This window comes from Dasypus novemcinctus, chromosome 16 (assembly GCF_030445035.2).
Source record: "Dasypus novemcinctus isolate mDasNov1 chromosome 16, mDasNov1.1.hap2, whole genome shotgun sequence".
Classification (NCBI taxonomy): Eukaryota; Metazoa; Chordata; class Mammalia; order Cingulata; family Dasypodidae; genus Dasypus; species Dasypus novemcinctus.
This window is the reverse complement of record NC_080688.1, coordinates 7,444,645-7,516,733: the sequence shown is the minus strand read 5'-3', so window position 1 is coordinate 7,516,733 and position 72,089 is coordinate 7,444,645. Positions and strand designations below refer to the sequence as shown.

Below are 72,089 nucleotides of genomic sequence, written 5' to 3'. Positions count from 1 at the left end.
GTGTTAAAATGCCATATATAAAACTACTGTCATGTTTCACATTGGTGTATAGCAGATTACCTTTCACTGCTATCTCATTTACACAGTCCCTACCTCTTCAATATAAGGATAAAACAAAATCATAAACAGCTTTAAATACCTGTAATGGATAGTTCCATATATGGAGATAAAATATAGATAAATATAATATTAGATGCAGAGAGATCAAGATATGGAGTGATAAGAGTAGGGAAACACAGAGATACACAGTACAAATTAAAGAGAGATAAGAGACACAGGGAAAAAGCATAGAAATGCATGCATTTTTTATATTCAATGAAATTCTGCTTATAACAATGACCTAATTTCAGGGAATTGAACTGTATTTCTTTAAAATACTGAGAGTATAATAATTTGGTCAATTTGGGTAAAGTCTTTTAAATCAGCATGCAGTAATAATCAAAATGATTTTGGTAAAGAGACTGATAAAATATTTACAACATGTATTATATATATATATAACATATTTAATATATATATAATACATACATATTATGTATGAGTAGGAAAGAGAATGAATAGGAAATTGAAATTGGGGTGAGACCAAATTGTGGTAGGACTAAAGATCATTTTCCTAATTTAAGGGATAATGAATAAGGAAGCAGAGAATGGGGATATGAACAAAGCTGATAAGCAGAAGTAATTTTTTCCCCTTGGGATATTGTACCACAATGAGAATCCCAAACTTCTCTTCCCTCTTATCTTCTTGGTGTTTCTTGTGACACTTGTTGCCAATATTATGATTGTGATTCTCATTTGGTTCAATTCCTGACTCCATAGCCTTATGTGTTTCCTTCTCAGGCAACTTTCTATCATGGATATTTTGTATAGTTTCACGTTTGTCCACAAGATAGCCAATGGTTTTCTGTGTGGAAATAATACCATTTCCTTTATATACTGTGGAATTTAGCTCATTCTTTTCATGACCCTTTGTGGAGCACAGTGCCTTCTCTTTGTAGTCATGGCTTATGACTGCCATGTGTCTATATGTCACCCTCTCATTTACTCAATTCTCATGTCCCCTAAAGTCTGTGCCTTAATAGTTGCTGGCTCTTGGCTGGGTTCTCTGCTTAATGCCTTGATCCTTGGTATATATACTCTAAATCTCCCTTACTGTGACTCCTGGGAAATCTATCATTTCTTTTGTGAGGTCCCAGCTTTTCTAAAACTTGTTTATATTGATACATTTCTTTATGAACAATGGATTTATGTTAGCAGTGTTGTGTTCTTCCTCATGCCAAAATCTGCCATTTTGGTCTCATATGAAGTTATTTTCTACCCTTTTGAGAATAGGATCAAACTTTGGGATGCAAAAGGCTTTGGCAACCTGTTCTTCCCATATGGTTATGCTATCTCTTTTCTTTCTTTTTCTATCTTCATTTTTAAAATGTTACATTAAAAAATATGAGGTCCTCATATAACCCCACCCACTCACCCCACTTTTCCCACATCAACAAACTCCTTCATCATTGTGGAATATCCATGCATTTGTGAATAATTTTTGGAGCACTACTGCACCACATGGACAATGGTTTACACTGTAGTTCACACTGTCCCCCAGTCCATTCAGTGGGCCATGGCAGGACATACATGGTCCAGCATCTGTCCCTGAAATACCACCCAGGACAATTCCAAGTCCTGAAAATGCCCCCACATCATATCACTTCTTCCTTCTCTCTACCCTCAGCAGCTACCAAGGCCACTTTCTCCACATCAGTGCTACAATTTCTTCCCTTACTAATCACAATAGTTCCATAATAAAATAGCAGTAAGTCCACTCTAATCCATACTCTGTTCCTCTATCCTGTGGACCTTGAGATGGTTATGTCCACTCCACCTCTATATCAAGAGGAAGCTTAGATTCCACATGGATGCTGAATGCAATTCTGCTTGCAGTTGTAGGCACTCTTTGCTTCCTGGTGTGATGGTTGACCTTCTTCACCTCCCTATTAGCTGGCTGGGATAAGTTAAATAAACCAAAGGGCAGAATTTGCAAGTCTGCTGAGGCTCAGGTTCTGACTGTCACATGGACAATCAAGAGATTCAGGTCTCTGGAGTGTACAAGAACCCCAGCACAAACCACAGGTCCAGTAAAAGTAATTGAACAGGTGTGTGTAGAAAGATCACATCTGAGTCCAACTCCATCACACTCAGGAACACAAACTCCAAAGCAGAGCCAATTGACATGGCACTGAAATCCATCTGCCATGACCATAGAACATGTGGGTCTCTGTAGCCCTCAGGATAACCAGTACCTGGGCTTGTATCTACTTTGGGTGGATCTGGGACTCTGCTGAGATATGCTTAAGCATGACCCCTCTGATGACCTCCTGACTCTTTTTTGGAGACTCATAGCCATATAAACTCATTTGTCCTTTCCATTTCCCCCTGTTATTCAAGGTCAAAAAGCAGGTTTTATCACCCGATATTACATATAGGCTGAGATATTCTGTTGGTCTGAGTTGACCCTTTTGTTCAAAGTCTTTTTCTAGTTACATCACCAGCTGGTCCTTCATAGTAATCCCTCAGCACCAGGGAGGCTCATCCCTGGGAATCATGTCCTATGCTTGGGGGAAAGTGATGCATTTACATGCTGAGTTTGGCTTAGAGTGTGGCCACATTTGAGCAACATGGATGCTCTCAGGAGGTAACACTTAGGGACCCTGAAACTCTAGGCCTAGTTCATATATCAGATGCACAGGCTCATAAACATAGTCATCAGTATCAAGGGTTCATTTTTGGACCATCCTTCTTTATTGGTCTTTGCCATTGCACTTCAGGGATTGGTGCTGTTCCATTGGGGAATGTGTTAAAGCTCCCCTGGCTAGGAACTCAGCACTCCCTCAGTTGTAATTTTTAACTCTAACCACTATGAATATATCCAAACATTTTTATGTACCCTGTATACATGCCCTGGAGAACTCCCTCCCAACCATGTGCCCCCTATCAATAACACCCCACACCAGTCTTCCTCCCTTGCCATAGTTGAAATTCACTGTGGTCCAAAACTTCTTAAAAAATGAATCCTGATATATTGCCAGGTTCCATTAATAGTAAAGTGGAATATAGTGATGGGTTTAAAGGTTAGATATAGAATACATACTAATTAAAAAAAAAATAAAGTAAAAATAAATTGGGGTATCAAAAATGAAAAAATGAAAAAGCTTTGTTTTTGATGTTTTGCCTTTCATCACTTCAATAAGTGTTACCCTGTATGTACAGTGGCAAGGCAATTCCTTCCTTTCTTCCTCAATGTCTCCATTCTTTTTCTTTTTTTACTATTTATTAAGTTTGTCTTCACAAAAGTTTTAGATCACAGTATTTCATATGTACAATATACAGTACTCCCACATATCAAACATCAAACACTTTGTCCCTTCCCCAGCAATCATCATTTTACATGTTCATATTATATTTGCTGCAGCTGATGTACAGATATTGAAACAATAGCTTTCAAACATAGTTCCACTTGGGTTTACATTGTAGTTTATATTTTAGACTATGCAATTTCCTAAATTTTTAGTTATCTTATGTTTTACATTAGGGTTTACATTTTAGTCTATAGACTTTTATATATTTTTGGCTTAATTTAACATGTCCTATATCCATCTTTGCATGATCTTGTGGAACATTTCCATTGCCCCACAGCTACATTGATTCCATTTACTCAATACATCTTTCCTCCTCCCCTCAGGGCCCACAGTGACAAACACTCTTCATTACTTGAAGGACCATATTCAGAGATACTTGCAACAATGTTGAGGGCTTGACATGCTCGACTGCCCTAACCCACTGGGAGCCACCAATTCTCTTGAGAGATACAATTCCCTCTATTTGAGAACATCAGTCTTCCCCAGGATGTGGGTATGCCCTAACTCTCACTGCATGGGTCTCCACCCAATGATATAACCCACTATGACAAAATGAGTACTCACACACTCCCCAGAAGCCTGCCCTGTGTCAGATGCCCCCCCCCAAACATCCCAAACAGGCAACCTTCCTTATTACATATTCTAAAGGGTTTTCTCAACATTATAATTTCAATCACATACCTGACAATTTCCTTTGTTCAAATGTTCCCCCACCCTCCCCCCAATTCCTTGGGCCATCTGAGCCATCCTCCCATATGGAACTGCTGTAATCAAGTACTATCTCCCAAATACCTATTATACTGCAAAGATGGATGATATAGTGTCTGTCTTCTACACTATCCTCACTCCCATGCTCAACCCCCTCATTTATAGTCTTTGAAACAAAGATGTGGCTAAGGTTCTCAGGAAAGTTCTGGGAAGGTAAAACTTTTTAAAAATTGATATCTATTGAAAACAAGAGATAAAAGGTGTGCCTCTCATACAAAAGTATTTTAGTATAGCAGCAATAGACAACAGAGAGCAAGCAAACACTGTTTTGGAGACAATTCATGAACACATTTCTTCAACCTATTGTTTGTAAAATCATGATGGTGTAGGTAGTTTTTCTTGTTGATCAACTTTTGAGCGTCAAATAAATATTAAGCAGAATTTTCTTTGTTAATAGACATCCCAATTCTAGTTCCATGAAGTAATTGAGAGCACAAATATCTCTTGATATTAGAAAAGAAGAAAAATGCAAAACCACAGCAATATCGACTTTATGCTTAGTTTTACACTTATCTCCCTAAAAAGCAGTATTCTAATATTACAACATAATTTGAAAATAAGCATTACTAAAAATTTATCTTAACTAAGGTTTTGTAATTCTTTAGGTAACATTTAATTTTGAAGATATAATTCTACTGTGTAACAAAAGTATACATTTTACTTCTGTTCTCATGACATTATTTTTCAAGTGGCATTATGATTTCTAACAGAAGTTCACCTATTCTTATTTAATATATACCACCCAATAAATTAAAGTAATTTAGCCTATTAAATATAGTAATCTACTAAATAGTATTCATTATCACATTTCCCTTTCCTCTCAATATAAAAATTCCTTTACAATAAATAAATATACACAATCACATATATACTATATAAGTGTATTCAGATATATATGTATATGTGTATATGAATCTGTGGTAATTTGGAAAAATACTTACCCCAAAACATGAGTTCTTAAAGTTGGTCCATTCTTGTGTGAATCAACCAATTGTAAATAGGAGCATTTGAAGAGATTACCTTGGTTAATATGTAAACCAAATCAATAAAAATGAGTCACATCCCTCTATCTGGAATCCTGTAAAATAGAATAAGATTAAGAAGAGAGAGAGAAATCAACAGACCAATCAACTAGAACATTATAACAATGGAACCTGGAGGAGAAGGAAGAGACAAGGAATTGCAAAAAATATGTCTTGCCATATGACAATCTAAGACCAAAGGAATTTCAGAAGACAGCATCTGGACATCACATTGTTTGGGTTGAAAGATTTACCTTGAACATTCTTTGATTTGATCATACTCCAGATCAAAAAATTGTGAGAAAATACATCCCAATTGCTTAGGTAAAATTTTTTCATGGATATCGCATAAGCATCTTATGAAACAAGAAGAGCATACAAATATCTGACAATCTCCTATGTTCATATGTTGCCACACATCCCCCCCAATTCCCCCCAGCTTGGGACATGACTCCCAGGGATGAGCCTCCCTGGCACTGAGGGATTACTACCAAGTACAAGCTGAAGATGTAACTAAAAAATGACCTTGAATAAAAGGGTCAACATGGACCAGCAGAATATCTCAGTTGACATATAATACCAGGAGTTAAAAATGCTTTTTGACCTGAATAAAAGGGGGAAATGGTGAGGACAAATGAGTTTATATGGCTAAGATTCTCCAAAAAGAACCAGGAGGTTATCAGAGGGGTTGCCCTTATGCACACCTCAGCAGAGTCCCAGAGACAGATAAAGTAGATACAACCCCAGGTATTGGTTCTTCTGAGGGCTACAGAGACCCACAGGTTCTATGATCATGGCAGATGGAGTTCAGTGCCATGTCAGTTGGTCTTACTTTGGAGTTTGTGTTTCTGTGTGATGTAGCTGGACTCAGACATAATCTTTGTTCACAGGCCTCTCCTGTTACATTTATCAGAACTGTAGTTGGTGCTGGAGGTTAATGTATACCCAGGGGACCTGAATCACTGAACTGACCATGTGATAGTCAGGCCAGGCCCTGAATCACAACAGACTTGCAATTCCTACACTCTGGTTTATTGGGCTAACCCCTCTCAGCTAACATGGAGGTGAAGAAGGTCAACCACCATTCCAGGGAGCCACAAGTGCCTACAACTGAAAGCAGGAGAATTGCATCCAACATCCATGTGGAATCTAAGCCCCCTCTTGATATAGATGTGGAGTGGACACAACCATTCCAAGGTCCACAGGATGGAGGACTAGAATATGGACTAGAGTGGACTTACTGATATTCTATTTATGAACTATTGTGATTAGTAATTGAAGAAAATGTGGCATTGGTGTGGAGAAAGTGGCCACCACTTTCTCTGCTGGGGTTAGGGAGTGAGAGGAAGAGATGAGATGTGGGAGCATTTTCAGGATTTGGAGTTTTCCTGGGTGGTGCTGCAGGGACAGTTATCAGACATTGTATGTCCTCCCATGGTCCACTGGGTGGACTGTGGAAGAATGTGGGATATGATGTGGACCATTGACCATGAGGTGCAGCAGTGCTCAGAGATGTATTTACCAAATGCAATGAATGTCTCATGATGATGAAGGAGGTTGTTGTTATGGGGGGAGGAGTGGGGGGAGGGGTGGGGGGTATATCAGGACATTCAATGTAACATTAAAAAAATAAATAAAGGAAAAAAGAGCATACAGACATATATGTGTATATGTATATGTGTATTCATGTGCACACATGTACACATATGTGTACATGAATAACACTCCTAATTACTAAGGAATTGTTTCCTGATGTATATTCAAAAGTGAAAATAATCCAAGGATATAATTTTTTCTTGATATATATTTCATAAATATATTGCATGAGTTAAGTATATTTGACAACAAAATAGGTTATACAAATATTCATGTTTATATAGGGCCGTGTGTGTGCAGCTCAGTCAACAACACAATTTAATACACACAATTTTTAACATAATATTTTAAAAATAATTTAATTGTGGAAAAAGACCTTTTTAGAATTGCAATAAATATTTATTCAGTTTATTACAATTAAAATTATGTGTTTATCATCTAATGTTCTTATTTGGAAATCATTTCAAAATGATATTTATTGATGTATTACTTCTGTATCATTTAATACAATATTGGATGAGGATATTTTATATACACCCTATACCATGTTGAGGAAGAATCCTTCCATTTCTAATTGTAGACATGATTTCATCAAGAAAGTATGCTGTGTATGTTAAATACTTTTTCTGTAGTAATTGAGATGATCATGTGTTTTAAATTTTTTTTGCTCCATTTTTAATGTGTTGTATCACATTAACTGATTTTCTTGTGATAAACCAAGCTTTCACACCAGAGAGAAATCCCACTTGGTCATGGTGTATAACAATTTTATTGTGCAGTTGTATGTAATTTAAAACTTTTTGAGTATATTTGCATATATATTCATAAGAAAAAATTTGTCTACAATTTTCTTTTCCTGCAATATATTTATCTGACTTTGGTTTTAGGTTGAGGTTGACCTCATAGGTAGGAAGAGTTCCCTCTTCTTAAATTTCTTGGATGAGTTTTAGCATGATTGATATTAATTCTTCTGGGAATGATTGATAAAATTCAGCAGTGAAGTCATTTAACCATGGACTTTTCCCTTTATGATGTGAATGATGATGGATTCCATCATCTTTTTTTGTAATTTGTTAAAGTTGTCTACTTTTTTATAGTCAGTGTATGTTGTTAATGCATTTCCGGGAAAATGTCCACTAAATCTAGTTTGTCTAGTTTATTGTCATGCAGTGGTTCATAGTATCATCTTATGATCAATTTTATTTTTGTGCAGTCAGGATTAATGCCCTTACTCATTACACATTTGCATCTTTTCAATCTTTTTTCCTTGTCAGTCTAGGCAAGGGATTTCAGTTTTATTGATCTTTTAAAAGAAATAATTTTGGTTTTGGTAATTCTCTCCATTGTTATTTATCCTCATTCTCATTTATTTACTTCCTTTCTAATACTTGTCATTGATATTCTTCTGCTTGATTTAGGATTACTTTGTAGTTTTTCTTTTCCTAGATGTTCCAGTGTTGAAATTAGGTCTTAGAATTTAAGTATTTCTCCTTTTTAAATATAAATTTTGAGTGCTATAAATTTCACTCTAAGCCCTGGTTTCACTGTATCCAGTAGGTTTTGATTTGCTGTAGTCTCATTTTCATTCATCTCAAGATATTTACTGGATTCTCTTGCCATTTCTTCTTTGACCCCCTTATTATTTGAGTGTGTTTCTTAATCTCCTTATATTTATTAATACTTCCTTTTACTGTCTCCTATTGATTTCTTTATTCAATTCTCTTATGATAAGCCAAAGGGTTTTGTATAATTTAAATGTTTATTTTTATTGAGACCTGTCTTGTGACTAGACATATGATATATCCTGGAGAAAGACCCATGAGCACTTAAAAGGAATATATATCTTGCTGTTTTTTTTTTTTTAATATTCTATAAATATCTGTTAGAGCTATTTAATTTATCACGTAATTCAAACCCTCTGTTTCTGTCTTTATCCTCTGTTCATATGTTCTATCCAATGTTGAGAATCGTGCATGAAGTCCACAACAATTATTATAGAAAAATCTATTTCTCTAGTTTTTCCATTGTGTGCCTCATATATTTTGCAGCACACAAACTACGTGCATAAATCCTGTGACTGTTTTTTCTTCTTAGTGGGTTGACCATTTTCTTAATATATAATGTTCTTCTTCATCTCTTAAAATAGGTTTGAATTTAAGATCTACTTTGCTTTTTAGTATCATTACATCAGAATGTTGGAGGTTAATATTTTCAGGGAGTATCTTTTTCCAACCTTTCACTTTCAGCTGACTGTGCCTTTGCATCTAAGGTGGATCTCTTGAAGAAAGCATATAGATGACAGATATTTTTAATCCATTTGTCCAATATATATTTTTGAATGGGAGTTCTATCCATTCAGCTTAAATGTTCTTACTGTAAATGCATTTACTTCATCCATTTTATCATATGCCTTTCAACTGTCATATCTTAGTATTTTCTGTCATTTTATCATTTTACTTATCTTTAATAATAATCTTAATTTCTACACTCTTCTCCGTGTCCTTCATACTTGTCTTTTCCTTTTAGCCTGTAGAACACCCTTGACTATCTCTTGTAGAACAGGTTTTTTGATAAGAATCTCTTTTAGATTTTGTATTTTTGTGAGGCATTTAAATTCACCCTCATTTCTGCAAGATGGTTCGTCTAGACAATTAATTATTGGCTGGCAGTTTTCTCTTCCACAAAATTAAATATATCACACCATTGCCTTCTCACCTCCGTGGTTTCTGATGAAAGATGAGGATGTTGTCTTCTTACACATACACTTCTATTACATGTGATGCATTGCTTTGCTCTTGCTGCTTTCAGAATCCTCTCTCATTCATTTGCACTTAACATTCAGAAGGGTAGGTTATTCTGAGTAGGTTTCTCAGATTTATTTTTTAAGGTGCATCATCCTTCATTTATATTAATATTTATGTCTTTCATAAGTGTTGGGGTGTTTTTAGTCATTATTTCCTCAAATATTCACTCCTCCTCTTTTCCAAACTCTTCTGCTGAGACACTTATAATGTAAAAGTTTGTGCCATTTATCTTATCTTTAAACTCCCTAAAACCCTGTTCTATTTTTGCCATTCTTTCTCTTTCTATTTTTCTGTCTTTCCAAGTTCAGATGCTCTGTCCTCCAATTCATAATTCTGTCCTTCACCAAACCATATATGCTGTTAAATGCCTTTAATGTATTCTTTGCTCACCAAGAAGAATTTATTGTCTCATAATTTTAGAGGCCAGAAGTACATAATGAAGACAATGGCAATTACAATCTTCCTCTTCAAAATTTGTAGTGTTCTTGTGCTGGCTTGCCTCAGTTCTTGGAGTGTCTTTGCTCTAATGCATTTTGTAATCTCACCCATATTTTCCTTCATTCCCATGAACATTGCAACATTTCTTCACAGGCTTTCAAAATGGTTTTTAGTATCATATTGTCTTAATATAATTTATCACTTTAACCTTATTTACCATGAACTCCTTCTTTTGACCTAGGACTTTTGTGAGATAATTGACTAAATTTCTTAAATCTTGCATCTCATCATGATATTTGATTTGTTCTTTTGGCTGGGTTATATCTTCTTGTTTCCTAGTATGACTTTTAATTTTTTGCTGATGTCTAGGCTTTTAATTGTGCTGAAGAAGTCACTCTGACTGTTAATTTCTCTCTCTTGTCTAATGGTTTTCTTTCACAGCTCTTATTTGTTGTTTCATTCCACTTAATCTACTTTTTTTTTACAATTTCCCAGCTTAAATTTTCAAAGCAAGAAAGGACCTTATTTATGGTGTACAGACAAGATCTAAGAGTGTCTAGATATTATAGACTCCATGTTGAATATATGTAGATTCTTTAATAAGGTCAATTGAAAAATAGGAGAAATAGAGTTGATGGTAACACTTCACATAGAGTATAATGGGAGTAACCTAAGGAGGTTAATACAAATTGAAAGAAACTTAGAGGATAATATAGGGACTGTGCAACATAGTGGTATTATTGGTTGGTAATGACTGTAGTTAATAGTAGGAATCCCAAATTGTTCCTCTATTTCAATGTCAATGTTAAGAATATGGAGATGCATGTAAAATAAAACTAATTTTGCATATAGATAATAGTTAATGGTAATATTGTAATAATTTTATAGCAATGACAAAGAAGGTATTATATTAACACTAAAGGTCAATAACAGAGGTGCATAAAGGGAATATATTTTTGCATTTGAAATAACAAAAATGTTCTGAAATAGATTGAGCTGATGACAGCAAACATCTATGATAAAACTGAAAACCATTGAGTGTACACTTGGATAATCATACAGGGTAAGGGACGTGTAACACAATGAACCCCAGGCTGTGGTTAAGAATAGAAATAAGCATGATTTCATGTACTTTAACAAATAAGCAATTCTTACATATATGTTGTTAATAATAGGTTTGTTTGTGGGGAAAATACAACACATATATGCTGTGGACTATAGACAACAGTAACATTATATGTTCTTTTATCAATTGTAGAAAATGTGTCACAACAAACAAAGTTGGTTGGGGGCAACTTATAAGAATCCAAATCCTATATGGTATGCATGATTGTTTTGTAAACTCACAACTCAAATTAAAAAATTAAAAATACTACTTGACTTTTGCTGGTTTGCTAGCAGATGGTGCACTTTAACAAACCTTTCCATGGAGGTATCTCTTTCAACCACCACTCACTGCTGATTTTGGTCTGGCCAGAGAAGAGGTTCAAAATGGACCCCAGTGGCCAAACTCACTGAAGTGAAACCCTCTCTACCCTCCACCTCATCATTATCCTCCTCCTCCCAAAAAGGAATACATCTACTCCCCTCTCAGTTGGTTGCTGTGAGCCATAGATTTTACCCAGTTCACCTTGAAAGTGCTGAACGTGTGTCAATCCTGGCCATGGGGACTAGTTACTTAAGATATTCAATTCAACCTCTTCATCTCTCTGTCCCTCTCCCTCCTGAAAATATGAAGCACTCTCTTGACCTCAGAACCTCAGGCAGCTTTTTTCCCCTCCTCTGTTGTTTTTGTGAGAGAGTTTAACCCTGCCACCCTACTCCAATGATATATTCCTAAAACTCCTAATACCATTCTTTTAAACTCCTCCAAAAAAACACTTGAATAAGAAAGACTTCTTAATTCTTATGCTGAAGCTTACATTTCCATGCCCATGATTTTAAAACTAAATAAATTAGAAGATAAGCATATTATAGACTAATTTCCCTTATGAATATTTTGGTAGTTTGAAGCTTTGTGTAAACCAGAATGTCTTGTCTTAATTGTACTCCATTCATGTCTATGAACTCATTGAAATTAAGGTATTTTGTGAGGTATTTCAGTTAAGATATGACCCAAATCCTTCAGGATGGGTCTTCATACTCTCACTAGAGTCCTTTATAATTAGAATAAATACACAGAGAGAGAAAGCCATAGAAGTCATGTGCTTAAAGCAACAACACTTGGAAGAGAACTGAAAGACCAGCAGACCCTGCCATGTGTATTGTCATATAGCAAATGTCCCAAGGACAAATGGCAGCTTATCTTTGGGGAAAAAAAGCATCCCCTTCTTAATACTTTGATTTGGACATTATTCTCAGCCTAAAATTTTAACCTAAAAAATTCCCATTGTGAAGCCAACACATTTCATGGTGTCTGCTTTCAGCAGCTTAGGAAAGTAAAAGACATTTTGGTATCAGAGGAGTTGGATGTTGCCATTCCAAATACCAAAAAAAAAAAAAAAAGGGAAAATGTCTTGGGAATTAAATAATAGGTAGAGACTGGAAGAATTGTGAAGTGCTTGGATTGAAAAGACCTACATTTCTCTGAAGATATAGTTAGTGAAATATGGATATTAATGTATTTCAGATAAGGCCTTAGTCAGAATGAACATTTCATTGAAAATTGGAAGAAAGGAACTTCTTGTTTTAAATTAGCAGAAAGTGTGGAAAAATTGTGTACTTATATTGGTTAGAAAGCAGATAAAGTTATGAACTTGGATACTTAGTTATAGAGTTTTTCAAACTACATATGGAGCTGGAAATCAGTTTCTCCTTAAGCTTATAGTAAAATGTGAGAGGATAGAGAGAAGCAGAGAACTGAACTTTGGGTGGAAAGAAACCAGAAATATATGATTTGGAAATTTCTGAGCTTCCTTCAAGTAAGGCTCCAGATAATAGTACCTATCTGAGTATTAAACTATGCATGAATCCAGTCAGCCACTCTAGTGCAAATTAAAATTGGAAATGCAGTTATCTAAAATTGATTTCTAGAAAGTTATTGGGCTAATAGTTTGGAACCGTGTACACTAAATATGAAACCACCAAGTTTTATGCAAGATCTCTATGAATGGAATCGCTGCTTGCCTGTAAATGGGACAGAAAAGGGACAGAAATGAGACAAAATGATGAAACAACTGATAGGAACATGAAGCAGAGGTATGAACCAAAGTCCTCATCTTGGGCTAAGAGAGTGAACCTATCATGTGTTGAAAGGGTGTCTTTGCTCTGGTACTTGGAGCGGATTTGCCTTCCACCCTGTTGACAGGGAGAAGTGCTGCCTCTCCAGTTTCCTCAGAATCCCCAGGTTTTGCAGAGAGCCTGGCCACCATACCCATGCTTGAAGAATTATGAACCTTCATCCAAACATTCAGGGAAAGCATAGCCTCCGTGCAAGCACTTGAAAAGTTGGGACTGCCACTCCATCAATTCTGGAGGACAGAACCTCATCCTGTAGATGACTCGCAATGCTCTGCTGGAATTCAGAAATGTTTGGGACCTGTGAACCTTGTTTTTCTTCCAACCTTTCTATTCTGTAATAGAAATGTTTCTCCTATGACAATACCTCCTTTGTATATTGGAAATAAAATTATTACTCTCTAGGCTACAGTGGTCCATTACCTGAGGGTAATTGTGCTCCAGGACAGACCACTCTCATTTTGAAGAGATTTGTACTTAGTAAAGTTATTGACATGATAGAAGAATTTGGGCATATTGTCATGGAATTAATGCATTTGCATGTCAAAGGAGCGTGCATTTTTGTTGCCCATACAGTGAGTGAATGCTGTGGATTGAAGATGTCTGTAGCCCAGAAAGGCATGTTTTTAAGTTTAACCGATTCCTTTGTTTGTGGACCCATTGTAAGTAAGAAAATTTGATGAGGCTACTCAGTTAAGGTATGACCCACCACATTTAGGGTGTATCTTAATATTTTTACTGGTGTCCTCATAAATTGAATGAATTTAGAAAGAGAGAGAGAGAAAGAGAGAGAAGGCCAAAGGAAAAAAAAGCTGAAAGCAACATAACCTGGAAGAGAAGGGAGAGATAAAGAGAAGCTAATATATGTCTTGTCATGTGACAGAGAACCTAAAGATCACCAGCAGTTAGTCTTTTGGGAAGAAAGCATTATCTTGATGATGGTTTGATTTTGAAATTTTTTCTCATCTTCTAAACTGTAAGCTAATAAATTCCCACTGTTAAGCCAACAAATTTCATGGTACTGCCTAAAGCAGCCTAAGAAATAAACCAGATTAGATCTTGTACATATTTCTAGCAAACAGAATTCTAAAATTGAATTTAAAATTTATGAATGCAGAGGGGCAAGATGGTGGAAGAATAAGGAGCTCAAAGATTCAGCTCATCCAACAACTCAGTTCCTAATCACCCAGATGTATCTAAAGTTCCTGGCTAGGCATCCCAGGAGACCAGAATAACATATCACAACATTCTTGAAAGAATGGAAGGAAGAAACTGCACATCTGTTGTCAATCTTCATGAGTGGAAGCCAGTGACCATCCTCCACTGGTAGTGCAAGCCACCTTGGGAGTTATTTTGTGACTAGAGATAGATGTTCCATTTCCTAAAAACAGGGGAGGAAGAGAAAGTTAGGGACTGACTTGAGCTAATAGTCAGAAATTTGGCTGGCTAAAGTGTAATCCTAAGAACAACAAAACTTGGAAAGTGTCCAGGCCAGACAGATCCTGGAACCCACCATTTTAACTCTGCCCCCAGCTTGAGGGGAAGCAGTGCTGATTGAAAATCACAGTGACAGTACACAATGGCTTCTTTCAACCAAGTTTGAATTGCAGCCTTTGCCTAAGCTCTAGTCCCACTTCTGACAGAGAGGCACTTGTGGGAACTTGCATAAGCCTCTCTGGGCAAATACAGCTGCTTTCAGCTGAGCCAGACTGCATAGTCAAACACTTGATCTCCATCCTCACATCCCAATAAGTAATTGTGAAGCTGTTTTTCCTCATCCTCTCTGGGCAACTGCAAACACTTTTGACCCACACTGACTGGTTTGTTGAGCACCATCAGCTCCAACCACATCCTCCCATATGATAGTAAGGCACTGGTTTTTCTCATCCTCTCTTGGAAACTGTAGGTGCTTTTAGCCTGCACAGACTGGATACTGGGACATCTGTAACTCCATGTTTGCCTCCTCCAATAAGTTAGGAGCAGATCTTTGTTTCCTCAGCTTCTCTGGGAAACTGCAGATTCTTACTTTTGGCATGTAATCAGTGGATAATTGGATGACTGTGTCTCTAACCCCACCCCTGAAAGGAAAAAGAGGGGTTGGTGTTTTCCCAGCCTCACTAGGCAATTGAAGGCATTTTGGGCCTTCATGGACTGGACAGTCAGACACCTATGGCTCTATCCCACCCCCCAGCAGGATAACAGTGTAGCTGTGTTTCCTCAGACATTCTGAGCAACTGCAAGCAGTTTTGACCCACTAAGATTAGAATGGTGGGCACTCTGGAGGATCTCTCCCCACCACCGGTAGGGAAGAAAAGGGGCCATTGCTATGTCAGTGTACCTGGGCAACTGTGGCCAGTTTTGACATGCTTGGTTTAGTTTGCTGTCTACAGCTGCAACTCTGTTCCCATGGCAGACATTGGTGGAAGTGGAATGAGGCTTTCTTAGTCTTTCTGGGCAACTATAGACAGTCTTGACTTGCATGGTTTTGGTTACCACACATGGCTCTGCCTCTGTCTCTTCCCCTGTCAGGAAAGAAGGGTGGGAGAAACTTCACTGATACCTGGGACAATGCAGGCTGCTTCAGCCTCCACAGCATAGATTACCAACTACATCCTCAGCTCTAGCAAGGGGAAAAGGTCAAGAGAGGTTTTAACTAAAGAGAGAAACTACACCTGAAATAAATACATCTTGTAACCTGGATGCCAAGACACCAACAAAAACTTACAGTTCATATCATGTAACAGAAAGATATGACCCAGCTAAAGGAAAAATATAAGCCTCCAGATGACATAAAAGAGTTGAGACAACTAATCATGGATGTTAAAAGAAACCTTAATAAATTTAATGAGGTGGCTAAAAAGATTAAGGATATCAAATGAAACAGGGTGGCACCAACAAAATTTGAAAGCATCCTGGGGAAAATAGCAGAGCTTGCCAGAATGAAAGGCACACCAAATGAAATTGAAAATATGCTGAATGCATATTACTGCAGATTTAAGAAGGCAGAAGAAAGGATCAGTGAGCTTGATGATGTGCCATATAAAGAGAACACAGAAAAGATCAAATGAAGAAAAGATTGGAAAAATATGAAAAGGGCCTCAGAGAACTAATGACGGCAAGAGATATGCAAAGATACATGTCATGGGAGTCTCAGAAGAAGAGAAGGAAAAAGGGGCATGAGGAATATTTGAAGAAATAATGATAGAAAATGTCCCAATTGTGTAGAATGATATAGATATCTGTGTCCAAAAAGCACATCATACCCCACCCAAATAAATCTGAATAGCCCTTTTCCTAGGTACACATTAATTAGAATGTCAAATGCCAAAGATGAAGATAAAACTTTAAAAGCAGTGAGAAAAGTGATGCATCACATAAAAGTAATACCCAATAAAATTTAGTGCTGGTTTCTCTTCAGCAATCATTGAGGCAAGATGACAGTGGTATGCTATATTTAAGATACTACAAAAGAAAAACTGCCAGTGAAGAACACATTATAATGAGTAGCACTAGTGAAGCTGATTTATAAATGAAATTATGTCTGGAAAGAGTAGTCTAGGGATGATAAGGTTAATTGAAAGAAAGCTAGAGAATAAACTAAAAAACATAATAAACCTAGAGATAGAAAAGAATTATGGTTAATAGTACAAATACAGGAATGTCCTACTGTGAACTAGAACAAATGTACATCACGGTTGTAAGGTGGTAAGAATGTGGAGAAACAAGGGAAACCTAGAATTCTTCTGTTTATACAGAGTCAGAAGGAATTTAGTAGACTGACTACCTATTTCACTAAGTACTCTATGATGTATTGGACAACACCTTAACTCTCTGTGAATCAGCTATTTAGAGTGCTTTTTTGAATCTGCCTTTCATTGTGCTAGCCACACCCTCCTTGACTTTGGCGATTAACTGCCTATACTTGACTTTTACCTGACTGACAACCAATCATTCCCATCAAGTTTAAGGATTCTAATTCCCTCACAGCCCTCCCTACAGTAATATCTGTACTACAGAGAAGAGCAGTAACAGAACTCTTCAGGGAAGATGGCATTAGTCTTACAAATTTATTCCTCACAATCCTGGTTAAAGATGTGTCTTTTGGACATTCCTGGTTTGGGTGTGCAACTCTCAAACAGTAAGTCCAGTCTAGCATTCCTCTCTCTAAGCCTTTGAATTTCCTCTTTTACTGTATACCAATACAAATAGGGCAATGCAACCTCAGACGTGCTAGGCCATCTTTTGGTCCATGATTCAGTCAGCCACCCAAACAAACTATTAGAGACTTTTCTAACATCTTGAGCTACAGTGTTGAATCCAGAATTTCTGCTTAGTGAGCTCATATCAATAAATTCAGCCTGATCCAACTTTATATTCCTTCCTCCATTATTTCATACCCTTAGAAACCATTGTCACACATATGCCCCTGATATCTGTCTATATTATTTGAAAACTCATGCAGTTCTTTCTGAGTATACCTTACTTCCTCATGGGTTATAATTTGTATCTCACCTTTGGGTGTTTCTTGTGACTGTAGTCTAATAATAGGTCTCAAAGTCAAGAGAGGTGGAGGGGTGGGTAAGAAGAATTAGAAATAACTTGCATGCTACTGATCTCAGGGCATTCCCTTGCATTTTCTTCTGGTGAGACATGATTAAACTCTTCAGGCAGTGGTTGGAAAGCAGTTTTCTCAGGGCAGACTGGAGGCTTATCAGTGCATGCTGGAGTTTGACTGGTACATGACTCAGGTTTGGGACAAAGTCCAGACTCCCTGGGTCAAGCCACAGGTTGAACAGGGCAGAGTTAAGTTTGGCCAGTACCCATCTCAAGGCTAGAAGCTGTTTCCAACTTCCTGGGGCGAGCTGGAGGTTGGGTGATACAAAGTTAACAGGGTGTGTTCTCTACAGGGCAGGTCATAGCAGGCGTAACTGATAAAGTCACGGTAGCATTCAGGGTTCCAATGTCTCCATCAATATTATCATCATCCCATATGTCTCCATCCCAAATCTCTGGATTCCACACTTTTCCAATACATGTCTTCACTTTAACACAGAAACATTGCAGGGGTTGTGATTTTAGTTTCTTTTGTTACTCCGCTACTCATACAATGCGTGTCTGAGTTTGGTTCTCAGATATTTCAAACCTGTGTCTACAGGAGAAAAGATTTTCATTCAGAGCACACATAGAAACTTTTGCAACATTCATGTGGTGTTTAAGTTTCAAATTTGAAACCTTTACCTCATCTCTTTCTTTTGTAACAGTATCCAGAGTGTCTTGAAGGAGCCAGCCAACATCATTATATTGTTTGACTCCACAAAACTCTTTTAAAGTGTTGAAAACACTCTCACCCAGATCCTTGCTTCTAATAAGCATTGAAGTAGGGGAATCCAGTGATGATATTTTGTGTATCTGATTGCCAACTCATGCCATGGACTGTGATCAGTCTCTTCATTATTGGAAATGGAGTCATCAGTACCCTTGAGTCCAATGAGAGTAGAAAGTAAATTTCAAAACTCTCAGTACCACCTCAGACATCCTATGTTTAAGACTCTGTTCCTTCAAGAACCACTCCCAATACCAAGTTATATTAGTCTGGGATCTCTAGGGAAACAAAATCAACAAGGGATAACTGTCAATAGTACGTGATTTTATGAGTCTTTCATGCATCTGTGGTGAGGCACAAGTCCAGGTTCTTCAGGTAGGCTGCAACCAGTACCTTCAATGAAAGTCCAATGAAGGTCCCTGACAAGTTCTGGGAGATGTTGTCTGTCCAAAGACTAGCTAGGAAATTCTCTCTCAATGCTGGAATCACTTCCCCTTTTAAGACATTCAACTAATTGGATAAACTTAACTCATTGCTGATGGCAATCTCCCTGATTGATGGGATTATAACCAGCTATCTATGATTTGCCACTGCAGTAAAGTCAATGGTGACTAAATTACATAAATGTCCTTGTAAAGTTAGCTTAGTCCTTGCTTGACCAATATTTTGGCACAATTACCTGGCCAAGTTTACACAACAGTCTAACCATCATAGGTTTATTAACATAAGGCACCAAGGAGAAGAATCCATTATCTTAAGAATGACACTCAGACTTTGAGATTGAATGGAGGATGACCTGCAGGATTACTGAACTGTTCTGAAAGCATAACTCATGTGTCACTCCAAATTTCTCCTTATTATAACAAAATGTTTAACATTTGTCCTTTTGTGTATTGGAAGCAGATAAATTGTTTCCCAAGTTTCTTTGATCTATAGCAGATGGGACTTTTCCCCAAGACAAACTGTATTTCTTTAACTTGATTGTGATGTGATTTAATACTTGCATTGTTACTGATTTAAAGTTTGTTTTAATATTTTAATGTCCTTTTGAAATTCAAAGTTTGGAGTGCAGCAGTTTGATATAGTTATGAATTCCAAAAGTAGATGTTGGATTGTGTTTGTAAACTGGTCTGTAGATGGACATGATTAAATTATGATTAGGTGTTTGAAAGGGCCATGTCATTAGATTGTTATGTCTCCACCCTTTGGTGGTTAGGGATTCACAAATAAAAGGCATGGTAAAAGACAGAATTGGAAATTTTGATGTTGGAGTTTTGATTTGGAATTTGATGCTGGAGTATTGAGCTGAAGCCCCAGGAAGTAAGGACACAGAGGGAAGAGAAACAAGCTCCAGGAAGAGAGGACCCAGGCGAGGGGAAGAACACAGAGGAATGGAGGAAGCAGAAAACCTGGGGGGAGAGACAGAGCCATTTGCTGGAGAGTCTACAGATGACCTTGTAGAGAGAGGCACAGTCTAGTGAGCATCATATTTTATAGCTGATCTTGTGGGGTAAACAGAGGATGTAAGGCCAGAGAAAAGCAAGATCTGGGAAGAGAGAAACGCACGAAGCCTGAACCCTGGCAGATATCAGCAGTCGTCTTACTCAAACATGCAGAAATAGACTTTGGTGAGGGAGTTAACTTATGCCTTATGGCCTGGTATCTTTAAGCTCCTACCCCAAATAAATACCTTTTATAAAAGCCAACAGGCTTCTGGTATTTTGCATCAGCACCTCTTTGGCTGACTTGTACACCTATGTATATAACTGCTAGGTCAAAGAGGATACAAATTTTTAAAATTACTGGTTAAATTCAAACTATTGAACAAACTGGCTGAAATAAACCCTTACAGTAAAAGTGTTTGTTTTAATTCACAACATTAAGTAATGTGTTCTTTATGGTTTTAAAAATTCTGCTGGTTTGATTTGTGTGAAAGTATTTGTCATGTTTCACAGTGATATGAAAAAAGAGAGAATTTTGAAATTGTCAGGAAAGAAACATCCTATGATATAAAATCATCCCCAGGAAAATAGCAGCAGAATTAAGAACAAAAACAATTGAAGTCAGGAAGCAGTGGGATTCCATTTTCTAAGGATTAAAATTTTTAAGAAGTCAAACCTGGATTTTATATAAAAACAAAAAACAAAAAACCCTGTTTTTCAAGGTGAAAAGCAATGAGAATTAAACTCTGGTTCATGAAAACATTGAAAGTAATCTGTCTTGTTACAATATGAAAATGTTGAATAATTGAATGTAACTTAATCACTTCTCTTGGATAAATCAGTTACAGTTTGGGGAACAATGACCCAATATATACAGGCATAGCAAAAAACAGATAATTGAGCTGATATTTGATTGCCTCAATCAGAAGTTGTGAAAAGTTAAATTTGTAGAAGATCGTACATGGTAATTATTTTTTAGTTTCTGTAATTGAATGTGAAAGAGATTTTTACTGACAGTTGGATAGCAGATGATATTGTTGGGGTCTCCAACACTACTGTTTATATCACAAACAGAAATGAAATAGAAATCCATTGTTAAATACACTTAAACCCTTCTCTCCAATCAAAGTCTACTCTCCAGAAAAAGTTTAAATCTTCATTTTACACTATTCCCATATAATGAAATAGTGTTTACTCAATTCCACCACTTCTAGGCTCATTCATTCATAAACAGCTAATCAACTGTCATTCAGTATACTAAGAGTAGGATGGGGAAAAATATCTGAAATGCACAGGTTCTACCTCAGAAGTTCTTACAAATTCCCATTCATTGCAACTGATGAATACATTTTGAAGCATTGAAACACTGCATGGATTATAGTGTATATTGTAGTTTCCACTCTCTCCCACTTCATTAAATAGGACATATAATAACAGGAAATATATAATATCCTGTGTCTGTCTTTGAAATGTCATTCAGAGCAATTCCAAGTACTGAAAATGCCCCCATAGTACACCTCTTTCTCTCTCTTCCTGCCTCCAGCATCCCCAGAGGCCACTGTCTCCACAACATTGATATAATATCTTCCATTGCTAGAATCACAACAAATCTATAATAGAATATCAATAATTTCAATCTATTCCATAATTTATTCCCCAATCCTGTGGCTTCTGGGATAGTGATGCCCACTCCCACTCTAATTGAGAGGAGGCTTCAATCTCTTATGGCTGATGGATGGGACTCTTCCTTTCAGTTGAAGATTCTCTCATGTTTTTGGTGTAGTTGTTGTCCATCGTACCTCCTTGTTAGTTGCCCTGGGTGGGACAATGAACTGAAGGTTAGGCATCGCAACTCTGCTGAGGCTCAGGGCCCAGCTGGAACATGGACTGAACAGAGATTCAAGTCTCTTGGACATAAACTTATCAATTTCAGTACCAACTATGGGTTCAACAAATGGAGCAAAAGACAATTATGTCGATAAGTCCCATTTGTGTCCAACTTAGTCACATTTGGGAGCACAAACTCCAAAATAGAGCCCACTGGAAAGGCACCAACTCCAGAGCTTATCTGCCATGACTATAAGACCTGGGTGTCTCCCTAAGGAGCCCTACTATTTGGAGTAGTATCTACTTTGGCTGTCTATGAGATCTTGCTGAGACATGCATAAATGTTACCTCCCTGATGACTTGCCAACACATTTTGAAGTCTCTAGGCCATATAAGCACATTTGTCTTTACCATTTCCCCCTTTTATTCAAGGTGTTTTTCCAGTTGCATCACAATCTGGTGCTTGATAGTAGTTCCTCAGAGCCAGGGAGTCTCATCCCTGGGAGTCACATCACACACTGGGGGAAAGGTAATGCATTTACATTTGGAGGCTTTTTTGAGAGAGTTGCCACATTTAAGCAACATGGAAGATCTCAGGAGGTAACTCTTAGATACCCTACAAAACTAGGCTAAGTTGCAATTTCAAAAACAAAAGGCTCATAAACATATTCATCAATATCAAAGGCCCATTAATGGACCATCCTTCTTTACTGGTCATTGTCCCATATTCGGTGAATTGTTGCTGTTCCATTTAAGAACATGGAAGAGCTCCCTAGAATGGGAATTCAGTATTCTTTTGTACCTACTGTGGCAATGCCCCATGAACTTATTTAAATACATTATATGCATGCCCAGGTGAACTTTCTCTCATATATCTCCCATCTCTGACACCCCACACCAATGCTTTTCTCTTGCCATAGTTGCAACCCTTCTGAGATCCAAAACTTCTTCAAAAGTGAAAACAATATATTGCCATATTTAGTTAATAGGAAAATGAGATGGTCATGATAGGTTTAAACCTAGGAAATACAATACATAATAATTTAGGAAAACTAAAACTAAAAGTGAAAAAATACATTGGAGGGAAGCAAACTTGACCTAATGGATAGTGCATCCACCTACCATATGGGAGATCTGCAGTTCAAACCCCGGGCCTCCTTAATCCATGTGGAGCTGGCCCACATGCAGTGCTGATGCACACAAGGAGTGCTGTGTCATGCAGGGGTGTCCCCCTCATAGGGGACCCCCACACGCAAGAAGTACACCCCATAAGGAGAGCTGCCCAGCATGAAAGAACGTGCAGCCTGCCCAAGAATGGTGCCACACACACAGAGCTGATACAAGATGACACAACAAAAAGAAACACAGATTCCTGGTGCTGCTGATCAGGATAGACGCGGTCACAGAAGAGCACAGAGTGAATGGACACAGAGAGCAGACAACTTGGGGGGAAGGGAGAGAAATAAATAAATAAAACTTAAAAAATATATTGAGGTATTAAAAATGAAAAATATTAAAAACAATTTTTGATGTTTTGTCTTTCATCACTGTAATATCTGTTGCCCTGTATGTACAGTTGCAATTTCTTCCATTTCTTCCTTAGTGTCTTACTTTTTTCCATTATGTATTCTAGTTTTAGGTCACATACAGAATATTGAGGTCTCCAACAAACACAACATCCTCCCACTTTTCCTCTTCCCTATTAATGATCTTTTTACATGCAGATGGTTCATTTGATACAACCGATAAACAAATATTGAAACATAGCTGCTAGCATGGTCAGTAGTTTAAATTATGGTTGACATTTTAGATCATACATTTTTAAAAATTTTTGGTGAAATTTAACATGGCCTGTATCTATCATTGCAAGATCATGCTGAACACTTCCATTGCCCCCTAACTACCCCTTCTTCCCTCTATTCTATTCCTCCTTCCTTCTCCCCTTGGGGCCCACAGAAACAACCAGGCTTCACTCCTTGAAGGAAAAGATTCATAGATACTTGCAACAAGGCTAAGGGCTTGACACACTAGTGAGTCCTCCCCTATTAGTAACCACCCATGCTTTCAAGAGACAACCTCACCTTTGTTTGAGAACATATTGGGCCTCCCCAGGATGGGAGTACAACACTTTCCCACTCATTATATGGCTTCCTACCCATTGGTATAACACACTATGACAAGATGGACACTCACACTCCTAGGAGCCTGCCCTTTATGAGCCCTGTGTCAAATGCCCCTATCCAACATCCTTAACCAGTAACCCTTCCTTGTCATATTGCCAAAAGAGTTTTCTCAACATTGTATTTTCAACCTGGTACCTGCCAATCCCCAGTATTTACCTACTCACTCTCCCAACCTTATCCAAATTCCATAGACTCTCTGACCCATACTCTCCCCCAAGCCTTTCAAACTTGCACCACTCAGCCCAATAGTATCCCTACACTTCTGCGATATCCCTTCACTGCACAAATACTCACTTCAAACTTATCATAGATTTCACCTCTGTGGGCATTGGCTTATAACCTTTTTCTCCCTTTCTATTTCTTGTAAGCCTATTTTCCAGACTCTAGCTCTCTGAATCACCTCAATTTGCTTAATTCATTTCAGAGAGGTCATGTAGTATTTGTTCTTCCATACCTGGCTTGTTTCATTCAACATAAGGTCCTCACAATTCATCCATATTATCCAGTATTTGTACTGTATTCCTTCTTACAGCTGAGTAATAGTCCATTATGTATTCTAATATATACATATTCCAATATGTATATACCATATTTTGCTTATCCATTCATCTATTGATGGGCATTTGGGTTGATTCTAACTCTTGCCAGTAGTGAATAATGACCTGGCTTATTTCTACTCCTGATAGTAAATGTGAGAGGAAAGGAATAAGCTGAGAAGTGAAAACTTAAGCACAAAGAAAGCAGTTACTGATTGTTCCAAATATTCTAAGCTTCCAGAAAATCAACCCTCAGATAAGATAAGGGAAGCCAACAATACTAACCTTTTCTTCACAACTATATTGGTCATTTAAAAATAAAAATAAATGTATAATAGGGAAAATTCTTCCCATTATGTTATTTAAAAATAATAGCTACCAATATACTAATTTAGAATATTCTAAAAAACTAGGTTTCATGATAACTTGTTTATATTACTTCATAATGTTTATTTTAATTTAAAATAATTTTATTTCAAAATAGAGCCAAATCAATTATTATTTTCCAATTTCATTATTTAATAACTTTTAGATCCCAAAGATATTCAAAGAGCTGAAAACAGACAGCACTCTGAAAAAAAAAATATGTATATCTTTTTGGCAGGCAGAAGACTATTTAAGATTTTGAATTGGAGTGCCTTCAGGAAGAGCTTGCTTGCTTTATTCTACCACAGTCTCTACCAGCTTCCCACTTTTGTTGCCTGCTGGGCATGTGATAATGACACCCTGTTTAAAATATTAAGACTCTATATTTACTTATAAAAATCTTTTACATTAATGGAGAAAAGTTCAAATATTAACTTAAGGTTAGATTTTACTACTTATATTTATCTGTTTATGTATATCCTAGAAAAAATAGGTCAAAATATAAAAAAAGGTCTCATTGTCATATATATATATTCAGACATATATCATTCCTTACATAATAAATTACCAGACATGCTATCATATATGGGTATAATATTCTTAAAAAGAATACAGTTATGGGTAACCAGAAATCCAAGCTAGATAAATAATTACTACCTAAAAATACTGTATATCATGTAGGTTTTGATTCCCAAAACCTATGTAATATAAGGGTTTATTACACTTATGCATGTAATAAAAATTTGAAATATTTGAGTTAAAAGTGATATTAATAGACTAAAAAATTAAAAAGTAAAAAGAATATATAATGTCCAGCATCTGTCCCTGCAATATCACTTAGGACAACTCCAAGTCCCAAAAATGCCCCCACATCAACTCTCTTCCCTCTCTCTGCCCTCAGTAACTTTCTTGACATCACTGCTACAGTTTCTTCCATCATTAATCACAATATTTCTATAGTAGAATATGAGTAAGTACACTCTAATCAATATTTTATTCCTCCATCCCCTGTACCCTGGAATGGTGATGTCCACTTCACCTCTATATCAAGAGGAGCCTTAGATCCCACATGTTTGATGAATATGATTCTCCTGCTTGGAGTTGTAGGCACTCTTGTTTCCCTGCTGTGGTGGTTGACAATCTTCACCCCCCTATCCTGCCATGGCCCACCAAATGTGCTGGAGAAGAGTGTAAACTACAATGTGAACATAATCCTTGTGGTGCAGCAATGGCCCAAGAAGTATTCACCAAATGCAATGGATGTGCTGCAATGATGACGAATGTTGTTGATGTGGAAAGAGTGGGTGGTGTGGGGTGTGGCATATGTGGGAACCTCTTACTTTTTTAATGTAACGTATTTTGTGACCTATGAATCTTCAAAAAATACAATGAAAATTTAAAAAAGGCAACTAGATTTTCTTGTGATCCTAGAGAATGAAAAAGGGAGAGAGCTCGTAAGGTGAATTCAAAATAAATATGACCTGGGACACTTTTACATTGCTACTTCCTCAATTTGTGAAAGAGAGATGACAAGAGGGGTCACAAACTGTTTCTTGGTGGAAAAAACTGTAAAGAAAAAAACTAGCTGAGTAGTGATAAAACATAAGAAATAAAATAAAAGTTTGTAGTTAGACAGATAATCAAGAGATCACAGTATCAAGTTCACTCAGAAGTTTAAAAAATGTCAAGGAAAAACTAAGAATGATACAATAATCTGCTGAATGTTTCTAAAGTGCACACAAATAAAAATCTACTTGCTAATTCTTTAGAGATTTAAATCTGATAGAAAATAGCTATCTTTGAATTTATATACTTTCTATAAACTTAACTGTTTCTAATCTGAATAAATACTTTTAAATTCTTCATAATTAAAGGAAGTATCTTAGCAGTACTTTGATGGGGTTCTAGAAAAGCTTCTGGAATTAATCCCCCAAAATAAACAGGATATTTCTTTCAAGTTCATTTATAATCATTAATTAAATTGGCTATCAGCATATCAAATTTTTGCAATGAACAAAGAGAGTCACTATTTCAATGAATATTACACTGATATGATAACTGAAATTCTTTAGTAATAAGAAAATAAATAAATAAACTTTATTCCTAAAAGGAGCAGTATGTCCAGGGTTCTATATTAATAAAAATATCAGTGAGTCAGTTCTTATCTTGGTCTATGAGTGATGTTTTTCACAATGAAGTTACAAGTTTTAAAATACTTCAAAGGACACACTGGTTTTAAAGATGATGCCATACTTATTACAAATATAAAAATAGGACCATTTTGGTAAAATTATTTTAATTGCAGCATGCCCATGTTGGGTCTCAATACTTTATTAGAGAATAAATACTTTATTAGAGAACGTAATTCAGAGAGAGAGGAGAAAAAGCCTTGGAAACCAGAATCTGAAAGCAATGAAACCTGGAAGAGCCAGCTGTAAGCTCTCAATTAAATAGTTCATCTTTTTTTCCAGGGTCTCTGCTGTGTCTAATGGAGACTTCTCTTTCCTCAAGTATCTGCTTCTCTGTGTGCTTACTTCCCTGAGTCCAGGATTAAATCTTTAACCTTCTCCTCTGCCATGTCATTTTTTATGTGAGTCCCCAGCCACCAATGGGGTGGGGCCATAATGTGCCACTGATGAGGCCCAAGCAAATCCTTAATCTTTAGTTAATCAAGTAAAATTGAAACCTGTGAATCCAATCCAATCTAAAAGTCGAGAGGAAGAGACCAGATCAAAAACGTAATCCAATATCCATTTTTGGAATTCATAAAAAATATCAAACTTCTACACTTCACCCTCTAAATTCCAAAAAGACATTACAATATTCAAGAAAAACTTTAAGTCAGTACAATAATAAATAATCATGTCACAATTAATTTAAATAAATAATTTATCTTGAGGCAAAGTCCCATCTTGTTGTAGGTCTCTGAAACTTACAAATACATTTATCTGCTTCCTAAAAACAAATGGACAGATATAGGATAAACATTTTCATTACCATAAGCAGAAAATGGATGGGATAGGATAAACATTTTCATTACCATAAGCAGAAAATGGATTCTCAACATTTCAGTAAATGTTCAAGGCATACTCCATTCGATTACAAAGTCTGAAAGACATTCTTTTAAGATGAGGGTAATTTTCTCCCTGGGATCTCATGAGGACCCACTCTTTCCACAGTCTTGTCCAGTGGTCATTTTCTTGGTTCCACCACCTTCAGTCATCTGGATGGCAACTGAGCTCAAGACCTTACTCTCCAAGAGCACTGACGTGATTGCCACACTTTACACAATCTTTGAGTTAAAGTCTTAAACCCCCTAGTACAGTGAAGTGAAGCCAACATCTTCCCTAACCTTTGGCATACAGGCCCAACCTTCTCAGAGCAAAAAGTTGACAACCTAGACTTCCCAAATCCATAGGAGAGAATCCCACCACTTTCAGTTCTAAGGGTTGGAGACCTTAACTGCCCTAAACATTGGGGAATATGCTCCACACTCTCTGTACCCTGGGGTGGCAAAACTGTCCATGAACAGTGGGCAGGAACATCTGCTCTCTTCAAATGCTTGGGCAAACTCACCCTCTCTGAAGACATGGGCAGAGTTCCTCTCTTGGCCTGAGCAGATGTCTTAATACCATATTTCAAAGTCCATGGTTTTCCTCTTCAAGCTGATTCCCCTACAGTCTCTCCCTTCCAGGACTCTTTCATTCCAGCCTTACAGCAATTTTGTTCATACAGCTCTCTCAAATGTTTGTTGGCTTAGCATGCAGAAAGCATGGGTCCAAGTCATCAGACAGTAAAACTTTCCACAAGTCTTTCCTAGATAACTGTATTTTCAATCCTGATTTACAAGTTCCAAGTTTAGCTAAGGTTTCAAATGGGGCAGTATTATCTGAGGGTTTGATATCCAGAGACTTGGAAGTCGCGGAATCAGTTTTTATTCTCTTTGTGCCCAATGGTTTAGTTCTCAGCTTATCTCTCTCACTAGCCTTTTACTATAAGCTACAAGGAGAAGCAAAACCACATTCTCCATGTTTACTTTCAAAAATTTTTTCGCCTAAATGCCAAGGCTCACCATTTTCTAATTCTACCTCCCATAAAATATCAGAGTTAATTTTCCTAAGTATTCTGTGACTTTAAAGCAAGTATCACATTTCCTCCAGTTTTCAGGAATAGTTTCATCATTTACTTCTAAAACATCATAAATAGTCTCTTCAAGCACTCCAGACCTTTCCTATCAAACATCTCAAAATTCCTCAAAAAGTACCTCTTACTCATGTGTAAAACCATTCCATTATTTTGGTAAGTCCAAAAGCAGTTTCCCAATCTCTAGTACCAAATTCTCTTTTAGACAGCCAAACAGGTGCTGATCCAAAATACCAGAAATCTATTAGCTTTTATAAATGGTGAAAGTTGCAGTTACCATGCCATAAAGCATAAGTTGATTCTCCCCAAAGTTGTTTGTCATGGGTTGGAACAAGAAAAATGCTGATATATGTAAGGATTCAGTTTTGACCTTTCCTGGAGCAAAATTTCTCTCCCTCAGTGAACGTGTTAAACTTATTAAGTAATCTAGTTGACACAAAAATACAATGGTGGGACAGGCATAAGATAGGCATTCCCATAACACATGGAAATAAATGGAAGGCAAAAAAGAGACATTGGATCCAAACAGTTCTGAAACTCAGTAGTGCAAACTCCATTAGATTCTAAGGTATGCATGATATCTGTGAATACGTGTTTTTTTTCATTAGGCCTGAAGAAATGACAGCCTCAACCTTTCCAAGTGCATGGGTAATACACCTGTTCCCCCTGAAAGACAGGGCTTAACTCTCCCTTCATAAGAATCAAGGTGGTAGACAGAGTTTCTGCATAAGCGATGTGGCAGTTTGAAATTATATTATTAATCCTCAAAAGATAAACAGTGTATTTTCAAACTAATCTATTCCTGCCTGTGTGATACCCTTTGATTGCATAAAATTTGGATTATGATTTTTATTGGATTAGTTGATAGGGTCTTTTTTTGAGTTTTTGATTGATACACCAGTGGGACTTAAAGAATCTTGAGACTCCACCCTCTTGCTGGGTTTGACAAAGCTGGAGACACATAACAAAAGATAGACATACACATAAAAAGGAAGACAGCATTTTTTATTTTGGTTTCTGAGAGAGGACTAGAGGATCACTTAGGCAGGAAGCTCCCAAGAGACTATGCTTTTGTAACACTTTAAGAGGAGATGGTCAGCCTGGGTTTGCAGAATGAGACCTCAGCAGAGGTTTGATGGGCATCTTGTTTTGTCATGAACTTGGACAACAGAATCAACAGTAGCTGACTGTGGTAAGAAAGCAGCTAGCATTGTTCCTTGGTTTTGACTTATTGCAATCTTGGAGCTGTAAGTTTTTACCTGAAATAAATCCCTTTATAAAAGCCAATGCATATCTGGTAGTTTACATCAGAAGCCACTTGGCATACTAAAAGAGAAATTTGTACTAGGTGAATACTGTTGTGCTGCCACAATTACCAAAAAAAATCTGTAACATCTTTATAAACAGGTAAGAGATATTTGGGGAGTAATTGTGAGATACCTGATAAAGAGGACTAGATTGCTTTGAGGAGACTTTTGGAAGGAATATGGTCTCTAAAGCTATTTCCAGTTAGATCTTAGGAGTAAATGATGAAAAACTTATTGGAAACTGGATAAAGGTGATCCTTATTTTAAAGTTGTAGTGAATTTGGCAAAATTGATTCCTGATGTTAGAACAAAGGCAGAACTTGAAAATGAATGAGCTTAGACATTTAGCTGAGGAGATTTCCAAAGTAAATGTGGAAATTGTGGTCTGGCTTCTCCTTGCAGTCTATCACAAAATAAGTGAAGAAAGAGAAAAAATGATACCTAACTGCTTGGCACAAAGCAAACAGACTGATTTTGGCAAATTCCAAATTTTCAGAAAACCAGCCCCTAAAGGATATTGAGTCATGTGAAGACTTTAATACACTTGGAAATTGTAAATCAGGATGGAAAATTCAGTTATTCAGGAAGGACTTGTGGAAAGTCTAACTTTCTGATGGTTTGGACACCCGGTGAACATTATGCAAAACAAATGAGCTGCTTGCAATATCTGCATGAATGAAACCACTACCATCCTGGGCAAAAATGGACAGGGAGATGAGAGATTGAGTTAAAATGATTTCAAGAAGAAAATCATGGAAGGTGAGATCTGGAAGTAAGACATAACCTTGAGAAAATAGAGGAACCAAACTCATTTATATTGAAAGGGTGAATTTGCCCCTAGCAATTTGAAGAGGGTGGCTTTTCCATACTATTGTTTGGGAAGATTTTGGCATCCCCATGTTGAGAATGTCGATTACAATTCCCAGTGGTTGGGGAGAGTTAGGTCACTACCCTACTACTCTGAAGGCATTAGGCTATTCCCCATAGGTTGAGGATAGTTAGATAGTGATCCCAATGCTTTCAGAGGATTGGACCTTCTCCCAGTAGATTATGGAGAGTCAAGTCACCATCCTAGTCTTTTGAGGGATTTGGGCCTGCATGCCAAAGTTTAGGGAGAATGTTGTTACCACCTCACTCTACTAAGGTGGTTGAGACTGGAGATTGAGGAAAGTTAGTCCATTAGCACAATGTTCTTGGAGGGTGAGGTCTGGAGCTTAGTTGCTACCCAGATGCTTGAAGAGGTTGGAATAAAAATATGGCCATTGTGCAATCCAGTGGAAATGGTGGGTCCCCAAGTATCCCTGAGGAGAAGAATGCATTCTTCTAGGGATGACTCTCAGACTTAAAATTGGAGTATACCCTGCAGGTTTTCAGAAATGTTTGACACATGGAATGCTTGTTTCCCTCTCCAGATCTTCCTATGATAATGCAAATGTTTATCTTCTGTACATTGGAAACAAGTAATTTGTTCTGTAAATTTCACAGGTCTACAGAGGAGATTTCTGGCCCAAGACAAACTAATCCTGTAACTGAGATTGATATGATTTTGTACTTAGCACTAATAAGGAAATGATTTAAGTTTTTGAAGTATTTTGCTTTAAATGTATTTTGCATATGGAAAGACATGACTTTTTGGGATTCAAAGGGTAGAGAGTAGCAGTATGAAATTATTTTATAAATAAAAAAAAAAGAAAAAGATGATGATTTTAAATCAATCTATTCCTATGGTTGTTAGAGGTTTGCACTAATTAAGAAGCTGTAGCTCAGTTTCTCCTGATATACACTGGGGAAAGGCTAACCCCATCTCCCATAAGCCCACATGTCCAAGAGCATGGTGCTTCCCCACAGGTTAAATAAAGAAACCCCATAGAGACGGGAGTATAGAGGGGGACTGGACATAGCCATCCCAGGTCCACAAGATGGAGGAATAGAGTATGGATTAGAGTGGACTTACTGGTGTTCTGCTGGGGAAATATTGTGATTAGTAAGGGAAGAAATTGTATTAGTGATGTGGAGAGGGTGGCTGCTGAATGTCAGGAGAGGGAAGAAGAGTATGGTGTTGGGGGCGTTTTCAGGATTTGGAGTTGTCCTAGGTGGTGCTGCAGGGATGGATGCTGGACATTATGTTTCCTGTCATGGCCCACTGGCTGGACTGGGATAGAGCATGGACTACAATGTGGACCTCTGTCCATGAGCTGCAGTGATTCTCCAGAATGTATTCACCAGGTGCAGTTGTTGTGCCACAATGATGGAAGAGTTTGTTGATGTGGGAGGTGTGGCATGGGTGAGGTGGGGGTATATGGGGACCTCATATTTTTTGAATGTAACATTTAAAAGAAAACAAAGAAAATGGAAACCTTCCCTACCTACATATCAGAGGTAGATAAAGTTCCTAGAGAACAAAGAAACATCTGCTCCTGCAGCATTCCAAGAAACCATAACTCCCTAACCCACTATATTCTAGTCACTATCAGGAAAAGTTCCACCTCTAAAGGCTTCCCATTGGCCCCTGCACTTCTCTTGGACCCTCAACCTCCTCCCACCAACTATCATTCCTCCACCTAGGAAAGTTCTGTAAAAATTCAAGTGCCCCCTTGAAGAGTGGGCCGAAGTCTCTCTTCAGATCCCCACCATGCTGGTGGGGGGGCTGAAATCTGTTCTTCAGACCCTTCCATTGGGAGAGCTTCTCAATAAATCTTTCTTTGTCTATAGTCATTTCAATCTCCATGCCCCAGTAAGTGCTGTATTTTCTCCAACAATGATTATGATACTTTTTGATTGCATTAAATTTGGTTAATAGAAATTGATTAGATACTGGACATATTTTTGGTTTTGATTTCACTATGTCATTGTGGTGTGATTCATGTTGAGTCTCTACCTTCTTGCTGGGTCTGATAAAAACAGATATACAGAGAGAGACAGACTCACAAAAATGAAGTCACTATGTTTGATCCTGCTATGTGAGAGAGGGCAACAGCCTCTCTTAGTCATGAAACCCCAAGAGGCTGGGAACACAGAACAGTTTAAAAGGAGAAGACTGAGAACTTAGCAGTGATTTGTAGACATTTTACTTTGTCATGTGCCTGGACACTAGAATCAACAGTAGCTGAATTTGGTGAGAAAGCAACTATTTTTGTTCCTTTGTTTGGACTCTTCACAGACTTGAAACTAGTATTTTACCCCAAAAATCCTCTTTATAAAAGCCAACCCATTCTGTTACTTCACATCAGAAGCTCCTTAGCAAACTAAAACACTTGGTCATAGGTCCATCCTCTCTGTCCTTTAGAGTGTGAAGACAATCTCTTTAAGACCTAAGATACCCATTTTACCTAGAACTCTGCTTCATTTTTTCTGCCCTTGATGTTATTTTTATTTCATATTTTCCATCCCTGTCCTTTTCAATCCAGTCTGGCAATAATTCTTCTAAGGCTTCTCAAATCCCTTGTTGGTTTGGTTTAAAGGAGTCCATGCCATCAGACAAAATGATCATTCATGAATTATCCCTTTATTAATATATTTCTTTTTTTTATAGTTTTCATCAGGTGTATTTTCCCCATACACCACCCTTTTATTAATACCTTGTAATAGTGACATACATTTATTATATTTCATGAAATAACATTATTATTTTATTCTATTACCCACAGTCATCATCCCCAACAGAGTTCACCGTGTTATAGTCCCTTGTTTTATTCTCTAGTTTACCTTCTAGTGACATTCATGACCATCGACATACCCATTCAAACACATACATACACAATTCACCACTGTTAATTTATAATCACAATAATGTGCTACAATCACTTCCAATGATTACCAAGCATGTACAATTAACCTAATTAGAAATTCTGTACAAATAAGCATCAGAGAATGGGGATCTGATGCTTATTAATATATTTCTAATCCTGACTTCCTTGTAAATGAATGTCAAAAATCTTGAGTAATTCATGTAATCTTCTTGGGTAATAGCTGTTCAGCCAAACTCTTGCATGGCAACCTATTATCTGCGAACTCACCTTATGGAAGCCCAGTTAAATTCCCTGATACAGCTTGTTTAAGATTGCTAATGGCTCCCAATTCAATAATCAGAAATGAATTGGTTTCTACAAAAGGATTTATGAACTTATAGGCTTACAGCTCAAGACTGGGAAAAATGTCCAAATTTAAGCATCAGGTGAAGTTCTCTCATCCAAGGTCAGATGCTGGTGATCCAGGATTCCTGCCACATGGCAAGCCAAATAGCTACTCTTCTGGGCTTTTTTTTATCCTCCCGGACTCCTACCGAATGAAAATGTACAATGGCAGCTCTGCCAGTCTCTGCTTTCTCCTCCATACTCATTTTCTCCCTAAACTCAGTGGGCGTGATCTGGCTCATGACATGATCTGCTAGTCTCTCTCTTATCTCCAGGCATCATTGCTTTTAGCCTCAGGCTGCTCTATCTGTGGTTTTTCCCTATTTCTGGTTCATCAACTTCTTGAGGATTCTCTGTCTATGTTGCATTTTTCTGTGCCCGTGGCTTTTTATTCACCCATTTATAAAGACCTGTAGTAAGAAGACAAAGACCAACCAAAAATGTTCTTAGGTTGCTGTAGCTTCCATGACAAATGCTACACAATTTATTTACTTATACAATGAGATTTTATTTACACAATGTTTTAGATGTCAGAAATTCTTTAACAAAGTGTTCGCAAAGGCATGCTTTTCTTGGGGTATTTAGCATAATGGCAATGGCTTCCCACCATCCTTGGTGTTCCTTGACTCACTGCTATGCATCCTCTACATGATTACTTTCTTTTTGCCTACACTTTTGGTTTCTGCTGAATTTCTGACTCAGGGTAATCAGTAATATAGACTAATTGCAACCTTATTAATTTGTACACATCTGAATAAATTCCTCAAAGATCCTATTCACCAATGAGTCCACACTCTGGTTCACATTATAATAATCAAAGAAGCATTTATTTTACAAGTGTGTTCATATTAACAGGAATACAGTCAAAGATTTTGAATATATCTTTCATAGAAGCTACCTCAGCTTTCAACATAATATTACAAGGCCTTCTAAAAGCAATCTGAAATGACAATGTAAGCATGAGAATGCTACTGAGATATGATGAAAGGATTGTAAATATCAAAAAGGTATTTTCAAATAATTATGATTATATGGTAAGGGTCAAAGGAATTTGTAACAACATATTAGAACAGATAAGTAATATAATCAGAGATGGAAAATCTAAAAAAGAATTAATTGAAGTGCCAAAATAAGGTGACAGATATAAAAAATATTTTCATATAAAAATAAAAGAAATTTTTAAAAACTGATCATCTTAGACTCTGCAAACACTTCAAAATATTGACATGTAGTAGAATGTATATAAACATGATGATATATTCACAAAATTTATGCCATATTGGACCAAAGTTCTAGTCCACATTAAAAAAAAAACTTTGTAAGATGTTAAGTAGTGATTTTTCAGGGAACATATAATAGAGGTATTCTATCCCTTTATCATTGATATATTGATGAAGATAATGTAAATTCCTGTGTATGTAAGAGTCATCATTTTCTTTATTTAAATAAAAAGTTATTCTCAATAAATTATCTCCATCTCATAGAAAGTATAATAAACTGGAAAAGAGTATAAAGAATTCAGGAACAACTTTCTCATTGTTTGAAATGTGTAAGTCACATATTTTCCCCCAGCTAAAGATATATCATTTTAAAAATATGAATAAATAAACATAAATCATAGCTTCTATGAGAATAAAAATACTGCATGTGGAAAAATATCCCAAAATATATGCTAGAAAATTGAATTGTTTTTCTTTTATATTATAATTTAGAACTGTAAAATGCAAGTGATCTTCCCAAGATTACCTAAATGTAACAACCAGTTCCCATTATTAATTCATACAGATTCTTTTCTTTTGAATTTCTGACAAGCTCATTGCCATCAATTCTCTTCAATTTCTGTCAAATGCCAAAGCACTCATAGTTTTCTAGACTTGTGGATGTGCTTTTGGGCATGGACAGAACTGCAATATAGATCTCTTTACCAGAGACATTAATTTAATCACTTTTGGCTTGGGCTCCATCATTAGTATATAATTAATGATCTCCATGGTGTTCATAATTAGAATTGTTTTGTGAACCATTGGTATATAATTTTTCATTGCTAATGGGGCACCTGTCCAAGAAAAACTATCAAGTATACCAGTCTCTGAAAACTGTGTGGCAGGCACATCCTCATTCTTAATGAAATCTTAATATTATGAAGGGGATAGCAATATATTTAGGTAAAATTACTAATCTACAAGTATTTATTTCCGTTAAAGTTGATCAATCAAATATAAAGAGGTAGTATTGTATTGGCTTCCTCAGAAAGTGTTTTGATAAGGAGTTTCTCAATGCCATTGCATATTAGCATTTCATCTCCCTCACTTTTTTGTCAAATGATGTTGGTAGAAATATGGAGATGCAGCAGTTGTCCTAGAACCATGAAGAAACAATAGGATGAAAGAAGTCTTCTCTAAGAATGACAGACAGGTATTGGAAATAAAATGTATTGCTTCCATACTAAATTATTTTTTATATTAAAAATATCAGTGTCTTCGTCTATTTATGCACTGATATAACTCAGTTACAGTGTTTTTTTTTGAAGATTATAGAGTAGATACACTTATTTTGTTATTAAATTATGTTTGAATGATTTTTTGCATCATTTTACATGTGCCATAACCTGGTTGTGAATACATGCACACACAAATATGCACATTTATATTTTTGGAAATTTATTGGCGATTATATTGGATTAATGTAATAAATTGAAGAAAACTTAACTTTTGGCAGTCTTTAATCCATTCCTCAAATTACTTATGTATCATTTCCATTTTCTTGAAAAATATTTGTGTGAAGGTCATCTTGCAATATTTATATTGTTCATAGGAATATAATGATTTCGATTAAGATAAATGAAATATCAAATATCGATTTCATTTTATAGTACCTTCATTCACAATATGTAGATGTAAAATTGACTTATAACTTGATTTAATCAATTTAAATTCATCCACTTTAATTTGTTTATTTTTCTTACAGATGCATCTAAGAATATAATCTTCCTGCTTAGTACACCTATATGCATATTATTTAATTAATTATGCCTTCTAATTTTCATTGAAAACTCTTCTTTACCCATGACTTATAAATTATTAGGTGTTTTTCACCCCAACATGCCTGAACGTTGTGACCCATGTATTCTGTTGCTATTTATATTCCCAAAATAAATTCTTGTAATTGTATACTATAAGACTTTTAATGGAATATTCAATCCAAAATATTCACAAAAGTCCATAAAGGACATAACCTTGAAATCCTTTAAAAGTAATTTACTTAAAGAAATATATCATAATAATATAATGATATCCCACACAACAATGAAAATGTATTCACTATTACTAAGTACAGCTACATAGATATGAGTTTCACAAATACCATTAATAGAAAGCTTCCAGGTAGAAATGGTACATACCATATGATTACACATAAATAATTTCTAAAAACATGCAAACACAATCATCCATGTACAAGTAATTATAATTTTCCAATGGGGCAGAGAATTAGTGAATGTGAGAGGACAGGAAGGTGCTGTAAATGTGCTATAATATACAACCAGGTGTGTTCATCATATGAGGATACAACTTATGATTCATGAACTATTTCTTGTGTTCTACATCAATCTACTTAACTTAAACTTTATACAATGGCCTACTTTAAGTATGTTAGCTAATTAAATACAGACATAAAACTTTAGTAATATAACATGTTTTAATATATAGATGAATACAAGTAAAATGAGGAAATTATTAAATGTTTAACTACATCAATATGAGTTCAAAATATATGATATAATTTCATCAAATTCTAAACAAGAAGAAGCAAAAATTGCAAGCTGAGAGTTAAAACTAACAACTGGATATAAAATGCAATTCTTTGGGAAGTGATTTGGTCTACATATATAAACTGGGGAGTCCACAGTGTGGAAAATTTTAAAATCAGTGTTTTTTTATTTGTTTTCATGTCTTGTACATACTTTACAATTTAAATTTATATTTTATTCTCCCTTCCTGATACCAAGAATTATATAGATTCATAAACTTATATGAGATTTCTTATTGGTGTGAATCATTTCACACAAAATGATCACTGACATGAGGAAACAATGCAAAATGAAATTATTTCAGAAACATTAAATTGTCAAAATTAGCATGCTTTTCCTAATGTAACTCCATGATATAATAGATGTCAATTTACAAAATTTTGTTTAATCTTCTTGGGAACTTTTACTGTTGCAACCATAACTGGAGTTAATGGGTATTTTTCTATAGTCAGGTAATTTTTCTTATTCTATGAAACCATAATTACAGTCATACTTATAAACTCAATATAAACTCTTATACATGTGAAATAGGAGGCTTGTACAAGAATGTTCATAACCACAGTACATATAATAGCAAAAATCTGTAAATAAATATTTTGACAAAATGGATATATGTAGAAATATATGAGGTACAGTCACTGAAAATAATTTAGTTAAAGAACCATATAGAAGCAACCACAGTTATTTGTGACTACACACAGCAGGAGTTTGGCTGACTGAATTAGAAATGAAATTTCCTTATTCTGACAGCTAAATCATTACTTCTCCTTTTAAAGTCCACAATCTGTTTGGATGAGATAGTTCTCATTTTGAAGGCAATCTCCTCAGTTCATTGTAGATATAATCAATCATAGATGCAATCACCTTGCTGTTCATGTAAGCCCATGAAATGCCCTCCCAGTAACAAGCAGGTAACAATTTGACCAAACAAATTGCCACCATTTACTGGCAAATTTGTCACATGAACCTAACGATCAGAGTCCATACAGGTAAACACAAAGGGAAATGCAAAATACTGTAGCCCTCTGTCTTCAATATATAACTCTACATTTTAATAGAAATAAGAATCTGAGTAAAATCAAACAAAAAAGCATATTATTTGATAAGAGATATAAAAATATAAAGCAGTAAAATAGGACAAAAATATAAGAAACAGTGGTTTATGGGAACAGTGTACAAAATTGAAGCTAAGAAAATACCTTAGGGTAATCACAAATAAAGTACTTCAAAAACATGCAGAAAAACAAATGAGAAAATAAATGGTCTGATACATCACAAGATATCAAATTTACTAAAAGATTATTGTAATAACGTAAAATAGAGGAAAAATGTGACATTAAAAAACTAAAGAAAAATAACCTAAATAAGTAATGCCTGTACAGTAATAACACAGAGAGTTAATGGAGTAACTCTCCAGTCAGATGGCACAGATTGGCAGATGGATTTAAGTAAAAAGAAGAATCCAACTATATACTTTTTCAAAACATACACTTTTGACCCAATGACATAAATGGTTTGAAATTGAAAGAATGGAAAATTATATTCCATGGAAATAATAAAGAAGAATTAGGATAGCTATACTAATATTAGACAAAATAGAATATAAGTCTAAACCTGCTATAAGGAACAAATGACCCTATATTAATAAAAGTGGTAAGCCACCAAAAAGAAAGTATCATTAATATTAAGCAACTTACCAAAGTCCCCCAAAATACATGGGAATAAATGTCAAAACTGAAGGGAGGGGAGCATACGTGGCTCAAGTGGTTGAGCACCTGATTCACACATGGGAGAGTCAGTTCCTAATGCCTCCTAAAAACAAACAAACAAGAAAACCAACTACAAGTTATCAAATAAAAATAAGCAACACAGAGGAGCTGATGTGCCTCATTGACTGAACATCATCTTCCCACATGTGAGGTGTTGTGTTTAATATCTGGCCCTGGTACCTCAAAAAACAAAACTGAAGTGGAAAGTGGATGTGGTTTAAGCCAATGTGCTCCTGCTTACCACATGGGAGGTCACAATTCCTACTGCTGAAAATGACCAAACTGACATGACAGGCTGGCACAGTAAGTTTATGCAACAAGATGATGCAACAAGAGACGCAAGAAGAAAAACACAGTGAGAGACACAACAAAGCAGGTGGTGGAGATTGCTTAAGCAATTAGGCACCTCTCTCCCAAATGGGAGGTCCTAGGCTTGATTCCTGGTTCCTCCTAAAAAGGAAGATGAGCACACAATGAACAAATGGCAAATGCAGATAGTGAGGAAATGGGAAGAGAAGAAATAAAATAAGTCTTTAAAAAATTGAATTGAGGTGTAGAGTCCTCTACATTAATATTAGGACAATTAATTACACCATTATTGTTTTAAGATTTATTTTTTATTTATTTCTCTCCTCTCCCCCCCCCCATTGTCAGCTCTCTGTGTCCATTCACTGTGTGTTCTTCTGTGACCGTTTGTATCCTTATCAGTGGCACCAGGAATTTGTGTTTCTTTTTGTTACATCATCTTGTGTCAGCTCTCCATGTGTGCAGCGCCATTCTTGGGAAGGCTGCACTTTCTTTCGCACTGGGCTGCTCTCCTTATGAGGCACACTCCTTTCTCTGGGGATCCCCTATGTGAACATGGCATGGCACTCCTTGCGCACATCAGCACAGCATTAGCAGAGATTGAAAGAATGACCTTAGTTCTTTGAGTAGATCAACAAAATAAACAAGCACTTAGCTAGACAGGTAAATTAAAAAGGAGAGAAGGGAAGCAAGTGTGGCTCAACCAGATGAGCTCCTGTCTACCTTATGGGCGGCCCTTGGTTTGTGTCCTGGGGCTCCTTGTGAAGGCAGGCTCACCTGCAGATTTTGGAGCACCACTAGGCTGCAAGCACCCTGGAGCAGCATTCAGCCAGCAGACACTGCAGAGAGCTGACTCAGCAAAGGTGATACAACAAAAGAAGGGAGACAAGCAAGAACACAGAAGAACCAGCAAGAAATGAACACAGACAGCAGACAGTAAGCAAGCTGCAAGGGTGGGGGTGGGGGGATAAATAAATACAGACACAGAAAAACATACAGCAAATTGGACAGAGAGCACACAGCATGCAAAAAAGTTAAAAAGGAGGGAGGGGATTAAAAATAGAGAAAAGAAACAGATAAAATCATAGATTGGGGGGCATTATTATTAGACCACAAAGCTGGGCCTTTGGGAAAACTGAGGAAAAAAGTTAACACAAGAGTTAGGCAAAATTTATATTTACTAGGTCTGCAGAAAGTAGCCAAGGTCAGTCTAAAGTAACTCAGACCTGGCTCCCCATGTTGCAGTTTCACTTTTGCTTAGACACCCAAGTTAACCCTTAGCATTTGCTTTGATTATGCATTAAATTTTATGCATAGGGTTGAAAACACATAGCTGGTGTATTAGGCAGCCAATGGGGTGCTAATGCAAAAATCCAGAAATCTGTTGGTTTTCATAAAGGATGTTTATTTGGGGGTTGAAGCTTACATTTACCAGGCTATAAAGTATAAGTTACTTCCCCCACCAAAATCTATTTCCAAAATTTGGAGCAAAATGGCATACTGATGTTTATAAGGTTCAGGCTTTCTAGGTTTCTCTCTTCCTGGGGCTTGCATCACTCTGATCTTAGCTGCTCTGTTATCTCTACAAGGCCAGATATAGATGATTAGGTCAACAAATTGTTTCTTTTCCTGAGACCTTCTGTCTTTCCTCATGACCAACTCTTCTGTGTGTTTACTTCCCAGGGCTCCAGTTCAAGACTCCAGCATCATTACTCCAACTCTATCCTTTATCATGTCTTTTATCTGAGAGTCCCTACCCCCCAAGGGGCAGGGACTCAACACCCTAATGAAGTGGCACAATCAAAGCCCCAATAATAATTTAATCATGCCCAGGAACATACAAGTTTACAAACATTATCCAATATTGAGTTTTGGAATTCATGAACTATTTCAAACAGGTAAAGTTGGTTATACAATTGTATTAGTAATATGTTCAGGAAATCATTTTTGCACATAGACTGCATGATCATAAAGGGGTGGCTAACTCCAACTCTGGGTGGGAATTTTACTAAGTTAATTAAGCAATTTGAAATGAGGACAGCAAGGGGATTCTTCTTTGCAGGTCCAGCCAACCAGTTGAAGCTGGTTTTCATACATCATTGCTTCAACAAGATGTTCTTGACGAACACAAGTGGAATTTGGTACCAAGAGAGGATTACATTTCATTACTTTCTAATTTACATAAAATTCATCCCATTGTATCCTAGCAACAGGGAGAGAAAAAATTACTTTCAGGTATTTGGTCATCATATATCCATCAATTCCCTACTTCTAGCTTTTGGCAATATATTTTCACAGGGGAAAGGGACAGTTTAGATTTATTTTTAGTTTTCCCTTGCTGACACTGTGGGTGTTGATTACCTGGGAAACTATTGTAAGAGAGTGCTTTGAGGAGGAAATTTAGATTGTCAAATTTTGCAATTGCTTTTGAATAAAATGTATGTATGATATGAGTATGGGTGCAATTGTCAAAAGAGTTAAGATAATGATGGGCAACAGCCACTTAGTGAGACTGGACAGGTTTCAGAAGGAGAACATATTGCCCTATGATATGAAGTTATTGGTTTTCGTTTTTTGTTTGTATGTTTGTTTGTTTAGTTTTTTAATGCTCTCACATCTTTGGAGAGATTGGCAGCTAAATATAAGGATGTGGCTGTAGAACTGATGAATGTTGTGAGTTTTAAAAAAGCAAACAAAGGGATTATTTGGCTTTTTTATTATTTGGGGTGTTACATATTCTGGGGTCTGCTTTTACAAAATTTTTTTGAATTTTGCTTAAGTAGGCTTTTCTGGCTACTGGTTTTTAGGTGTAGATTAATTGAAGTGTACTACAATTCAGCTTTTCTAGACATCACTTGATATTGATTTTGTAAATTTACAATAATTGTTTTTAGTTTAGAGGTTTTGTGTGATTTGCAAAACAGTTGTGAAGGATGATTAGTGTTTTTCCCCAGAACTAGTTATTGGTAGGTTTTGTAAGAGGAAGAACTGAATTAGTACTTAGTGGAGTTTTGTATTCTTTTTTAAAAATAGGAAATGTAGGTTCCCAAATGGCTATCCTTCATATTTTGCTTTATGTGTAGGTATGGCTTCTGATTTTGCAAATCCTTTATCTGCTGGAATTGATAAGTACATTTTTGTTTTGCTACGATGGACCCGGGACTTGATTCTCTATAACTTAAGAGAAGAAAGAAAGGTTAAAATATTGGGTAAGGTCCCTCCCATTTAAAGTTAGTTGATTTTAAGAGTGTTTTTATTTTTTTTTAATTTTTAAAAGAACTTCATCCTTGACTGAGGTGTGAAGAGGTTGGTTAGTTGGATATTTTAGGTACATATTTGTATATGTATACATGTTGTTGAGGAATTTTCTTAACTGCTGCTTATTTATGTAAGGCTCCCTCTAAGGATATTGGGGAATTGAATTTTTCCCTTGGGTTGCTTAGAAAGGACCTTCCATATATGTTTGAAAGGATTTCACTCAAGTAATGATCTAGACACCATCTAACCCAAAAGAGAGTTAGGTTGAGAGTTGTTTATTTTAACTGTGTTTTTTGACAAATTTTATTTAAGGAGTTTTTTTTATGTATAGTTTATTTTTTCCACCTTTCCAAATGACATAGGTTTTTAGGCTGCATATAATTTCTACCTAATCTGAGACATTGGTTGAAATAAAAGTAGATTTATTATATGATTGAGTTCTCTGGGGCAGTCTAAAAATCTCAGAATGACTTTCTGGAGGAGGAACATAGTTACTCTGGAATGCTGTTTTATGCAGTAGGGAAAATTTTTCATTCTCAGAAGGTGTTTGTAAACACTAAAAGATATTTAATTTTTTTGTGTGCTTTCATAGAAATATTTTGGGCAATACTTATTTCCCATGGGTTTAAGTTTCCTACCAGTGAGAATGCATAGGCCAGCTCCATTGCTAAGTGACATCATTTTCCCAATTTATATGGTTTCAGGTATAGGCAATGGCATATTATTATTATTTCCCCTTTGTGACTGTAATGATATTGGTTTTTTTAATTTTTATTTTTAAATTTATTTTAATTGTCTTTATTTAAAGATGCATAGATCACAAAAAATGTTACATTAAAAATATAAGAAGTTCCCACATAACCCCCACTCCACCCCCCACTCCTCCCACACCAACAACCTCTTTCATCATTGTGGCACATTCAATGCATTTGGTGAATACATTTTGGAGCACTGCTGCACCACATGGATAATAGCTTACATTGTAGTTTACACTCTCCCCCAGTGCATTCAATGGGTTATGGCAGGATATACAATGTCCAGCGTCTTCCCCTGCAATATCATTTAGGACAACACCAAGTCCTGAAAATGTCCCCACATAAACATCTCTTCTTTCTTCCCCCTGCCCTTAAGTTTGCATTGGACTTGCTTTTGGCACTTTTAAAATGGAACAGGGGCTGTAATTTTAGGTGTTCAATAAAAAAGGTTAATATTGGAGACAGTTTTTTTTAGTTTATTGTAAAGATTTTTTATTGCTTTTTATTTGTTTTTTTTTTTAAGTTATTAATCATTTTTATATAACCTGCACTAGTGGGGTTATGAGGCAGATGGAAGGTTATACAAAATTTTGATTTATACCTCAATACTGTATTGGGTGATTTATAAATGGAGATTTTTGGTTAATTTTAATTGGGGTTGGTATTCTGTATAGGGCACTTATTATTTTTTTTGGTAGTGAATAGCAGCTTGTTTGTTACAAGAGTTCTGTGACAGTGTTTGTGGCAGTGATGGCATACCTTGTGTAGGTGACTGATGTAATCCACTTTCCATCATGCATTTGGAGTCAGCACTTGGCTAATATATTTTATCTGGTGAAGTAATTTTTGTAGTTATTGGAGTGAGCATCACAGACACACGTGGTTGATATATACAAGTTGCTGGTGATTAACAGGTACCTGGAACTGTTGCCAAATTGTCTGATTGCTGTGATATCAGCTTTTTCCTATGGAGTTATTCTGCTACTTTTTGGGTTTTATTCCCACAGTTTCTGATATTTGTGAGGGTATCTGCCTTAACATTCTTGATTAGCAGGTATATATATATACCTGCTAATATATATATATATATATATATATATATTAGCAGGTATATATATATATATATATAGCAGGTATATATATATATATATATATATATATATAAATGTAAGTAGTAATGGGTTAAGAATTGTGAACCAACAGTAAAGAATGTGAAAGTGCCTACAGTCTTCTTCCCATAGGCACCAAGGAATGTTAACTAAGGTCTTGTCAGTGGGAAGGTGTGTTTGAAGGACATGCCTTCAGACACACAGATAGCTATGCCGAAACTTTTGCATGCACATATTGCAAGATTAGCAAGAGTTCTAAGATTCAGAATCCTGTAAAAGGGGAGCCCCAAAACTGCTGAAATTCTCATTCTAGAGAGGATGCTCTGCCTGGTGTTGTATTTTACCCAGGACTTGGTATTGTATTTTACCCAGGTGCTGGTGTTCTATTTTACCCAGGACCTGGTGTATTTTACCCAGGGCTGGTGTTGTATATTACCTTGTGAAAGCCCATTGCAAGTATGCCCTACTTAGGTGTTCTTCCAATTGGGATTCTGGTTAGCTGTTGAATGTGACTTTCCAGCCTTGTGAAAGAACAGGTTTTGGTGTGTGCCCCAGTTTGGTGATTTTGTTTATACATCTAACATTACTTTCTTATTAACTCTCTGGTGGCTTGTGAATTTCGAGGAGAGTTTGAGTCCTATTTGTTGCTTACAAACCACACATTTTATTAGCTGCTAAGATGTAGCTATTCCTATGTACTATTATAACTTAAATATGTATTGTTTTAGTGAAGTATTGTACATGTACTTTAATTTTTCCTTCACGCTAATTGACCTATTTCATTTAACTATGTAAAGCTCTCTTTTAGTATTCTGAATTTCTGCTTATTCCTTAACAGAACAGGATGTTAGAAGAGTAGAGAGAAATGTGATATACAGTTATTGGTCATCACTGACCAGTGTTTCAGATGTTTTCCACAGATCTCTCCTCCACAGAGGTCAACACAAAACAGTTTATTGTCCATGTCTTTTTTCTAGTATTTATGATTTACTTCTGGATAGGGATGGTAGTTTTTACAGTGACAGGACACTATTGTGTTGTCTTCTACTTGCAATGGGGTGTGGTATTTTGTATGCCATTATTTTCTCAAGGGACTACATCATAATTTGTCCCCCTTCCACAATTGAGATTAAAACAAAGGGATATTTGCTTAGAATATTGTTTTTGCCAAACACCCCACCCAAAGTTATTATTGGTGCTAGTTACCTCTAATTTACATGTTAAATTAGGGTGCACCCCAAATTATGGCTTGAGTTTGTGCTATTATCTTTTCTTTTAAAAAAATTGTTCTTAATTTAATATTTCTATTTGGGGGCATGAAAGTATGTGCTGAATAAACAGACAAACACAGAAGAGTTAAGATACAACAACAGAAACACAAAGGTTACTGATTTGGCATAATTTTAATTTCTGTGGTATGATTATTTTCAAGTTTTCCATCACTTTATATTTTTTATATTTTACTGATTTTAAGGTTTTTGACTGAGGCTGAATAGGACTTACACAGCATTAATTTATAACATTTTAGTTTTTTCCTAAAACTTAAATATTTGAATATATGGTTTTTTCCCCTAATTTTCTTGCTGTTTACAAAACAAGTTTAATAGCAATGTAGTGTTGAAATTCAAAGACTTATATTTTGGCTAATTAATTTTGTTATATAATCTTTACCTAGGTTGAGTTTTATTACCAAAAAAATAATTTATGCTTCTGTAACCCAGGTCCCCTAAATGTAGACCAATTTTCAGTATGCATTCTAGCAGTGAGTACTTATTCCTCATGGGGCAGAAAGAACTAGAGAGAGAGAGAGAGACAAAATAGCTAAAAGAAAGGCACAGAAGACTTTGTGTTTCCCCTCTAAGGGAGTGAGGAAGTGGTACTCAAATTTATAAAACCTCTCCAACTACCACCAAACCTTCACTACACTATTGGGTTGTCTTCTACTTGCAATGGGGTGTGGTTTTCTCAAGGGACCACAGCATAATCTGACCCCCTTCTACAATTGAGATTAAAACCCAAGGATTTTACCTTCACATTAGTGAAGGTAATCCAAATGCTAAATTGCAGTTACCCAAAGCAAAATAGCAAGTTTCCCATTTAAGGGAGTGAGGGTGTAGGACTCAAACCCAGGAAACTCTCTGAATTATAACCAAAACTTTGCTATTTTAGTGAAGGTAAATCTATAGTTAACCAAAGTCAAAGAAAACCAGCAAAACAAACTAAATGCTAACTCATGGTTAGGTAGAGGGGAAAAAAAAGTAATAAATGAAAGAATGAATTCAACTGCCAAGGGAAGGAATATTTCTCTGTCTTAAACTCTTGAGCCAATTCCATAGGTGACTGGAAAGGGTCTACACCCTGGGTAATCGCTGAGTCCTTGGGAAAATTCTGAGCAGTGTCGTGAGTCAGGGATGCTCTGGTATGCACATTCCCCTTCACAATCCTCCTTGGAAGCATTTTCTGGGGACAATTTTTTTAAATTTATTTTTGTCCTGACGACTCACCAGTTTATTAGGCACCAAAGCAGGGAATTTGGGGATAGCCAGAGGAAAAAACCTTAACATGAGTGTTGGCAGATCTTAGAGTTATTATATTTGCAGGCAGTAGCCAAGATTGTTCTCAAGTGACTCAAACCTAATTGCCCATGCTGCAGTTTCACTCTTGCTTAAATACCCAAGTTGTCAGTTAACATTTGCTTTGTTTTCTCTCTTTATTTTTTAAAAATATTACATTAAAAATATGAGGTCCCCATATGCCCCCGTACCCCCTCACCCCACTCATCCCATATCAATAACCTTTTTCATCATCATGAGGCATTCATTGCATTTGGTGAATACATTTTGGAGCACGGCTGCACCACATTGATAATGGTTTACATTATAGTTTACACTTTCCCCCAGTCCACCCAGCAGGCCATGGCAGGACATACAATATCCAGCAACTGTCCCTGCATTACCAATCCAGGACAACTCCAAGTCCTGAAAATGCCCACACATCATATCTCTTCTTCCCTCTCCCTACCCTCAGCAGCTACTGTGGCCACTTTCTCCACATCAAGGCTGCATTTTCTTCCGTTACTAATCACAATAGTTGCATAGTAGATTATCAGTAAGTCCACTCTATTCCATACTCTATTCCTCCATCCTGTCGACCCTGGGATGATTATGTCCATTCCACCTCTATATTGAGAGGGGACGGATTCCATATGGATGATGGATGCAATTATCCTGCCTGCAGTTGTATGCACTCTTGGCTCCCTGGTGTGTTTTTTGACCTTGACTTCCCTGTTAGCTGGCCGGGTAAGTCCAATAAACATTTGCTTTGATTATACATTAGCTTTTAGGCATATGAATAAACACACATACCTGGTTATATAATTGAATGACTAATATTTTCGGGAAATCATGCTTGTACATACATTGCACGCTCAAAGAAGGGGCAGATAACTCCACCCCTGGGTGGTAATTTTGCTAAGTTAATTAAGCAAGATTGAAGTGAGGACAGCAAGGGGCTTCTTCTGTGCAGTTCCAGCAAACTGGCTGAAGCTGGTTTTCATATTTCATTACTTTGACAAGATGTTCTTGATCACCAAAAGTGGAATTTGATACCAAGAAAGAGTTACATTTAATTTCCTTCTAATTTACATATAATTCATTCTTTTGTATCCTATCAAAAGGAAAGAAAAAAATTACTTTCAGGTATTCAGTCATCCTACATCAATCATTACCAATGACCCCACAAAAATAAGAAAGATCATAAGAGGATACTATGAACAAATCTATACTGAAAACTAAACAATTCAGATCGGATGGACACATTCATAGAAACACATTAACCTCCTACACTTACCCTAGAAAACATAGAAGACCTCAATAATCCAATTAAGTGTGAAGAGTTTAAAACAGTCATCAAAAACCTCCTAAACATAAAAAGTCCAAAGCCCAGGAAAGAAGACTTCACAGGTGAATTTTACCAAACATACAAAGATTATCCAATACCTATCTCATGTAAGCACTATGAACAATTTAAAAAGGAAAGAATGCTACCACACTCTTTCTATGAAGCCAACATCATCTTAATACCAATGCCAGTTAAAGGTACTATAAAAAATGAAAATTGCAGACTACTGTCTCTAAGGAATATAGATGCAAAAATCCTAAACAAAATACTTGCAAATGAAATCCAAAATCACATTAAAAATTGTACAACAAGATAAGATGGATTTTATCTCAGATGTCTAAGGGTGACTCAACTGAAGAAATATCACATGATATTGACTGATTCAGAAAAGACACTTGACAAAATAAAGCACCCATTCTTGATGAAAATATTCCAAAATATAGGAATAGAAGGAAGCTATCTCAAGATGATTAAGTACAGAAATGAAAAATCTACAGCTATCATTGTACTCAACAGTAAAAGACCTGGGAGAAGACATGGATACTCGAGTGCCACCACTGATATTCTTTTTTGTTATAGAAGTTCACGCTAGAGCAATCAGGCAACATAAAGAAGCAAAAGGTCACCAAATAGGAAAAGAAGAAAAACTGGCACTCTTCACTGATGGTATGATCCTATACCATGAAAATCCTCAAAAGTCACAACAAAGCTACTAGAACTAATAGATGAGTTCAGCCATGTGGCAAGATACAGGTTAATACACACAAATCTATAAAGATTCTATGCACCACTGATATGGAATCTGAGGAGGAAATCAGAAAAAAAAATCCAATAATCATAGTGAATAAAACAATAAAATTTTTAGAAATATTAAGGATATTAAAGACATGTATACAGAAAACTACAAAACATTGCTAAAAGAAACTGATGAAGACAAATGGACATTCCATCTTCATAAATTTGAAGACTAAATATTGTTAAGATGTCAATTCTATCCAACCTAATTTACAGATTCAATGCAATACCAATAAAAACCCCAACAGCCTTTTTATTCCAGAAATGAAAAATTCAATAGTCAAACTTATTTGGAAGGGTAAGTGTACCAGAATAGACAAACATATCTTAAAAAGGAAAATAAAATTGGAGGACTCTCATTTCCTGACTTTAAAACATATTTCTTAGCTACAGTGGTAAAAACAGCATGGCATTGGCATAAATGCAGAGAGACTGAACAATGGAAGAACAGCTTGCAATCTCACTTCCTGACTTTAAAGCATATTATGTAGCTACAGTGGTAAAAATAGCATGACATTGACATAAAGCAGACTCTTATGTGAACCCACCCTTTCCACAGGCTAGCCCAAATGTCATATTCTTGGTTCCATCCTCATCAATCATGTAAGTGTCAACCAAGCTCCAGACCTCTCCCCCCAAGAGTGTCGAGGTGATTGCCACACCTTACCCAATCTTCAGGTAATAATCTTGACCCCCTTAAGTACAATGATGTCAATACAAAGTTCCCTCTAATCTTTTGCATACAGGATCAACATATTCAGAGCAGTTAGGTGACCACCTGACATTTCCTTTGGGGAACAGATTCACCCCTCTCAGAACTGTGGGCTGCTGACCTTAACTGCCCTAATCTTTGGGGAATATGTTCCATTCCCTCTGTACCCTGAGGTGGCAAAGCTCTCCAGGACATCTGGCAGGAACACCCACCCTCTTCAATTGCTAGGGCAAACTCACCCTCTCTGTACACATGGGTGTGGTTCCTCTCTTGGCCCAAGGTGATGTGCTAATTCCATATCTCAGCTTCCATTATTTTCCTATTGAAGTCATTAACCCTTCAATCCCTCCTTTCCATGTCCCTTTTGTTCCAAGCTGACAGTGGTTTTGTTCATACAGCTCTCTCAAAAATCTGGTTAGTTTAGGATGCAAGAAGCAGAGGGCCAAACCATCAGACAGTAAGATTTTTCACAAGTCTTTCTTAGATAACTGATCTTCAATCCTGATTTATAAATTCCAAGTTTAGTTAAGTCCTCTAATAGGCCACTTTCATCTGGAATCTTGATATCCAGAAGCTTTGAATTTCCAGAATCAGTTCCTGATTTCTTTGTGTCCAACAGTTCAGTCCTCAGCATATCTCTCTTTTTTAGCATTCTGCTATAAGCTGCAAGCAGACTCCAAACTTCATTCTCCAGGTTTGCTTTGGAAATTTCTTCAGCTGAATGCCATTCAGCTTGCCATTTTCAAATTCTGCCTTCCATAAAACACCAGGAGTTAATCTTGCTAAGTTCTCTGCAACTTTAAAGCACAGATCACTTTTCTTTTGTTTCCAATGATAGTTTCATCATTTACTTCTAAGGCATAGTTTCAACATTTACTTCTAAGGCATCATAAAAAGACTCTTTAGCACTCATATTGTTATCAGCAGTCTCTCCAAAGCATTCTAGACATTTTCGATCAAGCATCCCACAATTACTGCAAAAAATACCCATTACCCACTTATAAAACTGTTCCAGCAATTTAGTAACTGCAAAAGAACTTTCCCACTCCTTGGTACCAAATTCTGTATTAGTCAGTCAAAGGGGTGCTCATGCACAATACCAGAAATTGGTTGTTTTTTATAAAGGGTATTTATTTGGGGTAGGAGCTTACAGATGCCAGGCCATAAAGCATAAGTTACTTCCCTTGCCAAAGTCTATTTTCACATGTCGGACCAAGATGGATGCCAACACTTGTGAGGGTTCAGGCTTCCTGAGTTCCTCTGGGCTCAGCTCCTCTGTTTTTTCCACAGACTATGAGACTCTCTAGGCTTTGTGCCTTTCCACAAGCTCAGCTGTAGACTATCAGTTGAATGGCTCTGTCTCTTTCCCCAGGGCTCCAGGTTAAGACTTCAGCATCAAACTCCTACATCAAAATTCCAACATCAGCAACCCTCAAGTCTGTCCTTTGCCATGCCTTTTATTTGTGAGTCCCTACCCACCAGTGGGTGAGGACTCATTGCCCTAATTACATGGCTCAAAGCTTTGATCATAACTCAATCATGCCTGGTTCAGACCAGTTTACAAATACAATATAATATCTATTTTTGAAATTCATGACCATATCAAACTGCCATACTACCCAATTAAAAAATGGGAAGGACTTCCAGGAAGATGGCACCAAAGTAAGTAAGCAGGCTTCAGTGCTCTCAAAAACATAAAGGAGGAAGGGAAAATGGTATCTCAGGGAGCTGCTTTGTGAACCTGCAGACCAGAAGAGTGTTGTGTATTATCCAGGAGGCAGAGGGACAAAAGGAAAAAGAAGCCAAATGAATAACCTGATTTACTCACCTCTGCACCTAGAAACCACACATATAACCCACCTTCTAGGTGAATAGCCTCAGTAAAACCCTTGGCTCACTGGATCCAACTGAAAAAGAAAGAACTTTCTCCACCATGGGAAGAAGAGTCCAGCAGAGTGCACAGAGTGGCTTCACTTCAGTGAGTTTGTCAGCTGATTCCCCATTTTATCTCAAAAAAGACCCCATTCAGTAGTGAAGTGGCCCCAGGAAGAAGGAAGGGGACAACTCATTGGTCAGACAGTTCACAACCAACTGCCTTGGGAGAGAGAAGAACTAAGTTAGCAAGGGCCTGTGTGGAGACAGGTGCTTTACCATCCTGGAGGAGACAGAACCCATGAGATGTAACAGTCAACATTTTAAAAGTCCAACTCATCTGAAGGAAATGGGATGGGGAGATCCAGATATGATTTCAGAAGCCTACCTAACCTGTGGAGGGATTGTGGCTGAGTACAGGACCTGCCACCACACATGTACTAGGTTGCTGGTTCGATTACCAATACCTTCTTAGAGAAGAGATACAGGGAGTGGTCCACTGGGTTGTCAGTTACCCAGCAGGCACCCTATGACAGGGAAGGTATAGATTAATATTTTTTATTTTAGGTTTATTGATTTGTTATTTTTTGTCGTTTTATTTTTGGTTTGTTTGTTTTTATTCTTTATTTTATTCACTAAAACAGAGAACATTACCTGTTGAATGTGGACTGCAGGGTGATTGATTGAGGAGCATGAGATGTTTCCTAAGGGCTAAATTGTGTTCTTCAGATTGAAATTAATAAAACAGAAGAAAGATGTTTGGAGGACAGTGTAGGTGACTGTATTATTATTAAGAATTACTAAAAAGATTAAAATATAAATAACATGATATATGTAAACCTAAAGAAAACATGGCTAAGATATGTATGCCTTGACAGTAATAACAATGATTATTAATGGATTGAACTCTCCATTCAAGAGACACAGATTGGCAGAATGGACAAGTAACTATAATCCATCTTTATGCTGTCTATAAGAAACTCACCTTCAGGGAGATAACAGAGTTTCAAGGCAATGTTTGGAAAATTATTTTAAATGTAAACAATAACCAAAAAAGGAAAGGAGTAGCTATACTAATAACAGACAAAATAGACTCTAAATGCTAAACTGTTGTTTTGTGTGCAAATCAGGCTGCCTCTGTGAAACCCTGATGGAATTTCAAGAAAAATGTTGAATGCAGATGGTTGAAAATGACCATCACCATCATGTCTGGCTGAGGAGCCTTGTAAGTCACATAGTATCAATAGAAATTTGTTGAGTACATAAGGGGATAAAAATGACTGTGATGTTCGGAACATAACCTGCTTGAAACACACAATGAGACATTTAATCTTGAGCTGTACTAGGTTAGATGTGCTTATGATTAACCAGGAAAATAGATTTATAAGTTGTGATTCATTGTTAATTCTGCATCAAGACTAGAAACAGGGAAATATATTCAGGGAGAAAAACAAATAAAAGGAGCGTCTTCTTTGATCATATGACTGCTGTGTGTGTATTTTATTCATGCATCTGGGTCTTGCTGGACAAGACCTTTCCCACTTCTGAAATCCAACAGTTTTGCCTTTACAAGACACTAAATAGACACTAAAGGACACTAAAATAGCAATAGTGTTTTTCATGATAGGTTAACATATCTTGAAAAAAGAACAATTATAAACATTTATGCACCTAAACAGGGTGCCCCAGAATATGTGAGGCAAATATTGAAAAAGCTAAGTGGAGAAATAGACGCCTTTATAATTATAGTGGGGGATTTTAATACACCATTATCACTCTTAGCACATCTTTACAGAAGGTCAATAATGAAACAGAGACATTGAATAATACCATAGATGATCTAGACCTAATAGGCATAAACAGTTGCTGCTGCAACTCTGCTGAGATTCTAGGCAAACCTGACAAATGAACAGACCAAAGATTCAGGTCTCTGTGATATGTATTTCACAAGTAAAGTGCTAATTTTAGATTCAAATAGAAGGTGTATAAAAACCATGTGTAAGGAAAATATGTAGGAGTCTAACTCTGATATTTTGGGGAACATAAATTTCAACATAAGACCCACTGACAGGGTGCCAAATTCCTGAACTTGTCTGCCCTTCTTATAGTATTTGGATGTCTCTAGATCCCATAGAAGGTGTTTGAGACACTGTTTAGTATATCTCCACTTAGTATGGAGTTCCTGCTGAGATGTGCATAAGTGTAACCTCTGGAATGATCACCTGGCTCAATTTTAAATCTCAGCCATAAAACTCATTTTTATTTAATATTTTCCCCTTTTGTTCAAGGTCTTTTTCCAGATGTATTGCTATTTGGCACATGGTAATAATTCCTCAGTTCCAGGATGGCTCATTCCCTGGAGTCATGTCCTATGCTGGAAAAAAGGCAGTACAATTATATGCTGATTTTGGCTTAGAGAGAGGCTACATTTGAGCAAAAGGAGCCTTTCAGGAGATAACTCAGGAAATATATAATACTAGGCTATGTTTTCATTTCACAGGACAAGGTTCATAAGTACAATCATCAATAACAAGGACCTGACATAATGGTCTGTCTTCTTTCACTGGGCACTACACTTGTATTAGGGGGATTCTTGTTGTTCTACTAGAAAATATAGCAAAACTTCCAAGGATGGGAATTTGATATTCTTTGGTTATTGTGTGGGTCTCCACCTACTGAGACAATGCCCCATAAACACTCTAATATAATCATATAATTTAGAAGCATACCCCAGGTTCACCCCACCCTGCATATCCCTCATCACTGTCACCCCACACCAGTGATCCTCTCCTGTCACAGTTGTGACACTTCTGTGATCCAACACATCTCCAAAACTGAAGCCAACAAGGTAACCAAATAGTGTAAACCATAATTTAAACTATTTGTCATGGTTTGTAGCAATGCTTCAATATTTGTACTTCAGTTTTAACAAATGCAACATGCCCATGTAAACTGTTATTAGTATGGGAGAGTGGGAAAGGAGAAGGGTATTGGTATATGGGTATCCTCTGTATTTTCTATGTGACTTTTCTGTAACCTAAAGTTTCTTTGAAGATAAAATGGAAAAAAAATACAGTGGGGAAATATTCAGAAGAAAATGTCACTGTACAAACAAGACAACAGATCTTACATTGATGAAAACACAATGTCTAAAAAATTTTGTATTATGTCAATTTTTAATTTTTTAAATATTTTATTTGTTTTTAAAACTATCATCTTGAATAGTGTCAACAAATAAAAATGATATTTCTTCCTTAAAAAAACAAAAATAATTCTAGATCAGGAAATATTTGTTGTATGTGATGTTCCCGTCATATCTGTATTTGTAAGAGAATTTTCATTTTCTATTTTATTTTCTCCTATGAAATATATATGCAATACAGATAAACTGAAAGTACTTGATGATGAAGTGATTTGTATTCCTAATTGACGATTGCTCATATTTTTCACTAAACTATGCACAAACAACCCACAGCCAACACTAAAAACACTTTGTAGATGGTGGAGATTCTGAGAATAACAAAGATGCACTTAATAAAGATAACAATTAAAATTAATCTAAGTAAGTTGTGTGGATGTACATACAAAAACACATAACAGTTCAGGTTATGTTTAGCTGTTGAATGGCTGAAATATGCCAGAGTGGAGTGATATGGAAGTCATGGTATGAACCTTTTGGCATCATCATGTGTATCATGCACATTACAGCATCTACCAACATCACCTTGCTCAATGCATTTAAGGAATAAATGATTTATTTGATAAATTTTATTTAAAATATGTGTTGATAGATTAATTGCTAGATACTAGTGCCAAAGGATTGATAAAATATTTAATTTTTTTCTTCCTTTGTTTAGTTCACTAACAACCTGTATGTTGTTATTTAAATTCCCTGGGAATGTCACCATTGTATTTGGAAGAATCCTGTTCCTATCAGCATCTATGAGGGATTAGTGGAAGAATACAACACATCCTCTACAGATTTAATCTACTTGGGTCTCTTAAACATAAAGGATACCTCAGGCCTTTTTACTATAATCTCTGTCATCTTCTTCACTGTGCTGATGGCCAAAGGGGTCATGACCCACCTAATTCATATGGACTTGTGCTTCCAAACTCCATGTGTTTCCTGCTCAGCCACCTCTCCTTCATAAACATGATGTACATCTCCAATGTTGTGCCAAAGATGCTGGTTGATTATCAGCTGGGGCAGAGAACAATCTCCTTTGATTGATGCACATCTCAGCACTTCCTGTACCAGACCTTTGTGGGAGCCAAATTTTTCCTGCTTGAACTTATGGCCTATGACTATTACATGGCCATCTGCAACATTCTTAGATAACTGGTCCTCATGTGTCAACAGGTCTGTTTGATGGTCACAGCACATTCCAGGTTTGGAGGAACTTTGGATAGCTTCCTCCTAATACCCATCACCATGAGCTGTCCCTTTTGCAATTCTTGGAAGAGTAAGCTTTTTTTCATTGAGGGACCTACTGTCTTAAATTTGGTATGTGCAGACACAGCCTTCTAAGAGACCATGATATGTGTGTGCTGTGTTTTGATGCTGCTGATTCCATACTCTGTGTCAATTGCCTCTTGTGCCAGAATCCTGACCACAGTACACTGTCAGAGCTCAGTGGAGGGCAGAAAGAAGACATTTGTCACCTGTTCATCTCACATGATGGTGGTGCCATTATTTTACCAGGATGCCCTGTACATGTATATGGTGTTCTACTCCTACCTTAAGTCAGCCCAGGACAAATTGTTCTCCATATTCCACACCATCTTCACACCCATCCTGAACCCCTTCATCTACAGCCTAAGGAAATGTGATGTGAATGGAACTCTGAAATGGGCCTGGGGTCCATCAAGGCTTCTCAGAGAGTGTGGCCAGATATCTTTTGAGAGTTGGTTTCTTCTCATGTGGGTCATTGAAATAATATTTTGTTACCAGTTCAGGCTTGCTTACATTGAAAGATTTAACTGGAAAATTGTATCAAAAAAAAACCAGATTTTTTTTTTTTGTTAAAAAGTTTATTAAAAAAGGAAGTCCACTTGTTCTCCCTACCTTTTTTGTTTTCTTTTTTTACATTTTCTTTTTACATGCTTTATCCAAAATAACTACTCAGTGGCTTTCAGAAACACAAATTTTAAAATATTTATGTGGAGTATTACCTTATATAGGTAAATTGAGTTGCATGCTATTTTTCTGGCTGTGAAGTATATCATGAAGTACAGAAAGGAAGGTAGTACTTTTTTGGATTTATTGCACTTCTGTATAAATTTAGGTCACATCTAAGGGTGAGAGTAATATCATCGTTTCTACTGTTGGGGTAATAATCTAATGTAACCTTTCAGGAAGACAATTAATGTAGCTATATTTGTATTTTCATTTCTCAGGTACATAAATAGATTTCTCAAACAGCCATCATGCATACTAAAATCATTGTGGTTTTTTTTTCACTTTCAGCACCAATTTAGCATTTAACTTTCCTTTGTTTGCAATGCATTAATGAAAATTATTTGTCAGATTAATGCTAATGGTTGAGAGAAAAAAGACATTGCTCAGAGGAAATGATATGAGAAAACTATGCCTAAAACAAGGTATTCCAGGAGTTTGAATAAGTACAAAGGGATATGAGTTGAGAAAATACTAAAATATCTTTTCAAATATATTAGAGAGTGGTCAAGATTAAGCACATGGTAGTCACATAATAGGAGTTTATATCTATGATGACCTAGGAATTAATAATACAAAGTAGGTGATTAAAAACCCATGTGATTTTTGTACAGATTTCACTCAGGAATTAAGTGTTTATATTTATTATATTTTCAACTCACCATGTAGAAATAATTTTAGGCCCCAAAGCTTGGTCTTTAGGGAGAGCCAGAGGCAAAAAAAACTTTAACATGAGATTTAGGCAGAGCTTTCATATATTGTGTCTGTAGATAGGAGCCAATGTCAGTCTAACATGATTCAGACTCCCATCCTGTGGTTTTATTCTTGCTTAAATACCTAAGTTACTACTTAGCATTTGATTTGATTATGCATTAACTTTTCTACAGATGGATGAACACACATAGCTAGTTATATAGTTGTATGATTAGTATGTGCAGGAAATCATGCTTGCATATGCATTGCATGATAAAAAAAAGGGGTGGACAACTACTCCCCTGGATGAGAATTTTACTATATTAATTAAGCAAGTTGAGGTGAGGACAGCAAGGGACTACTTCCATGCAGTCTATCCAACTGGTTGAAGCTGGTTTTCATATATCATTGATTCAAAAGGTTATTCTCAACCACAAGAACCAGAATTTGGCTCCAAGAGAGGGTTATATTTCATTACATTCCAATTTACATATAATTCTTTCCATTGTATCCTAGCAACAGTGAGAGAACGGAGTTACTTTCAGGTATTTGTTCATCTTACATCCATCATTACCATTTTATAAACATAATTATGATAATTAACATATTCATCTTGCATTAATTGCATGAATGCAATCAATGGTCACATCTACAATCAACAAAGATTGCTCTGTCTAAAATTTAACAATTTGCAAGATGTATTAGACAGGGTTGTTTAGCCAAACAGAACTGACAGGAGATATTTATAAATAGTAAGAGATTCTATAAACTTCTTTCATGCAACTGTGAGGATTCACAAATCCAAATTCAGCAGGGCAGATTGCAAACCATAGGCTCTGATGAAGGTTCTTGATGATTTCCCATGAGACATTAGCTCTCTGAGGTAGAGATGGAAATTATCTCTCTGAAGGCTGAAATCACTTCCCCTTTTAAGGCCTTCAAACAATTGGATGAGGGATGAGATGTCTCTTAATTGCTAACGGCAATCTCCTTAGTTGTTTGTAGATGTGACCAGTCATTTATGCAATCAATGCAATGATAATTAGAGTCCATGAAATGTCCTTTATCCAGTGCTTGCTTGATCAGACATTTGGGCACCATTACCTGGCTGAGTTGACACATTAATCTAACCATCACAGTTCACCCCTTATCTCCTTGGTAGCCATATACATCACCATAAAACATAGTTAGTATCTAAATAAAAGCAATACTATATGTGTGTGTATATATACATATATATATATATGTATGTATTTCTGCCTAACAATATTCAGCTGTCCTGTGTACATCCAAACATATTATTCCCTCCAGAATAACATGCAAATTCTTGGATAATATTCACTCTTATATTTGACATCCCTAAACACTATGAAGTGGAACTAATATAAATTATGTCACGTGATAAGGGGAAAGGATAGAGAAGAAAACAATAATTCATTTTATATACATACAGAAACATACTCAAAGCAAAACAAGGAAGAAATATTAATGATCTATTACAGTTCTTATTTCTTTCACATGGTTTGCAAGAAAGGCAAGTATATGAGTGTGCATGTGTGTCTATTCTAATTAGAACTTATCAATGCCCCTTCTGTGATGGAAGGGGTACAATGTAATCAACATGCTACCAGATTACAGGCTGATAAGCTTGGAGAATGGTGCCATATTGTGGGTTGTGTATGGGTCTCTGATGTTGATAGATTCGGCACTTGGTTGTGGCTGTAGCAAGTTGGCATTGATAATGGGGAAGTCCACATTACTGATTGCATGAATAATCTCCACCCCTAACCACTATAGCCATATCGTTCATGAACCCACTGGGCAATGACAAGAGTAGCTGGGCAAAGAGAATGAGAGTTAGCCACAGAGCAGATCATCTTATCATCTTGACTATTAAAAACTTTCCTCTACTGGCAACACCCTTGCATGAGCAAGTTTTTCCAGTTTTTTGCCCACTCAGAAAGGTCTATCCTCATCCTTCTTCCCCAGACATCTTTGTCATCAATTTTCCAATCCAAGTGCCTGACCATCCACCAAACCATTGGCAAAAAAAACAAAAAACAAAAAACAAAAAACAAAAAACATTAATCAGTATACAGATACACCTCGAGTCATTTCTCCTTCAAAGCAAAATGAACAACCAGGTCTACTGCTTGATGTTCTGCCCACTGGGAGGATTTACTCTGACCACAATCTTTCATGGCCATTCCAGAATGGGGCTATAGTGTTATAGGTGTCTACTTTTGGGTGGTACCTGCATATCATGCAGAACCTTCTGTAAACTAGGCTCAAGTTTTCCCTTCCTCAGTCAACTCATTTTAATGAACTCCCCAAGAGGTAATAGCTGTGAGCTGGGAAACTGAGGGTAACATGGCAGGATTGGTGACTATAGGCATTTAGACAACTTCCTCATGCAAATTTCTTGTGTCTTCAGGACCCACTTCATCCCTACCTCATAGGAGCTACTTCCACTTTATGATTGAAAGCTGCTATGTACACCCATCTTTATGGTTTGGTGGGTCAGAAAACACTCAGCTCATGATAGGCAACTCAAGTCTCATGATAACTTTGTGGTCCGTGTTTAAGAATTCAGCCTCTGATAAGGCCCAATAGCAAGCCAAAATTCTCTTAAAAGTAGAATAGTTATCTGCAAAGGATGTCTAGGATTTTCTCCAAAATCCTAAGTGGTCTGAACTGTGATTTTTCTATAGGGGTCTGCCAAGGGCTAGAGGTGGCTTCTCTATTTGCCACAGGCACTACCAGCACCTTTGGATCTGCTAGATCATATGGCCCAAGTGCCTGGCAGCTTGCACAAAAGACTGGACCTTCACAAGCCTCCTTTTGTTCTGGTACCCACTCAAAACTAATAGCTTCTCTGGTTACTCATTAAATGGGCTGGAGTAGCACACACAAAATCTGAAGAGACCAGCTATGTGTTCTGCCTCTGTATTTGTCATAAGAGGGACTAGATGAAAAAACTTATGCTATATGTTAGAAGGGATATCTCAATATGCACCAGACCAGTGGGTACCTAGAAATTTCACTGGGATGGAAGTCCCCTGTATTTACTTCATAAAGACAGTAAATTGCCAGTATAAGCACTATTTTACCAGAAGCCCTTTCAAGTCAGCATGGCTAATAACAATTCAAGTATCAATAAATGTAATTGAAAATACATATTAACCTAGGCCATATCAAATGTATCCCAAATTCTACTCCTCCAAAACTTAAGTAAAAAATGACATAAGGCAATCAATAACACACAGTAATAGGGGAAGGGTGCTATTAAAAATGCATATAGTTTACAATAGTCCTGCTGTTTGGAAAACATGAGGAAAATGTCACAAACGTTCTTTAAAAATATTAACAATTATTTAATATGTGCCTTAAAAAAATTCATAGTCATAATCAGAGAAAATGCTGCTCCTCCAGCATGTAAAGTTACTCTCTTCTTTGATAGTCTGTCCATTGTATTTTCTTTTTCTGCATCCTTTTACTAGATGGATGACTTTGAATATTGAACATCATGGCAAATTGAGTGTTTTTCTAATGATTCTAGAAGTGTTTTTCCATTTTAAAGTAATTCAAGACTTGCAACATGGCTATAATATGATAATAAGCACTGTAAAATACTCATTTCTTGACTCAAAGTACAAGGTAGAACACCATCATATGCAAAAAGCATTGAAAATGTTATAAAACCATATAATTTCAATTTGGAAAGGTGTTCTGCAATATTTCAATAAGTACATAAGAACGGGCTCATGATTCATGCTTATACTATTAGTAATTCTTTTGCCCTTTTAAAATAAATATATTGAATAGATGAGAGAATTTTAAGGTAAAAATTAATAAAATATTAAATAAAATTGATAAATGTGAGTGATTAATTTCATTAGATATTATATTGTAATTGAGGAAATAATTTTAAAATATTTACATTTTTCCATAAGAAGAAAAATTTTGAATAGAAATATTGAATAGAATTTTTGAATTTTTGAAAGTTTAATAAAAGTGAAGGGATTCATATGAACACATTGGGGAAAATCTATGTACCATAATCTATGTAGTTCTCTGTACCTATCTTTTTTTGGAAGATTTCACACACTATATTGGCATGTATGAAGACATTACATAACACTCATTGCATTGTCAATTCACAAAGTATCACTCTAGAAAGCCTCTTTTCCTGCCAGGTTTCTCTTGGTACCATGGAGGAGACACCTTGGGAAATTTCTCTGAGTTTGCACAGGAGCAATCTGGAGATGCATATCACAAGGAGCTGGTGAATTGATCCCTCTCCATTTCTTCCTCCTTCTTTCTTATTGGCCCCCTTAAGGGTCCCTAGAAGGAGACACAAGCCTGCTTGATAGCAGCCACCACTAAAATGCACCTTGGCAATGGCTGGTTATTTCTTCTTACTTTAATATGCACCCACTACCCATCCTTAATTCTCCCTGGACCACAATCTTCAAGAAAATACTTGATATTGAGTTTTCTAAGATTGGCTTTCTGTGAGAACCAGAAAAGATAAGCCATATATGAAAGTTATTAAAGAGCAGTTTTCTCAAATAGGAAATTAATCCTAAAAGTGTAGGAGAGGCAAAAATAATATTTTCTCATTGATCAAGTTTTTAAAATAAAATAAAAACACATCTCAGCCAATCATATTTTAAAAGGGTTTAATTATTTTCTATTCTCACTATAGAAAATGATATTGAACTACAATTGATAAAAGCACAAAATACGTAGCCATAAAATATTGAAAAATGGTTAAAATGATGTGTCAAGCAATTAAATGATAGCAATGTTTTGTTCAGTATTTCTTGATTTCATTTTTTAAATGTACTTTAATTTTTAATGATACTTATATTATATAAATCTTACATAAAAATATAGGGATTTCCATAAGCCCTGCTCCCAACCTCTCCCATATTTTCCCTCATTAAGAAAATCCTTCATTAGTATGGTACATTTCTTACAATCGATGGGCACATTTTGGAGCATTGCCACTGGGCATGCATTATAGTTTACACTCTTTCCCACACAATTTTTTAAAAGTATTACAAGATATACAATGGGTTGTATCTGTCATTGTAATGTCATTCAAGATAATACACTAGTCCCCCCAAAATCCCCATATTACACTCATTTTTACCTCTCCCTACCCTCAGAACCTCCAGGGGTCACTGCCTCCACATCAATGATAAAAGTTATTCCATTGCTAGAATCCCAGTAAGTCTGTATTAGAACACCAGTAAGTCTTCTCTAGTCAATCATTCCCCAGTCCTGAGTATTTTGGGATGGTAATACCCACTCCACTTCTAATTGAGGGGAACTTGGGTCCCATAGGGCAGATGGATAGGACTATCTTCCTTGCAGTTGTTCCTTGGGAAGGTCATTTTCCATCATCTCCTTGATAGCTGTCCTGAGTAAGCCCAATGAACTGGAGAGTAGGTGTTGCAACTCTGTTGAGATTCAGGGTCTAGCTGATACATGGACAGACCAAAATTTTAATTCTCTTGAACATACCCTTATCAACTCTAGTTCTAATTCTGAGTTCAAATAGAAGGGGTAGAAGAGCCATGTGTAGGGAGACCACAAATGAGTCCAACTCTGTCATACTGGGGAGCATAAATTCCCAAGTAGAGTCTGCCCTGCCTATAGTGTCTGAATGTCCCTACTATTTGAAGGGAAATTTACTTTGGTAGTCAATAAGATCTTGCTGAGATGGATGTACATAAGCATAACTTCTGGAATGATCTCCCAACACACTTAGAAGTCTCCCAGCTATAAAAACACATTTGTCTTTATACTTTCCCCCTTTTTGTCAACATCTTTTTCCAGTTGCATTGATAGCTGGTAGTTGGGAATAATCTGTGGGTGCCAGGGAGGCTCATCCCCATGAGTCATGTCCCACACTGTGGGGAAGGTAATGCATTTATATGTTGAGTTTGACTTAGAAAGAAGCTACATTTGAGTAACAAGGAAGCTCTCAGGAGGTAACTCTTAGGCACCCTAAAACTAGGCTAAGTTTCAATTTAAAAAGTAAAGGCTCATAAGTACATTCATTGATATTGAAGGCCCAAAAACAGCCCATCCTCCTTCACTAGTCATTGTCCCCATACTCAGGGGATTCTTGCTTTCCCATTAAAACTGTGGCAGAGTTACCCAGGATGAGAATTTTATATTCTTTCAGTTATTGTGTGAATGCTCACTCACTGTGATAATGCCCCATGTAAACTTGTACACATTTTTATGCCTTATATTTATGCCCCCAGGTGAATCTCCCCCCATGCATTCCCATCACTGATACCCCACACGAATGATCCTTCCCTGCCACAATTGTATCCCTCTGTAATTCAAAACTTCTTAAAAAATGAAGCTAAACTAATAACCACTGCTGTTAAGAAAATGAAATAATGATAGTTTTAAAAATAATAAATGAAAATAATTTTTAAATTGGAATAATAAAAATTAATTAAAATTTTACAGTTAAATTTTTGATAATATGTCTTTCTTCACTGTAAGATCTGTTATCTTGTATGAACAGTGACATTTTCTTCTGTTTAATCCCGCAGTGTCTTTTGTTTTCATTTTGTTTTCAAAGAATCTTTAAGTTCCAGAAAAGTCACATACAGAACATACGGGATTCCCAAATATCCAACATCTTCCCCCTTTCCCCTTTCCCCTATTTATAAAATTTTATATGTGTATGATAAATTTGTTACAATAGTTGTATAAATATTGAAACACTGCAACTAACCATGGTCAATGATTTACATTATGGTGGTTTACATTTTGGACCAAGCACTTCTATAAATTTTGAAGAAATTTAACATAGCCTGTATCTATTATTGCAAGATCATGTAAAACACTTCCATCATCCCCAAAATGCTCCACGTTCCTTCTATTTTATTCCTCCCTCCAACTCACCTCAGGGGCCACAGCAACCTCCAAGCTTCACTCCTTGTAGAACTAGATTCATAGTTACTTGCTACAACATTGAGGGCTTGACATACTCATCTGTCCTCCCCTATTAGGCACTACTGATATTCTCAAGAAACTCACACCCCTCTGTTCAAGAACATAGCAGGATCTCCAGGATGGGAGTCCAACACCTTCCTGCTCATTACCTGAGTCTCCACCCACTGTTACAACAAACTATGACAAGATGAACACTCACACACTCCCTAGAAGTCTGCCCCACATGCACCCTGCCTTGAATGCCCCCTACACCTAACACCCTAAAGCAGTAGCCCTCTCCTGCCATATTGTCAAAAGAACATTCCCAATATTGTAGTTTCTACCAAATATCTGCAAATTCCTAGTGTTTTCCTGGCTCCTCCCCCAGCCCTACACCAAGGTCCATAGATAACCCAACCCACCCTCCCCCTCATAAACCAGCACCATACAACCCAATAATATCACTGTACCACTGTCCAACCAAATTCCTGTTTAGTATTAGTCAACTTTTATTTTTAAAAATACATAATTTATATTTTCTTTTCTCATTCTAAGTCAAAATTTATCTTTATAACTATGCAATTATGACCTTACAGACTTTTTTAAAGAAAGGCTGTTAAAAGTATTAAAGGTTCAGGTTCCAGAAAATATGTACTGCACCCCTCCTCATGTACACACCTGGGAGAGGAAAATGTGAATTGCATGATACAGTCAAGAAATAATGGAGAGGGACAGAACAGCTGAAAAAAACCCTATGTTGTTAGGACCACTGATACTTGCTCCTCTAGAGGATATTGTGCAGATTTGTGAAAATATTGGAAAGACAAGGAGGAAAAGGGATTTCATTACTTTTTGAGTAAATCAATATTTTCAGTATCTTATTACTTTTAGTTGTTTTATTATATATTTAGAATGTACTGAAATGCTGAAAACTATTATGAATTATATTGATGTGGGCTATGGGTGGAAGGCTCTTTGTCTCTTCAGAAATAACTAAGCTGTTTGACTTGTGTCTCTTCAGAAATAACTAAGTTGTTTGACTTGTGGGTGTGGAACGGTAAGAGGCTGCAGTCCTGCCCTTAGGGACGGTGACAGCAGGCTCCAGTCCCAGGAAATGTTTAACAAAGCAAGGGCTATAAACTTTAAGTATTTAGGGGAAATGCAAAAACCAAGGCTTATCTAAAATGTCTGGAGTCCTTGCTAAAAGCTTACCTAAGATGTGAAAGAGATATATGCTAATTGAAGCCTATTGAGAACTGAAACAAAGGGACCATTTGGCCTTTCCTCTCTGTATAAAAGACGTTTGAAAATCTTGTTCCGGGCTCGGGATTCAAACAGAAAGCTCCCGAGTCCGGCCGGCCGTCAATAAACCATTTTTCCTTCTCAAAATCATTCCTGAGTCCTGGCCTCTCTAAACTCAAATAATTGAACTTCTCTTAAATTCCACAACATTAATGGCGACCGCGAAGGGACAAAAATGAAGGCCAGAGACGGTAGCATTTTGCTGCCCCTTCCAAATCCCCGAGGAAGCCGGGAGGACTCGGGTGAACCCCAAATCTGGGCGCCCCTGGATTAAATTTAATCCAGAAAAGATGTGGGCTCCACCAGAATCTTCCCGACAAAATCAAGGGGCAATGGAAGGTCTGAAGAGAAAGATTCTGGGAACGAAAAAGAGCTCCGAACAGGGAAGAAGGTAAGACTCCCCGGGTGAGCAGAGTCTGGAAGGCCCTAGCTTTAATTGCTAGGAAGGGGAGGCTGATCACCTCCCGAGAGAACCCTAGTAGCCCCAGAAGGCTGGGGGGAAGCCGTTCTCTCTAGGCTTGGGAAAAGGAGGAAAAACCGGGGAAAAGCCCTGGTGTTTTGGGTTTGTCTAACTGCATGTTAGAATCTGGTACTGGTCTTATATCCACTAAAGGAGTGGAGTCTCGATTTTAATAGGAAGGGTATTTATAGGTTCGAGTCTAATATCCTGGAAATTGGTCTAGATTAAGGAAAACAAAACTTGGTTACAGGAAAATGGATCGGCTTTTCTGGTGGAGCTTGGTCTGGGTGTAAAGTTTAAACAGTGGAAAAGTCTAGCTGAAATCTTTTGTTATGGTGCTAATTTGTGAATGAATTTGCTTTATACCAAATGTTAAGTGTTCTGAGGTTTGTGATGGCTGTGGGGGCAGCCGTGGTGAAAATAAATATATAAACTTGTGAGTCAGATTAGTGACCTTTGTGCTTCTGTCTGTGTCAGCTCAAGGCTAGTGTTGGAGTTGTGTCCTTATGTAGAGTGGAATTACATGCTGAGCTGGAGCCCTCCCTTGCCATTGGCAAGGGGGTGAAATGATTCTGGGGCAAAAGCTGAGGAGTCTGGATGTTTGCGGAGTCTAGATGTTTGTGCATGTTCTGGTGTCTTGTCTCTGGTCTGGCCCTTTGCCGGGGCTTGGAGGCCATCTGTGTCCACGCCAAGCACCCAAGTCTGTTGGGAATGTCCCAGTCAGGGCGGCTGGGTTCCTGGGAGAGTTGCCAAATTTGAGTAGGTTCTGTCTGCCCATTTTGGCTGAAAGCTGGAAAGGGGGGAGCGGCTTGCCCCTTTCCAGTGAGTCCACCCTTCTATTCATAAGCCGCATTCCTGTTTGTTGTGCACCCGACTGCCTGGAAGGGGGGGAAGTGAAGGAGGTGAAAAGCAGAATCAGAATAAATGCAGTAAAGTTCCCTCCTTAGGGTGTCAAAGCCAAAATACGTTTGCATTCTGCTCAGGTTCTTAGAAGGTATTGTAGTAACCTTAAGTAAGAGAATGTTCTGTGAAGGTAAAATTTGTGTTAAGGGTATAAATATAAAAGTTTTACAAAGCATTGTTTAAGGTATTTAAGTGGCTAATTGCAGAAAGTCATTATTTAACAAAACTGAATTGATAATAATAATAATAAAAGGCAATTTTATAACAAACTTATTCGGCAGCCAATCTCCCCTGCCAACTTGCTTCCAAAAAAACTGTTTCTGGTATTACATGCTACTAAGTATTTAAAGTGAAGAAAAGTTCATTATTTTAACAAACTTGGTTAGTATTAATGGCAATTATATGTTGCAAGAAGTTTGCCTGGTAACTTAGTATGTGGGATATATGGAATGTGTTTTTATTGTTAAGGCAACAGAAGATGATTTTGTCCTAAGATAAAATGATTGATTATTGGAAAGAGTAGAGTGTGGGACAGAACCTGAATGAATACTGAAAGTGTAGAAGGTTTGTGGAAGGGAAATTTTTATGATTAAATTGAGTAAGATCAATATACAAAGAAAATATTTTATCAATAGCTTCTTGTGCTTTAACCTCATCATATCCTCAATGTTTGAAGAAGAGTCTTACCTCTTTTAAAAGAACATTTTATGTTCTAGAAATCAAATCCTGAAAAGTAGCCTTTTATTTCAAACTAACTGCAAGAGATTTATTCTTTCACTTTAAAGGAAAAATTAAAGTAATGGTTAAGTTCATTTAATATGTTATAAGTTGAATGAAAGGTATTTAAAGGTGTTATAAAATTAATAGGTTTTAAAAAAATTAATAAAAACTGTAACTAAGAGTTAAAATCATTTATAAATGCATTTATATTGTAAAACAGTGGAAAGACAATAACTGAGATTATAGCTGGGTGAATTTAGCCTGAAACTATTATTTAAGTGTAAATTCTACACTAACCTTTCCTTTGTTTATGGTTGCTTCAGGCCTAACCTCGCCCTTTGCCTTTGCCTGTGGTTATTTCATAATTGAGAAGAGCTGGGACATCACTGTCTCCTCTTCTGGTATTAGTAACCCTTTCTCTCATGAATTCAAGTGTAAACTAAATAAATTGCTGCCTGATAGAATAAGGTTAAATGACCACTGGAGTTTTATTATCTCCAAAACCAAAAGGGGGGTGGAGGGGGAGAAGTCTCCTGCCTTGACGGTCAGTGTTCCTAAGAGTGGCAATTCATGAGAGAAAGCAGTCTGTCTCCCTGAGGCTTCAAATAGCCTCAGTAAATATATATAAAACTAATCTTGTTGCTTATCCAAAATTCTGCTAATTTCAAGATAAAATATAAAGTTCTAAAACAATGGTGCTAAGGCATTGAGAACATTTTGGTTATTACAATCCATTAAGTAAGAAGGAAAATTCTTGTGGTAAACTGCATGGTCATAGTGCAAATTAAGAAGAGTTTCAAAAGTCTTTGAAAAGTTTAAAGTAACTAAAGTCATGTTGTTGTGTCAAACTATTCATGTCTGCCTATTTGCTCAAATTGTTGAGGTTAAATATGCAGTTATATAAGTAATATGTATTTCTGGACCCCTAATTAATTAAGTTAAACAGTATATAAAATAATGCAAATTACAAGTAATATCAATGAGTTGTGTTTGTGTCTAACTCTTTGTGTCTGCCCATTTTTAAAAAAGCTCAATGTATGTCTTCATACATCAGGATAATATCAAATTAACAAATAAAAATTCTTAAAAGAGGTCTATTCAAATTGTTAAAAATTAAATATGCAGTTATATTTATAATTATTCTTAAAGCCCAAATTGAACTAAGCAGGATGAAAAAGTCATAGAAATCTGATTATGGAAACAATTGAGAAAGGGCCTCCTCTTTGCAAGAGCTTTTAAGGCAAGACTAGGTGTGGCAGATTAAACCTATCTACTAGGCTAGGGAATTAAGAATCAGTTTGCCTGGTAATTTCCCAGTTTAAACCTTTGTCAGCCATAAATTGGAAAAAAAAAAACAAAACAAAACAAAGATTAGGTTAATTTTCACAGAAGAAAAATGTTGATGTAACCTGGCGGCCTGCTGCCTCAGTCTCCCACTCCCGGGTTGGACAGCAGTGGAGGAGACCAGTTTAGGCCAGTCCTATGGGCAGTGGAAGGATGCCCAAGAAGGAGCTAACTAAGTCGGTGCCATTTCAGCACTAAATTCTATTCCTTATTTGACAAAGGGGGGGAGCAGGTAAAAACTAAAATGGTTGGAATGTGATAGAAGAAGCAGTTAAATCAAACTTTTGTGTGGGAAAGTTAAATCTCAGATAAACTGTAACTTCTGAAGTATCCAATCTATGGAAAAACAGGAAGAGCTTGCATGCTAGGCTTAGGGGTATAAATTGTGTCATTTTTCTTTGTTCGGGGCACCAGCCATATCTGGCTCTGCGCCCCTTCTTGCAAGATTGAGAATAAAGTATTTTCTTCTCCACAATCTGGTGAGCCTTATTTTCTTCCAGAAGATTTCTTTCCAATGAAATAAGGTAATTAGTGGCTCTATTAACAAATTTCAGTAAGTAAAGGAAAGTCCATAAAAACTATGGAGAGATCTTTCCTGGGTTATGATTTTAAAAAATTAAGTAATTGTGTAATGTGTTTTAAAACCTGGTAGTCAGTATGCATGTGTTTTAAAACCTGGTAGTCAGTATGCTTTTAATTTAATAATTTTGATAACTTAAAGAAAAGAAGTTTTTAGCTTCCTGTAAGGGAAAAAGAGAACATTCCTTGCATAAACTATAATGGTTTCAATTTTATTTAACTTGAGTGTAATCTCCCATAGTTAATTTATAAACTAAATTAACATATGTACAAAATCTTTACAGTAATGAAAATTGTAAGTGAAAATTGTAAGTTCACATTGGTGAAATTAGGCTAAAGGGAAAAGATTGTAGATATGCTCTCTTAAATAGAGAGTAAATTTCTTTCATTGGTAATTGTAATTTAGTAAGTTTATTTAAACATGAGGTGTCTAGTCAATGCGGTTATAGTCAATTATAAAGAGTTTGTAAAACATCTTCCAAACTGAAAATGTTTAAATAATTCTAGTTGTAGAAGTCATTGTTAACTAAAGAAACTTAGATTGGTATTGGTAGCAGAAATAACTTCATGATAATAAACCTGTCTGAAGGCCACTGCAAAATACACATTTAAGTAAATGGTAATAAAAAGTTGTCTTGATTCTATTGGAAATATTCTGTTTTCATTCTAACAATGAAAAGTATTTTTCCTCTATTACTAAAGTAAAGTACCTACTGTTATCTTCATAGTAAAATTGTGTAAGTAAATAGTCATTTGATATATGTATTGCGTTAAGTTGTTTAAAATATATATAAAACAAGGAATAAACTTTAACATTGTCAAACTCTTGTGCATTCGAACCAGGCCTTGTATACATTACAGGTGGCCTCTCCATGTGAGTTATTGGCTAGGCTGGTCACTGACCCCTCAATTAAAAATATGTGCTATATCAGTCTCTGGTTCTGCTCCTGAAGTCGATGGAAACTATATTGCAGTTTCAAGCTCCTGCAGCCAATAATGACTCGGTACAGCCAAGTGTACAATGGATATCGCCTCCAGACTGGCACTGTTCCATGGTGCCAGAGAGCACTATGCACCAGGCTAGTAGAATACTGGAAAATCTCTGGAATACTGGAAGGATGCTG

General features: G+C 36.5%; 1 pseudogene; it reads left to right on the top strand.

Moving 5' to 3' along the window:
- The first annotated feature begins 27,258 nt into the window (after positions 1-27,258).
- Positions 27,259-61,581, top strand: LOC105746606 (olfactory receptor 2T1-like; annotated as a pseudogene).
- The last annotated feature ends 10,508 nt before the right edge of the window (positions 61,582-72,089 follow it).